A 72,089-nucleotide genomic window follows, 5' to 3' on the forward strand; every position below is an offset into this window, starting at 1 on the left:
GAACTAGTTTTGTTGGTTGAAAATCCCTTATCATATGATGTCTTGTAATCAATATCAAATGATGAATTGCCATTCTTATTTTTTCTTGATAATTCAAACATGCTTAGAGATAAAGATTCAAAAACCGTTTCTTGGAAATCATGCTTATGTGTTCTTGAATAATTTGGCCATACTTAGACATAGACATTGAGAGGCTGTATTCTTACGTATCATGTTGTGTAGTTGGTTTTCGTATGATGTCGGACATGTTTATATGATCTTGATAAATCGTCTATGAGTAGTTATTGGGTTTAAGAAAATCCCTTCTGCCTTGGTATGTGTTTAATGCTATTGCCTATGGTTTAATATTAAGTGAACGACATGTTCTAATATTTTCAAGTTGTAACATGAAATGTTCAATGTGTTGTCACATGATTATATAGTCCTTGACATTGCATGTTCATAGGGTCTGTGAAAAGAAAAGGAGTTACAACTTCATGTCACATACATTTCAGGTTGTGTCCTATTTTTCAAAGAAAAGAGTCTGTACATGTTTTATCATGACCCCAAATGCTAAGACAGGAGAATGTCTTGATGGAACTCCTTTGTCCACTTTGGAGTGCATAAATTGGAGTTGTAACCTTTGAGTCAATGAAGTACAGTTGGCAGACCTCGAATGAATCTTTTGGAATGGATGCCACATGTGTTATATGCAGTGAAGGGGAAAATGACGAAGCCGCATAGAAAGGACTATGACGTAGTTACCCCAATCAAGTGGGCTCTTAGGTGATGTGGTAACTAATAAGGTGCCCGCGATGCATATGGGAGCTGTGATGTATCCAAAAAGAGTTACAAGTTCATGTCACATGCATTTTAGGTTGTGTGCTATTTTTCAAAGAAAAGAGTTTGTACATATTTTATCATAACCCCAAATACTAGGACGGGAGAATGTCCTAGTGGAACTCCTCTGTCCATTCAAGAGTGCATAAATTAGAGTTGTAACCTCTGGGTTGACAAAGTATAGTCGGAGGATCTCGAATGGATCTTTTTGGAAATGATGCAACATGTATTATATGTGGTGAAGGCAAAAATGATGAACTGCCGCATAGAAAGAACTATGATGTAGTCACCCCAATCAAGTGGGCCTTTAGGCGATGTGGTAACTAGCGGGGAGCCCACGGTACATATGGGAGCCATGATGTATCCAAATCACATGTTACAAGAAGTGAAAATGTAAGAAGTAAAAGATGTGTAATAAACTGTTCAATGTGCAAAAGATAATGATGTTTTATTGAAAGGTTAAAGGATCTCCATCATATGTTTCTAAAAATTCAAATTGCACGAGCTAAGTTTTAAATATATGTCCATGGCTTCATTTCATGGTTTGCCTTTATATGCTTATGTGATATGTTGTATGTTTGTTGTTTACTTACTGAGATTTCTAGAAATCTCATTGTGATAATTTTCACTACATTTCTCAACTCAGAGTGGTAGAAGTTGTGACAGGTGGAAACACAAGAGAGTGGATCCCCCACCAGTCAAGAAGCCCCGAAAAGCCTTGAGCGCTCAATGGAACCATCTGCAGAAGATAGGCTCAATGCTGCCAACCAATTCATAAGTGAAGTTTTGAATTTGTTTGACAAACTGCAAAAGATTGTCCATAGAGACCAAGCCAAGTGAAAGCATGAGAGAAGTAAAGGAAAATGTGAATTGTTATAGGGATGTATGGCTATGATTTCTTTTGAAAATCCCTAATGCTTTTTGGAGACTACATAATAATGTTTCTTGTGGGATATACAATTTTTTGGTACCATGATTTAGTACTTGTTCTAAGTCTTACTTAGAATTTATGTTTTATTTCTATTGTGATTTATTGCATACCGCTAGAAATACTCTACGTGCATTGCATCTTAACTGTTATCTACGGGGGTATGAAGCCTAGAGTTACATTTCTCAATGCTTTAGAAACTCTCCAATCCCAAGCGAAGGCTAGGAGCGTCACATTGTACCTTGCCACCTCTGGCCTTTCGTTCTTGTATATAACATTCTCAAGCTGGCACCTATTCCCCCTTGATTTCGCCGACTCCTACTCTAGTGGGGAACTTCATTTTTAGATGGTATGTCGATATCACCACCCTTAGGTTATTCAAAGTGGGCTATCCTAAAATTGTGTTGTACAACGAGGGGGCTTTCACCACCAAAAAAATGGTCATGATTGCCACGGACTTAGTGGCCTTCCCAACCAATACTGGAAGGGTGATGGCTCCTAGTGGCTGGATCACGTCTCTTGTGGAGCCCTTAAGTGGCATGGGAGAGTGGTGCAGGTGATTCAGGTCAATGCCCATCTTGGAGAATGCATCCCATAATAGGATGTCGGTGGAGCTATCATTATCTATTAGGATCCTCTGTGTCATGAAGTTGGCGACTAACATGGTCACAATGAGGGTGTCATCGTTGGGGTGTAATATGCCCTTCCTGTCTGCTTTGTCGAAAGTGATGGTAGCCACGTTCGAGCATCTTTGCTGCTTATTTCGAGACTTCTCTACTGTGAATAATTCTTCAAATTGAGCTCTTTGGGCATGAACCATGCATGCTAAGGAGGTGGGGCCACCCCCAGCGTATACCCTATACTATGATCCGAATCTCTCCCAATGAGCTATCATGATGTTCTAGATACGATGACACAAACTTTGCAGGGTCCTATCCCAGGCTCGTTTCTTCTTTGAGATTTTACATCGGCGTGCTCTTGTGCGCCTATTGGCATGCTTAGCTATTTGCTGGTCCTTCATTGGATGCTGGGTGACCAGTCGCTCCAACTCTTCCATTCTTCATTTTAGAGTATAGCAATCCTCAATCTAGTATCGGTTCGATTGATGATAAGTGCAAAATGATGATCTCTTTGGTCCTTTTGATCAGTTTCATGTGATATTTTCTTGTTTTCTTCTTATATGGCCAGGTTGGTATAGGTCCGTCTCAGACCCTAAGGTTTAGCCATCTTGTTCTCACCCCACCTTGTGTCGTATTGTGCTTTTTTGGTTTATCCAGGACCTTTCCATGGGAGGACCTACTGGCTTTCTCGCTAGCCTGGTCTAAGGGTCTTTGGCTTTAATGAAACCATCTGCGTGGTCAATGAGCCGTATGGGTCTTCCTTGCTAGCTCCACCATGCATGGATTTTGGGGCCAGATTCTGCCCAAGAGGGTGGCCATGGTGATCTTTCATTTTGGTTTTCTGTGGTCATCCATTAGCTGTTGAATCGAGACAAATATGCCTTTAAGGTTTCATCCGCCTACTCCTTCATGGTCAGGAGATATGCCACTGGCCTCTTCCACTTTCTGCTTTCCATGAATTGTGTTCGGAAAATGCAAGCTAGCTCGCCAAAACTATCAATTGTCCTTGGTGATAGCATGACAAACCATCCCCTCACCACCCCTTTTTGTGTTAATGGGAATCATCGACATGCGATTTTTTCCATGGAGGGTCATGTGTGCTTTGAAGGTCTCTAGGTGTTCAAGGGGGTCCTTGGACCCATCATACATATCCATTTGAGGGACCTGGGATTTGGGTGAAAGAGGGGCCACCATGACCTCCACGCTGTACAGTAGGTTAGTATTGGTGAGTAGCTAGTCTATCGAAGAGGACACACCCATTCTTTTGGCCATCTCCTCGTATTTGTTCATAAGGTCACGCAACTTGTGGAGCATCTTATGCAGCATTTGTTCTCCTCGCACTTCGCAACTTTGCATGTTCATCTTCCCTTGGTTCAGTGTTGCCGTTGACCTCGTTGTGCCCCTTTCATAATGTCTCACTTTCTTATTTGAGCTTCTCCACTTTAGCCGTCAATCTCTTAACTACTTCTTCCATCTCGACGAGAACCTTGCTTCCATGTTTCTTGAGAATTCCCCTAGTTCACGAGTGGCTTGCGAACACATCATAGCAAGCATACAAAGAACACATTACTAAGAATTTAAGATCCTCATTACTAAGAATTTAAGATCCTAAAGACGGCACCATTGTTGATGGCATGTTTCGTATCCTAGTCGATCCACTATATCCACTTGCTAACTTGCAAGATCCACAGAAGAAAGAGCTTGGGGTGGTGAGGGACACCTTCGATGCCTAAGTTAGAACTATCTTTTTGTGTGGGCATGTAAGGAGAAAGTGTTCATAAAGAGTAGAACCTGACCCCGGGGAGGGATATATAAATCAGGCCGTGTTGGTCCCCTCGCAAGGAGGTGCTGGAAAGATTGTACGGGGCACACATCCTAACAAGGTTCAACCCACCATAATAATGCCTCGCCATTGTACTCAAGGTTGGAGGGCTCTTGTTCAAGCCCACTGTCCTTGTCGTCAAAGCGAATGGACTGTGACCACCATTCCACTTCTCTAACTTGGCGTGCTCCCTGACACTGTTGTCGTCTACAGGTGTCTCTGCACTGCCACTGTGGCACTTCCTTATCTTTGTCTGAAGCACGTGCCCAACATGTGGTGTAGGGGGCAAATGTTCGGTGCTCCTTCGCCATGTGGTTCCTGGCTCCGAGGCCCAAGCCTTCTAGTGTCTGTGCGGTTTGGGCCGAGCCCATCTCAAGGTGGCTTGGGGGGGTGGGGGTGATTGGGTGGGATCCCCTTCCACATAGAATCAGGACTATTCTAGTAATTTGACAACATTTCGGCCATCGGTTAATTATGTGAACTGAATTGGTGAGCTTCAAAAGAATTTCACAATGTTCCTTTTTCGACCCAACTTGAATTGAGTCGGGTCAGAAAAGTTGGCAAGCCCTATTAATAATATTTTTCTTCTAAATGAAAAATATAAAAAATATTATTTTTAATTTTTTCAGAAAATAGATATAATTATTATTGGAATGATAAAATGTAAAAATAAACTATCCATTTGAAATTTTAAAAAATTATAACATTTCTTCAAGTGAAAATAATATTAGTTTAAAAATAATGAACTAAAATAAAATAAAATTATTTTTAATTGTTTCAGAAAACAACATGGATATAACAATGAATATGATAAATTAAATACCAATTATAAACTGATGCATAAATTGGAACCTAAAAATAATAATTGCTTTTTGTAAAATGAAAATATTACTAGTCTGATGACTATGATTTATTTTTATGTATTACTATGAAAATTAATATGAAGATAATTGTTATTTTTTTCAAATAATATTATATACGAAAAATACTAATATTTTAAATCTAAGAAAAAATATTAAAAATCCAAAGTTTTATATTTGTTTCCCAAAAGTTCAATAAACAAAATTCTTCGATTGAGATTATTTGTAAGATATTAATATTTCATTATTATTATTATTATTATATTCTACTTAATATTAAAGTAACAAAAAATTTTATTTTATTTTTAATGATGAATTAGAGGACAAAAATGTAATTATGCAATTAAGGGTAAAAATGTAATTGTGAAAATGGGATGGTGTGAACTCAAACAAGAATAACTATTCATGAGACTATATCCTTCTTTATTGTAGAATAGAATAGGGGTAAAAAAGTAATTGTGCAAATGAGATGGTGTGAACTCAAAGACAAATCACCATTCACGAGGCTGCAGCGTTTTTTATTGTAGAACTAGGTAAGAGTTTATAAAAATGATGGAGGCAGGAGATTTGGTGCAGGTATCGCGCACGAAAAGCTAGTGGATCCATGTGGAAAATGATGCGATGTGTTTCATTAGTTTGGATGTAGTGCATTTCTTAGAGTGCGTTTCACCCACTCTTTCATTTGAGTTTTGTTATATACAAGCAAAGTCGCGTACTAATCTGCATACCAATACTGATTCATTCATACTTAAAATTTAAATTAATATTATTTCTAATAAAATCTACTTTTTTACCAATCACATCAAATTGGTGCGTAGATTAGTGCACAATTATGCTTACAATTATATTTTTCCCTTCCATTTTTGGTTTCCCTCCTCCATCATCTCTCCTATTTATTGGCTTTGCCACTCCAATTGCCACAAATGCTGATTTGCTCTTCCTCAAGTTCTTCTTCTTAGGCAAAGTCATTGTCACCAGAGAAGATGATGGGGAAGGCACGGATAACACTTCAGGGAACTTTAACTTTTCACTGTATCTTTTTGAGACTTTGACGTAAAGAGGTTTGATTAGGCTCAAGTATTTTTGTATCACCTCCTTCGACAATCGCTCTTGTTCTTGAGCCTTATGAGATTTGGTGGTCTTGTAGCTTGCTTTCCATTTTTCTCAAACTTTTTGCTCTCTTGAATGGTGAGCTGCTTGGAGTTTCATCTACCCTAAACTTCACTATGAAGAAGGTCTTGCCTGCTTGCTTTTTTTGCTTCTGGGTGTCCATGGAAAAGCTATTAGACTTTGTTTTCTCTATTTTTGATGTTGGCATTGACTTTGGCCTCTTGAACATGAGAACTTGGAATCTGGGAGAAGATTTTAACAGAGCGATTGGAGATTGAGGGGAGGTTTGGGGGTAGAGATAAGAATTTTGAATTTGAAATGAGAGTTTAAAATATTATTTTTCGTATTATTATTGTTTGAGATTTGAAAAAGTTGAATTGTTTATTACATTTTGTGTGAAGATTTAGAAAAGTTGTAACGATTAGATGAGAATTTTAAGTTTGAGATAAGAATTCTCATCTACCAAACTTGCCCTATCTTGGAGCTCGACTTAATTGGGAGGTTTTTTCTTCTAGAAATAGGATCATTAGGAGATAGAGAGAGGGATGGCTCCAAGAAGTTGAAGCCGAATATTTTGGCCGGGTTACGGTGGTGCTCTGCACACTCAAGCATGGTTTTGTTTTCTTTGTTATTGTTGGCTTTTGGGTCGGTGTCGGTTTTGTCTCTCTTGCCGTCAAAATCATAAACAATAATTTTCAAGTCAAAGAAAGAGTCTTCTTCTTTATCCTCAAGTTAATCAACTTTTTCCACAAGATGATTAGGAGATGCAATGGTGGTGAAGGGATTGGTGGTGGTGGTGGTTCTTCAGAACTTGATGAAATTTAGAGCTTCCATTTATAGGAGGGGAGAGAAAAGACTTTCTGTGTTTTCTTTTCTCTTTCATCTTCCATTTTCTTTGTTTTTTTTTTTCTTTATTTATCGTTGACATGGCAGGTGTGCGCAATACCTGCGCCAAGTCCCCTACCCATAGTAGAATTGAAAAGTTTATGTGCAACGCACGTATTCCCTATCGAAAGCGCTCTTGCATTTTTTATATTATAAATATAAATTTTAAGATGTATATAAACTAGAATAACAAGTATGATAAATGTAAAGATAATCATAAATTTATTCAACAAATTTTACAAATGATTATAATTATAATTGAAAAAAAAAATAAAGGAAACAAAAAATATAAAATTATTGAACACATAACAAATCAAATATTAAGAACCCATTATATTGAAATCATAATAGGACATGCATTGCTCCACTCGTTATGAGATCAATTAATTTATTATTATTATTATTATTGTTATTATTATTATTATTATTATTATAAGTGATAAAATAAAATAACATTATTTTTAATTGTTTCAGAGAAAACTACTGTATATAATTGTTATTAGAATGATAAAACACAAAAATAGACTATTCGTTTGAAACTGAAAAAAGTATAATGCTTTTTTTCCGAATGAAAATAATATTAGTCTAAAAAGTGTTGAATCATAAGAAATAATATGAAGACAATTGTTCTTTTTTTTGAAACGATATCCTATAATAATAAAATGTTATTCTTTAAATTTAAAGAAAATATTTTCATTTTTAAACTTAAATATAATATTTTCATTCTTTTCAAACTTGGAATTGTAATATTGATCTTAGAAATTAAAAGCATGTTCTCACCAAAATAGTTTTTTAAAGGATAAAAAGTGTTATTAATTCTTTTAATAATAATTTAAAAAATGCCTTACAAATAGATTAATATGAAATGCATTACCAGAAAAAATAAAATAGTGAATATGTTAAATTATAGACCAATTATAGACTGATGCATAAATTGGAATCTAAAAATATTAATTGCATTTTGTAAAATGAAAATATTATTAGTCCAATGACTATGATTTATTTTTATGAATTACTATGAAAAATAATATGAAGATAATTATTATTTTTAGTATATAATATTATATACTAAAAATAATATTATTTTTAAATCTAAGAAGAAATATACAAAAAAAAAAAAAATCCCGAGTTATTAATTTGTTCAATAAAAGTTCAATAAAAGTTCAATAAGCCAAGATCTTCAATTTAGATGATTTGTCAGTTCTTCTTCTTCTTCTTCTTCTTCTTCTTCTTCTTCTTCTTCTTCTTCTTCTTCTTCTTCTTCTTCTTCTTCTTCGTCGTCGTCGTCGTCGTCATCATCATCATTATTATTATTGTATTCTAATTAATATTATAGAAAATTTAATTGTTGACAAAAATGTAATTGTGCAAATGAGGACAAAAACATATTTGTGTAAATGAGGATAGTGTGAACTTAAACAAAATCCCCGGTTCATGAGGAATTAGTATTAGAAGAATAGTCCATCTATTACTCTAGTTTCTAATATTAATATGAGAATGCATCGAGCCAAAGTCAAAACAAACAAAAAGCTTATGTGTTCTTCAGTTCTAACACAAGAGAAGTAGATAAACAACAAATTCTGAGAGCTACTCAAGTACCTATCAGTACCAATTGTGAAAGATCTTAATGGTGGGCAACTCAAACTATTACTCTTTCAGATCATTTAAAGAGAGAGTTTGGACTAAGATTAGTAGTTGGAAGAACACATTTCTTTCCCAGGGAAGGAAATTATGCTAAAGGCAGTGATTCAAGCAATTTCAACATATAAAATGAGTGTGTTTATGTTGCCAAAGAACCTTCTCAAGCAAATTACTACAATGATGGCAAAATTTTGGTGGTTTCACAAGCAGAATCACAAAAACATTCAGTGGAAAAACTGGATACAAATGGGTGAATCAAAGAAGAGAGGTGGTTTAGGTTTTTGAGACCTTGATTCTTTCAATAAAGCTATGCTTGCAAAACAAATATGGAGAATGCAGAACAATCCTAATCATTACTGACAAAAATAATGAGGGAGAAATATTTCAAGATTGGTAACCTGTTGGAGGCAAAGTTGGGCTCTACTCCATCATTGATATGGAGAAGTATATGGTCATATTTGTACTTAGTCAAAGCATGAATGCTATGGAGAGTGGCAAATGGAAGAAGCATAAGGATTTGGCAAGATAGATGGATCCCTATGCCTACCTCTTTTAAAGTACAATCCCCAACACATATGTTAAATAGTAATGCAACAGTGTCAGAAATTATAGATGACAAGAAATGCTACTGGAAGGAAGACTTGATTTCTCAAATATTTAGGTCGGAAGAAGCCAAAGCTATATGTAGCATGCCTGTAAGTAGAATGCTAAAGATAGATTGATTTGGGGATACACTATAAATGAGAAATTTTCTATTAGGAGTGCATATCATCTACAATATACATTGAAAAGACACAAGTATGGGAAAACTTTTGGCTCATCAGTGAGGGATCTTGATTGGCAACACATATGGAGGCTCCAAGTACCAGCAAAGCTTAAATACTTTATATGGAAATCAGGACATGATCTCTGCCCAATTTGTGAAAGGAAAGCATAAACTATTGTACATGCTATATGGAGTTGTCCTTCTGCTAGTGATGTGTGGGTTGAACCTATAAGTCCTGTAAGGAAATGTCTAACTTAGTATTTGATTTTAAAGAACTATGGATGGGCTTAAATTCAAGGCTGAAAGCTAAAAAGACAGATCTTGCAGTCTTTATCATGAGAAGAATATGGATTATAAGAAATTATTTTGTTTTTGAAAAAAAGTTTAAATCCAAAACAGGTGGTTAAAGCTAAAAGTGCAGATATGGAAAGTTTCCTTCAAGCGCAAGTTTAAAATAGTGTTCTCATGTGATTGTAAAGTTTCCTTCGATGCATGCTAAAAGAAATACTTGGTTGATAAGTGATTTTCATCTTCAGAGAAACAAATCATGTAGCAGCTCATCTGCTTGCAAAAATGGAATTATTACAAACAGAGGAAAGGATATGGTTAGAAGGACCTATGCAAATTATGAATACTGTTGTAGTGTTATGAAGGGTAAATATTGTAATGATTGAGGTTTTGGTAATAGAATAAAACTTATTGATGGTTCTTGATTAAAAACTTAATTGTATTTTTAATGATGAATTAGAGGACAAAAAATGTAATTGTGCAATGTGAACTCAAAAGAAAATGGACAAAAATGTAATGGTTCAAATGATGGCAAAATAGTAATTGTCCAAAACTTCAATGTGAACTCAAAGATTAGAGGACAGAAAATATAATTGTGCAATGTGAACTAAAATAAAACAGGACAAAAAAGTAATTGTGCAAATGAGGGCAAAATAGTATTTGCACATAGTAAAATAAATCATAACCTTAGCAGGATGTACATATATATACGAGCAAGAACGGGTATATGCAATTAAGGCCCAATATCGAAGAAATAACCGACAACTACCAAGTCAAAGATTTGGTATATACGAAGCATGAACAGGCCTAACTATCAAATTGAATACATTTTCCATGCTTCCCTCGACTACACGCCACTCTCTGAAATATATTGGAGGAAAACTAGCTCTGTTCAAAGTATTCATTTTGACTGGAATATATATACATACATACATATGGCTTGTTCATATATATGTCATTCCCTAGCCCATCACAAGTAGACCATGCAGTTTTGAATGACTTAATTGACCTAAATTAAGTTCCTTTCAAAATGGTCAATGGAGGCATGCCAATTTTGCCACGTGTATAAAGAATGTCAACTAATTATTTCTTCGTTTAATTTTCTTGTATTACTCTTCAGATACAGGTCCAAATTAAGATATGGTAAGTTCAACATAGGTTTACAAATACGTGAAATTAATTGAAAATTACATGAAAAATATAGTTTTTCAATCTTGAGGTCACTGGCTACAACAGATTGTATTTTCTTTGACAGATGAAACCGGTTAAAAAAAAAGGAGGTCATGAAATGATTTTTGTGACGGTTAAAAACCGTCCACGTACCGATACAACAACTATGTCACAAAATATATATATATATATATTACGTCGGTTTATTCATTCTAAGAAGCGAATAATTAAGATATTGAGCATACAATCAGCAACATCATCTCACAAATAAACTAATAAATTACTCAAAAAACTTGAGGTATATAAAGTCACTAGAATACAACTTTGAATATGATCCTTAACCTCATTTACCTCATTTAGACCTTCTTAACACGATCTCACGTAAAAAGGCGCATTAGTTCTAACGTTTGCCCCCAACATAGGAGGAAATTAGCCATGTGCTTCTATCATCATCTACACCTCTATTGCAATCACTGGGGATATTGATCCTGACTTTTTTGTGCCATTTCAATTTTTTCAATCTCGGGCTACGTGCTATGCCACACCTACAATGTAAAGGAATTAGCTAATATATTTAAATATATTAAAAACATGTAATTCTCCCTAAGTAATATATAAATAATAAATTTTAGGAAACAATGTATTTATTGTTAGGATTCGACTGGTCTGCCTCGTTCCTTAGTTGACGGAGTCCTCAACTGGCTCAAGCTGATCTGGACTTGGCGGCGTAGGCAAACTTTTTCATTGCCTTTTCAATAGCATTCTTCCAATTCATTATCATTGCTAATGAATTAGCGTATAAGTAATTATGGAAAGGGTAAGAAATATATACATTCATCTACTCAAAATAAATAATTTACTACATTTATTCTCCATCATCATCAGACGTATTTTTCATGCTTGTTTCAAAATCTTCTTCAATAAAATCATTTGCAGCATCCGCCTCATCTTCAGAATCTTCATCATCATACTCTTCTTTTTCATCATCTTCTTCTTTTGAGTCATCAAGATTTTCAACCGGATATTCACTCAATACCGATGCTTCAAGATGTTCGGATGGAACATCATCTCTACATGATAACGGGACTGGTTCGTATGCACTAATGTTAACAAATAAATTAATACTTTGTCCATTGGCTTGTTAGGCTTCTATACTTAGAGTGTTATCTTCAGCTTCACTAAAATCCTCCATTACCATTCTAGCATCATAATTATTCTGAGGAACAAACTTCAGTACGACTCACCAACTTATCTCTCCATTATCTTCATTAATTAGTCTCATTCATTAGATCAACCAAGTAATACAGTTGGGTCACTTGGAAAGCTAATACAAATAGATCATCTTCATACAATTTACATGCAATGTTGATACTCGAAAAGTGGCTTTCTCTATGTATTGATACTCTACAACTGCCTAAATCCAACCAATCACATTTAAATAAATATGTCACATTTCCTTCTAGGTATTTCAATTCAATAATATCACACATGATAGCATAGTAGTCAATATCCTCTATTGCATGAGTACCCTCAACCAACTCACCATAGTTTTGAGGCTTCCAATTACACTTATGGTACATGGTATGGAACCTATAACCCCGAACCATGCAACAGTGTAAGTGCTCTATTTGAGAGACCACGTGCCAATGCATGGCAACTCAAAAAATATTAATTGTGGATCAATATCACACGGTTGCAAAATTTAACCATTCATTTCTTGTACTCTTTATTTCCTACCACAACTATTCACGTTCGAACTATTTGGTGTTAGAGTTCAAATGTAAACTGATAATTAAATATATTTTACTTTTTAAGGAGAAATGATATGTTGTCCCAAGGTGTGCAAGTATCGAACACTCTCATTGGAAAAAAGTAGAGGTGTAAACTGTCCAGTTCAATCCAATTTTGGACAAATTTTAGAACTAAAGCAGTCACTAAAACTGAAACTTTCAGTTTTTTGGTTTCGGTCCTGTTTGATTTTTTTGGTTTTCAATTAATAACTTAATATTAATGTTTATTTTTAAGATTAAAGTTTCATGTTATATTAATTTTATGTTATAAAATTAAAATTTATATGTTAAATTCAAATGTTATATTAAAAACTATAAGATTAATTTCTATTATATCATAATCAAATTTTATATTAAAATTTATAAGATTAATAAACATGGGTAATCATATTAAAATTTCATATTATATTAATTAGAAACTTAGCATATAATATAATATATTTTATATATAACATAAAAAATTTATATATATATATATATATATATCTCTACCTGTCAGGTTCAGTTCAAATCAATTTTGTGATTATCAAAATTGAAATCAAACCTGTTTATATCTGGTTTCGATTATTAGGTATTGGAACTGGACTAGACTTATTACAAACCAAACTGAACACACTAGTTTGGCTAGTTTTACTGGTAAACTAGTTTTTTAACACCCTTGGAAAAAAGTATAGTTTTAATTTTTTTAACTAATTTTTTCACGTGAGTTCCATATCTATTAAGTTTTTATATTGTAGAGTGTATGGGGGCATGCACACCCTATACTAGTGTGTGTGTGTATATGATACTATAGCATATTATCACTAATATACTAGTATCATATAGCATATAGTATAATATTACTATATGATACTATATACTAGTGATCTATAGTGATTTATATAGTGATATATATAGTGACTTATATATAGTGATTTAAAGCATATATCATATATTATATATATAGCGTATAGTACTATAGTATCTTTTAACAACACAAATCCCAAATAAAACAAAATTACTAACTTATGAGTATAATACATTTGAACGGTTAGCTCATTGTTCGAACATCTCTAAAAGAGGAAACTACACACATTTGAACATCAATTTCAGTGTTGGTGCCTTTTGACCGAATGTCAGAAGTGTTTCGTGCCAATAACTAAATAAATCTCCATACTGCCATGTATGAGTTACGTATAGAGATTAATACGAAAATCTCTAACTTATGTACTGAGATCAATGCTAGTAACTTTGAGTTACGTACAGAGATTGATATTATGTCCATGACTCAGGTAAGGTGGCAGAACCGGATCCGGATCTGGGTTTTAAAAATCAGGCCGTAATCTACCTAGATAAGCCTGAAAAAAAAATCCAAACAATAATCAGATGTAAACCCGGATATCCGGTTACAAATCGGATAAACGGGTTTATTAACTCTATTTTTGTTTTTTTTTTTAAATTTGCAAAATGTTTTCATAGTATTTTTTTTTTAAATCCGGATATCTTGTTTAATACTTATATTTTTTTTAAAAAATATTTTAAATACTAATTATTATAAGGTTTTTTTTTTTTAAAAAATAGATTTTTAACAATTCAAAAGTTTTTGTGCTTTTTAAAAGGTTGGTTGTATTTCTTGGATGAATACTAATATTAACGTACGTACACTGTACGTTAATGGTAACTAGGATATTGAAATCGGCTTCAAAATTTCTCGGGAAATAAAAAGAAAAAAACTAAATTAAGTTAACAAATTAGAAAGTGAACAATATATATATATATATATATATATATAATATGTGTGCGTGTATATATATATATATGGAAGATGGGTTGCTAAAGGCAGCTCTTACGCTAGCACAATTCTGGTTATAATGAATGCAGTATTCTCGTGGTAGCAAGAATTGAAACCAAATTGTATCCGAGAGAACAGGAAGAGATTGAAACCGCAATAAGTTGTTGAGTATTGCTCTTTGAGTCCCACATTGGTAGTGAGTGAGGAAGAGGCAAGACTCATGGGTTATAAATAAGAGGCTTAGCCTCTTAGTTTAAATGCACCAGTTGAAAGCTTATCTAGTAACTTTTGACTTTAGTTAAATTCCTCTATTAACCTTTTGTAAAAGGGGAAGAGGTGTAGAGTTAAAGATTTACTAGTAGGGTAGCTTTGTGGGTGTGGTGAGGAGAAAAATTGTGTGATTGTAACAATTTTTCACATAGTGAATTTTCTTCTCTGGGTCTGGTGGTTTTTCTCCTGTTTTGGAGTTTCCACGTAAATTTCTTGTGTTGTTATTATTTTTCTATTTTTCTTGTTACTCCTGCAAAGGGTAGATCCTAGGGGGGTGAATTTGGGAGGTCCAAATTCCCAACAATTGGTATCAGAGCCACTAGGCTCTTTTTGTGGGGTGGAGCTTTGGTGTGGTAGTGTGGATACGTACAGTCTAAGGAGGTTCTGTCTAGGAGATTGGAAATTTTAAGTGTGTCCATTGTGACCCTCCAATCTTTCCTGGGAACTGACTTAGTGAGGTACTATTCATTTCTACAGTAAATTCATCAAAGCAATGTCAGGAAGTAGGCCTTCAAATCTTGTCAAATTTGAGGTGGAGAAATTTGATGGGAGAATCAATTTTGGCTTGTGGCAAGTACAAGTCAAGGATGTCTTGATTCAATCAGGATTACACAAGGCATTGAAGGGCAGACCAGCACCTGAAGTCAGCACTGGTACTAGTGTGACTGGTGAAAGGAGCAGATCTAAAATGAGCGATGAAGATTGGGAGGATCTGGATTTGAGAACAGCAAGTGCGATACGTCTGTGCTTGGCCAAAAATGTTCTTGCAAATGTGCATGGAATATCTACGGCAAAGGAATTCTGGGAAAAACTTGAAGAGTTGTATCAGACGAAGGGCGTCTCAAATCGTGTGTACCTGAAGGAGCAGTTTCATACACTGCGGATGAGTGAAGGTACAACTATTTCAGATCATTTAAGTGTTCTCAATGGCATTGTCGCTGAGCTAGAAGCTATTGGAGTTAAAATTGATGATGAGGATCAAGCCTTGAGATTCATCTGGTCTCTTCCACCTTCCTATGAGCACATGAAACCTATTTTGATACATGGGAAGGAGAAAATAATTTTTTCAGAGGTTACCAGTAAAATCTTTTCTGAAGAGAGAAGACTAAGTAGTGGAAGTAATGTTCCACTTGAGAATTTAGTGATGGTAGCAGCTGGAAATGGGAAGATGAAGAACTCCATGAAGAAGAAAGTAGTCTGCTGGGGGTGTGGACAATCTGGGCACGTCAAGAAAAATTGTCCAAGAGCTGGAGCAGGTTCGGCAAGTGGCTCCAAGTCAGTAAATGGAGATACTGGAAATGATGCTAATATTGTGTCTCTCTCCATGGAAGATTTTGCTCTTTAAAAAGAGACATGTACATCCTCATGGCATGCCGCTAATTCCCAAAGTTGCCATGATAGAGGATGTGTTAATATTAGCGGGTCCACAAGTTTGCACACAGGCATTGGTTTGGCATTTATGCAGGGTGTGTGGTGGAAATTCATGTCGATGGCTGATGAACTTCCAGGAGAGCCAAACGTGGAAGTTACACCATAATTTTCAGTAAGGTTGTTTTCGACATGGGCCGAAATGAAATGCTTGGAATTGGTTTATTCTAAGTGGGTATGCTTTTATGGTGAAGCATGATAGCGGAAGCTATGAAGATCTTCATTGAGGTGGAGCTTGGCTGTGGGACCAGTTAAAGTCGCAAGGTGGAGATTGTTGAGTATTGCTCTTTGAGTCCCACATTGGTAGTTAGTGAGGAAGAGGCAAGACTCATGGGTTATAAATAAGAGGCTTAGCCTCTTAGTTTAAATGCACCAGTTGAAAGCTTATCTAGTAACTTTTGACTTTAGTTAAATTCCTCTATTAACCTTTTGTAAAAGGGGAAGAGGTGTAGAGTTAAAGATTTACTAGTGGGGTAGCTTTGTGGGTGTGGTGAGGAGAAAAATTGTGTGATTGTAACAATTTTTCACATAGTGAATTTTCTTCTCTGGGTCTGGTGGTTTTTCTCCTGTTTTGGAGTTTCCACGTAAATTTCTTGTGTTGTTATTATTTTTCTATTTTTCTTGTTACTCCTGCAAAGGGTAGATCCTAGGGGGGTGAATTTGGGAGGTCCAAATTCCCAACATAAGTATGAGATAAAAGTAATGCTTTCTACAATCTCAAGTATCCAAGTCCCACGCAGCAAATGATTTGTAAAAAAAACAGACACTACCAATATTTTTTTTAGTCTGCGCGAGACTTACAGATTTAAGAGTCTTAATTACATTACTTGTCAAATAAACTCCACGACCTGCTAAGATTTCAATTAATAACAACGGATATATATAGAAAAGAGCAGTCTATGTATGGAAACTTACTGTAACCCAAATGAAGAAGGCCAGCTCGAATGCATTCTAGTTTCAGATGTCCACAAAATTTAGTTAGTAGTAGTTCAATGTTGCAGCAAATCATGTTTTTCTTCTAGTCCTATTATATATATATGATCAAGGGAATTACGTACCACAAATAGAGTATAATGAATAAGAGTTAAAACGAATCCTGGGTGCCGGAACCAGAAGAGACTGTCGTTGGGTCTAACAAGAGGTGTTCCTTTAATCATACTATTCTGATCTTTGATTTGAAGAGCCATTCTCGCAACAATGACTTGGAGTTTGGCTCCTAGAACTAGAACTACCTAGTAAAGGAATATATACATAGAGGAATTAGAAATATCGAAATTTAATCTAAGAGTAATGATTATACCTACAATCCTTTTATTATTATTCTCTCATCATTCTATCATGTGATATAATTAAATGAATATTAGATATTATTTTTTATGACCAACTTGCAGTGAGTCATTCATTTGATGCCATAACACGATCGAGATGTTGAGAGGATACTAATAAAATCGATGCAAATAAATAGAATTTTTCTTAAAATAAAACATACACAAAGTAGTCAGTGCAGTACTTTAACGTGGATATATATATATATATATATATACATATATTATAAATTATATTCTTACCAAGAGAGGAATGCAGGATACCCATACATATACATGCCAACCTGTTTTAATCCAGCATATACAAAAAATCTCATCAGAAAATGACACTGTACGTTAATGGTAACTAGGATATTGAAATCGGCTTCAAAATTTCTCGGGAAATAAAAAGAAAAAAACTAAATTAAGTTAACAAATTAAGGGGAAGCATATATATATATACTTACCGTACACATCCACGAGCATGAAGATAACAACTATAAACCACATTAGAGGGCTGTCGAGACAGGAAGAACACATGATCATGATTAATTATAATGATCAGTAGGAGAAGTTGGGGTACTAATAATTAGATCATAATTCAAAACTGCATGTCAAAGGTGTAATTCTCCTTTAACATAAGCATGAAATTGAAACCTCCAGATCAATATATATATATAGAGAGAGAGAGAGAGAGAGAGAGAGAGAGAGAGAGAGAGAGAGAGAGAGAGAGAGAGAGAGAGAGAACCTGATGCCGACCACCTGCTTGAAATCTTCTTCCAAGCTTCGCTGTATATATTTTCGGAAATCGAAGTTGTTGGTGGCCGACAAGTGAGCCTGAGTACATGAGTATATTAATTATGGTCCAAAACTGTACGTTGACATATATAGCAGTAGTTTAAAATATCAGGAAGACAAAGAAATTAAGCTATATATATATATATATATATATATAATTACATACTTACCGAGATGAAACCATGTCTCAAAGTGAGATAATCAACTTTTGCTACGGAACGGAAGAACTGTCTGAAGAAACATTTCTGCAGACATGCATGGACCATTTATCCACGTACATGAATCAATATCGATCCAAACTAGTGTACGTACGTTAGACACTAATTAAGAGACGATGTTAAGTTTTTCTTTCCAAGCTAGCTAGATGCACTCAGACGTACAGAAACATAAAAGCTTATAGCTAGCTAGGTAGGTAACAACTCACAATCCAGAGCTGAAACGGTGTTCCCGTACAAGAACTCATGTGCCGCCTTCCAAATGTGGTTTGCCTTGTAAATCTGAATCGATTGGGATCTGATCAATTTATATTAATCATGTATGTATATTAGTCATGCACGAACGATCGAGTAGTACATATTTATATATTATTGTAATAGAAATTAAAGTAATTAATTAAAACTAAATATATATATGCCAAGTACGTACGTACATACGTACACAAAAATATAATTTGATAACTTTTAATACTTATTTTTTTATAGTAATTAAAACCTAAGTACGTTATCAGAAGTTGAAAAAACCGACCTAGCATTAATTAAGTAGCTGAACTTTCATATTTATATACCACAAGACTTACTAGCACGTATATATATGGAAAGAGTCATCTAAGGGTATGCTTCCATTTCTTTCTTTTTGATCCTCCTTGAACTTTGTAATTATACTTTGTAATACCCCTATATATATATAATTTGCTTGTTTAGAAAAAAAAAAAAAAAAAAAAAAAAAAAAAGCACGTATATATATATCACGTAATAATTAACTGTTCACTTTTCTTCAACGTCCTAATAAACACGTTAACGTTTAGTGTATTTATATTGAATCGGTCGCAGTCAAAGATTATCTCTAAGACACGTATATATTAATGCATGGTACAAGCTAGCGCATGCAGAAGACAATTGCTAATCTTCAAAACAATATAGAAGTAATTATGACTAATCTAAAAATAAATGTGTAAAATTGCCATTCATGAAATAATTACATGATATAAATATATATATATATATATATATGTGTGTGTGTGTGTGTGGATATATAGCTTAGCTAGCATTTGATGGGCCATTCATGCATGCATATATGCCATGGAACTAGCAGTAGCATTAAACTTCATTATCGAATGGGTCAGGAAATTGGGTGGCACTACTATTATCGCTATTCGCGATGGCTAAAGAATGTTTTGAGTTCACTACAACAAAAAACATTTTTTGGGACGAAAATTTTCGTCCCAAAATATATAGATTTCGTTCCGAAAGATTTTTTGGGACGAAAAAATTTTGTCCCAAGGTCGTCCCAACATCACTGTCCCAGAAGATATATTGGGACGAAAATCACAATTTCGTCCCAAAATATATCTTTTGGAACGATTTTGAAATTGACCGTTCGATACCGTTCGAACGATGGATGTTTTTGTCACGGTTTAAATTCGTTCCAGAATAGCGTTCGAATGCTTCTCATATAACGTTCGAACGTTAACGTCTCTTTTGAACGATTATCAAGATACGTTCAAACGCTAAGTAGAAATACGTTCGAACGTTAAATCAGACGATCGAACGGTATAAGAGTTCGAACGGTGATGATCAACGTTCGAACTATATGGTAATGTCATGCGTTTGAACGGTTTTTTGAGCATCTGGTATCGTTCGAACGGTTTGCGCATTGTGGTTTGAACGGTACATTATCGTTTGAACGGCATGCCCATTAATGTTCGAACGTGACTCGGTCGTTCGAACGGATATTATTTTTATTAAAACCAATAATTATAAAAAAACTAAATAGACATCCATATTATTTGAAAAACATAAATTAGGAACTGTTTAATTACTCACAAAAGTTTTATAATAAGTGCGAAGAAATAAATAACCATAAAACTAGCATTGTTCATACATAATTAGATAATGTCATAAGCTAGACGTAAAAAACCATCAGTTGGTTGGAGGCCTGTACTGTTGCATAAGCTGTTGCATTTGGAGTTGCATATCTCTCCTGAACTGTGCTTGTTCTTCTTCATGTTGTTTGAGGCGCATCTCCATGTCTCCTTGTCTCGCCAATTGAGCCTCTAACTCTTGTTGTTTTGCAACCAATTCTTCAATTCTACGATTCGCATTCTCTTGAGCTATAGAGGCAGACCCGGAAGAAGAGGAAGAGGGAGAAGGTTTTACACAGCGACCCAAACCCCTCAAATATCCTGAACGTTCACCCAGAACTTGTGTAAAAATCTCAACATCTGTATTTGAGGAATTTTGATCTGACACAGATTCAGCACGTAGGGCAACCATTTTATCCTACACATAAGATAAAGAGTTAATATCATCATAAATATTCAAATATATTTATTTAAAACAAATTATAATACTTACATAATTTTCACGGGCATCAGGATGACTCCACTCTCCATTACGATTAGTATGTGATGCAGCATATAATTTTGTCAGATCATAATTGGCATCTGAATCTTGCTATAATAAAGATTTGTTAAGATATAAAGTCATTATGATTGATATATTCAGTTAACTATATACAAATGAAAGAATAGCAATACCAATTTTTTAGAGAGGCAGTGGAAAGATCTTGAGCCTGCATGATGAGTAATCTTCAATTTTGATCTATTTGTTTTGTTTATAGAACTTCGCTCCTACATAAGAATTGAAAATATTAGAAAGCGAAATTAAAAATAGGACTAAAATAATTAAATTAATTATACCTTATATGATGGATCCTCAAACATGTCACAAAGTTTTTCCCAATTAGAAGGTTGCACATCTTGAAAAGGATGTTGGCGTGCTTCTTCACTATTCTCAAACTTATTATAATGCTCATGACACCTCGCCTTATACTTGCGGAATGCATTACTCATAAGCTCTTCCACAGTTTTACGCTCCTCTCTCCGACCAAAATTTAATTCGAAATCATCCTTACAGAAAAAAGTTTGGACAAAAATATTATCATTTATAATATTCTAATATTGATGAACAAGCAATATAAGATATACCAATATTTAACATGTATCAAACAAATAATTCAGCATCATAAATAATTAAGTTTTGTAACAAATCTTAGATGATTTGTAATTTAATTCATTCTCATTTGATTATTTGAATCTTTTAAGTATTTAAGTATTATTAAATGTAGATTACAATTAATTAATTTTTAATTACACTCCTGCATTTAAAATGATAATTATTTTAACACTGCCCAAGAAATCGTTCAAACGGTGCTCGTCACCGTTCAATCTAATATATTACGTTCGAACGGAAAATACCGTTCGAACCATTCGGAATACCGTTCGAACGGTATACGAATACCGTTCGAACGAATTACTTCCAGAAATCACTCATCTTCAACTTCCGAAAACCCCAAAATTTACAGTCTATATTACATCAAAAGATAGCAAACTATATGACGAACTCATGTAAGCAAACGAAAACACTTATATAAAAACTAAAATGAGGTCAAATTTAAGGAGAATACCTGATTTGGAGAGATAAAGCGGAAAATCCACCAAACGGTAAAAACTCTTCACCAAACGGTAAAAACAACCTCTTAATCCGAAAATATAAGAGATTGATAGGAGTTTGTAATATTTGAGGGCTATATTAAAGAATAATGGCGTTGGTTGGAACAAAATGAGCGTGGGAGTGATGCTCGGTCGACTGGAACGAGTGCGAGATTGTGAGGTTCTGTCGTGTAAATGTAGAACAGAAACGTTCGAACGGTGTTTAGTGAACGTTCGATCGTCAAATCGACTAGCGGGAAAAATTTTCCCCGCTAATTTAACGTTTGAACGGGAAAATTGGAGTTTGAACGTTTTTGTTAAACGTTGGAACGGTTATATTAGACCGTTCAAACGTCAAATCGATTAGCGGGAAACATTTCCCCCCCTAATTTAACGTTCGAACGTTAATATATACGTTCGAACGTATTATTAAACGTTTGAACGCCAATAGTAAACCGTTCAAACGTTTAAGTTATATTGTTGCATAAAGTATTTTTTTTGCACTATACCTTTAAATATAATAATTTCTAAATGTACTATAGTTTAGAGCCATAGTAATATAACTATATAATATATAATCAAACATATATTATATAGTTTAGTAACATATATAGTATAAAATATCATATTACATCTAATATTATAGTCAAGTACTACATATATTAACCTATTATATATAACATATATATGGTATCATAGCATAGGGTTATATGTATCACATGCATATATATATAATGTTTATTTCTATAATATTAATAGTAGATATTTAATAATAGAATATCTACTATTAATATATATAGTGTCATCTATACTAGTATATATATGTGATACTAGTTAATATCACATATAATATATATGTTATATAAATACATGAACATAGCTTCATGTATATAGTAGTCTATATTATATTAATTATACTATATAATATAACTTATACTATATACTATATAATATTCAATAGTATAATATATTTTAGTACTAAATATAATATAATATATACTATATATATAAAAAATTATATATATAATACATAGTGTTTAATAATATATAAGTGCATTAAATATATTGCATTTAATATATTTAACAATTAAAATATATTATAATTGAATTAATTATTATATTTAATATAATTAATACCGAATATTGTATTTAAATATTATTTATTATCATGAAAACCGATTAATTAGGGATGGATATTAATATTCAGTTAATGCGTTCGAACGGTATAACTTACCGTTCGAACGACACTGCATATATAAGCCCATCCCGACGTCATTTTCACGCATTTCCTCCGTTCTAAGCCTCCAAACCGTCGATCTCCGCCGTTGAACGCCGTCTTCGCCGCCGTCAACAGTGCCCACTCGAAGCCCCTACCTCTAACAACCGGTATTTTTCATTTTTAAAGCATTTTACCGTTTAGATTTAGGTTTTTGATAGATTAATTGTTTAAGTTAGGGTAAACCGATTTATACATCAAAATAATCGGTAGATTTGCATAAATCCATATTAGGAACGTTTATTTAGGTTTCTATTGCATTTATTTTGGTGTAAAATCCAGGGAATCGAAGGATTCCATGGATTTCAATGGCCGAGTCGACTCGGCCTGGAATCCCGATCGACACGAATATCGTTCGAACGTTATGCGTAGCGTTCGAACGATATAACTTAACGGTCGAACGGGTTATCTTTAATCGTTCGACCGTTACAGTAAACGTTCGAACGGTAATTAATATTATATTTATATTATTAATATTGATATTGAGAAATATATTTATTGTTGATAATATTGTTCAGAATATCAAATATTATTAAATTGCTGTTTGTTTCAAACTACTGTAAATTGTTCTTTATTGTATTTTTCTTGTTAATGTTATATATCTAGTTTGTAATTATAAATTTCAGGTTGATTATAATGTCTACTTCTAGACCGGCACGTAAGCGACGCAATCTTGGTGAGAGTAGTAGTGGTCCAGTTCGGGAGAGGACAGTTTCACTGGAGCGATCAGTGAAGATTTCTGATTTCCAGAGTCTTCTCTGGGAGGGTCATTCATTGCCCTCAATATTCAGTGATCGTGGTTGGGGACCTATCTTGGATGAACGGGAGGAAGCATGGGAGCCAGTCTCCTACATTGACATTGTTGCTGAGTTCTATAGAGAACTCGGCAGTGCCAGCGCAGATGATTCTGGGGCCTACAGTATCACTGTCCGAGGAGTACCCGTTGTATTTTCACGAGATGGACTTGCTGAGCATCTCGGTATTCCTAGGCTGCCAGATGCATATCCGAATGTGGTGCCTAGAGAGACTGATCCTTCAGTTGAGGCGGAGACAGCTGAGGAGGAGGCATCAGTTTATACTGATGAGGTCGATACCCTTGCTGATCACGAGGTGAGGGATTTGGTTGTCGGTCCAGATGCTCCACCGTATGACGGGACGAAGAGCATCAAACAGGCAGATTTATCTTCTTTCTTTAAGATATTAAATTTGATAATTGCCAATAACATTGACCCTCGACAGCACAAGACAGAAGTTGGCATTGATCAAACGAAATTTATGATACGGGTCGCTCGTGGCATTCCTATCGACTTGGTGGGGTATATATTCGATAGGATTCGATCAGAATCTCGGTACATTTCGATGGATATACTACCATTCGGAGTCTTGATCACCCGATATCTACTATGTGCTGGTGTTGTGCCAGATGTTGCTGAGCGTAAACGGGAGCCGATGGGACCGATAAACAGCACCACCCTCTCACGCAGCACGGGACACTCGAGACTGCGTTTTCGTGCACATGTTCCAGAACCAGTTGATCCTCACGGAGATGCACAGCCGGGAGATCATGGAGTCTCAGCTGCAGCTGCAGAGACATCTACACGGGCCGAGGCATCAGTCCACAGTGTTACTTGTGAGGAGATGGCTGACATAGTGCGTGCAGCGATCAGCGAGCAGACATCAGCAGTGATCGATGCAGTGCGTATGGAGATCCATTCTGCTATGTCTGAGCTTCGTACAGAGTTTGCTGCCATGTCTGCGACTCAGGTCACCATCAGTACTCGACTGACACAAATAGAGGAACGTATAGCTGCAGTCGAGGAAGTGTGTAAAGACTTGGGGTCTTAATTACTTTATGATAAATTTTATTTATTTATTTCCTGTTTTTTGTATGGACAATATTTTGTGTTTTATAAATTCAGTATTTAAGTTACATGAAATAGTATTGTTTTATATTTTCTAAACTAATTCTTAATTTAGATTATTCATATTATTTAATTAACCAATTTTTTATAATTACTAGTTAATCTAAATATAATTTGGCAAAAAACTTAAAAAATTAAAACTCTGTCACCGTTCGACCGATTAAAATAACGTTTGAACGGTGAATATGCATCATTCGAACGGTTAATATTAACCGTTCGAACGGTTTATCTATTTCCCTCCAAAATATTTTTGCCTATCGCGCCAATATTACGTTCAAACGGTAAAAATTAAACGTTCGAAGGGTTAATCATTAACGATCGAACGGTTAACTTATTTGGGACAAAAATTTTCGTCCCTAAGAATACCGTTCGAACGCGTTCGAACGGTCTGGCATAACCGTCGTCATTTTGGAACGAAATTCAAATTTCGTTCCAAAATCCCATTTTTTGGGACGATTTTCATTTCGTCCCAAAGTAATTTCGTCCCAAAAAATGTTTTTTGTTGTAGTGTCATGATCATGGTACGAGCTGTGACTGAACCATACTTCTAAAAGTTTTTTGAGACTAGTCTGGCCACGACATCCACTTTATTTTTTTATTTTTTTATTTTAAAATTAAAAATAAATATAATGGTACTTCGATCTTAAAAAAATTATTTTATAATATTTTTATCAATTTTTTATTTTATTTTGAGATTTAAAAAATAATTATTTTTTAAATTTTATTTTTTAAATAAGACCTGGTTACAGACAACCAGTTACATAACTATATTCTTAACCATAATCGGATCCAGTTTATCGTACCCGCCCAGGTTCAATCCACGCAGATAACTATCCAGATTTTTGGGTTTCAGACTAGATCAGAAAAATATCCGGCTCGGTTGCACACACCTAGAATTAGGTCACGATCAGTACTCGTTTACACCAATAGAAACACGTTTAGCTAAGTCGAGGATGCGTGCAGAGAGTTAGGATCTTAGTAGTTTCTATGTTTTTTGTACATTTTTTTTTTTTTTTGTTTTTGGTATGTACAATATAATTTGGTGTTTTGTAAATTTGATTTAATTATGAATTAAATATTTTTTGTCTTTTTCCTAAATTAATTATTGATTTATATTATTTCTATTATTTAACTGATAACTTTTATATAAATTAAATATTTATCCATATAAATAATTCTACTTATCATCCCCACATACCACACACTACACCTATTTTATTTTTTCATTTTTTTTATAACAAGTATTTGATGTATGGATGATAAGTAAAACAAATCAATTAGTTTGATAAGAATAAAATAAAATTAGAAATAAAAAAATAAAAATTAATTTTAAAATACGTAACGTAGCATTCTTCTAATCACCGTTTGTACACTCTATTTTACATTCCAACTTTGATTAACGTACTATTCAAACAATATAGTAATATGTTCGAATGGTAAATCAATGTCCCGCTAAATTTATTGACTTAACCCGCCAACTTCCTATTCTATCATATATAATATATGATATATAATATATGATAAAACAATGTTTAACCTTAATCTTCGAATGTTGTTGTATGTTGCTCAAATGGTTAGCCAAATTGTTGTTCGACCATATATAATTTCTGTTTGAATGTTTATTTTATTTAGTTCGAATGATTTTTGTGAATAAATTTAAATAGTAAATGGACAGTGATAGATGACTCCCTAAACAAATTACCAGAGGGTTAATTTGATTGGAAAATGTGCATAGAAGTTGAAATTCGAGAATACGGAATGACGTCACATCCCACAGTAGCTACATGGCCACGTCAAAATATGACCTGATGGAAATCATGAGATGCGATTATAATCGCCACATTTTAAAAAAAGGATATTAATTTCACGTTCCTAAGCACTAAATTTATATATATAAGAAATTAATTTTTAATAAATATTCATTTTTTTTTTTAAATTTGAGCCTCCAGATGATCCGACGTTTGACAGACCTTTTGGTAGACTTTTTAAAATTGATTTCCAAGTGAAATGAAGGAGCCGAGTGTGAATATAAGAAAAAACAGAAGAAATTCAAGAACAACGTTTCCTATCCGTTGTTTCTGGGATATTTGTTCCCATAAAGTCAAGAAGAAGTGCATTAATTTGTACTGTTGCCATGTTTGGACATGTATGTATATTGACTCCGTACTCAGAAAGAGAAAGATAGAGCATTCATATTTGACGTTGTATATATGGCTATAAAAATTCTCGGCTCCTCTAGAATAAATAATAATCCTAATAAGAAAATTACAGGGAGAGAAGCGATCGAGGGTTATGGCGGCCGGAGACTCGTCTGCTCGCTCTCTGGAATACACTCCCACATGGGCTGTTGCCGCAGTTTGTTTCTTCTTCATCTCCATCTCCATTATCCTCGAATTCTCCATTCATTTTCTCACCAAAGTATGTATATATATATATATGTTTATTCTTTTGGGGTGTCTTTTGCTATTTATATTGTGTACGAATTTACAAACTTGGAGTTATATAACGTGAAAAAAATGGTGTAGTGGCTGAAGAGACGTCGGAAAAATGCGCTGATCGATGCAGTGGAGAAACTTAAATCAGGTGCATGCAACATAAATATTAATCTAGTCGCGCGTAGAACTTCATGCATGCAGTGTGTTTCATATTAATTTGGAGTTATTAATGTTCTGATTCATGATCTTTTGTGTGGGAATATTAATTTGTACAGAGTTGATGCTTCTGGGGTTCCTGTCCCTCTTATTGGCAGTAACTCAGGAACGTATCTCCAAAATATGCATACCTGTGGATGCTGGGAACGTCATGCTTCCATGCCGTAAAAGGAGGGCCAATTCCGAATCTACAAAGCTACAGGAATCCGAGCACTACTTTGCAAAAGTAGTTGTGGGCAATTTGTCGCAGATGAGTATAAATCTCTTGTCACAACCGCATAGGTGGCTAGAGGATGATGATGCTGGTACTACTGAGGGTACAAATAACGCAGCTTATGTTGATTCTTGTAGCTCCAAAGTATGTTTCATAGTTTGCCTTTTTGTTTTATGCTTTTCCTTTTAAATTCATCATCTTCTCGACCAATATTACTGAAGGACGGGCATGAATCAAAAGGACGCAATGTTTCATTGCTAAGAATTAGGAAGGATTTTGCAGGGAAAGGTTGCCTTGGTGTCACAAGATGGCCTCCAGCAGCTTCACATATTCATTTTCGTGCTGGCTGTTATGCAGATCGTGTATTGTGTTCTCACTATGGCTTTGGGTAGGGCCAAGGTACGTACGTAAAACAAGGTTTACGCTTCAGATTCCCTACAGGCCACCTAATATATAATTGACATTACAATGCAAAAATTTTGGGTTATTTCTTGAGTACTCAAAATTATGGTAATTAATATAATATCTATCAACTTCTCCTATTCATGACAATAATTGACACACCACCTACCGATAGAAAAAGAAAGCAATTAAATTGATGATTGCACTTCATGTACGTACGTGTCTTAATTCCTTCTCTGATAATAGATGAGACGCTGGGAAGCTTGGGAGAAAGAAACTCAAACAACCGAGTACCAAGTCGCCAATGGTATGTGTTTAGATCATACGTACGTACGTACGTTGTCATGATTCGATATTCAGTATGCTACCATCTCATATGACTGCTTCCAATTAAGCATATATAAAGCAATCGGCCTTTGCAGCTTGTACGCTGATATATATATATATAAAATATATTAAGGCAGTTTTAATTCTTCAGAAATTCTAAATCTAAGCAACCAAATATATAGCTTGGATATATAATATTGCTGGGAAGCCAGAAATCATTATAATTTCGATCCACCTCAAAGTGAAAAATATTGTTACATACTGCTATTTGTATAAACTATGGAACATGCAAGAACTCCTTTTCTTTAATTTTCTTTCTTTTTTTTTTTCTCGTCAATATATTATTTTGTCACCATATATATATATAGGACATGATGCTAGATCAACTCCTTTTTCTTTACTCTTTTTCTAGTCAATATACACACACACACACACCTTTATATATATATATATAAAATATATATTTGTCGTGCCGGTGGGTACGTAAGGAAAGACTGATCTAGAGAATCAAAGTCTTTATATAAGCTGTATTTTCACATGTCAAATGTTCTTAAGCTCTAAGCTACACGTTTTTCTACACGTTTTTATCAGAGAAAGTACAAAACATGTAGCAATATCCCGGTCACCACACGGAATACAAGGTCACCATAAAAATCTCTAGAGGTTAATTATTTTGCAAGTTTTGACATTAGAACGTACCATATATGTCACTCGTCTAGGCTTGATCGCCATTAATTTTCGTCTCAATTGTCTTCTGCATGCGCTAGCTTGTACCATGCATTAATATATACGCGTCTTAGAGATAATCTTTGACTGCGACCGATTCAATATAAATACACTAAACGTTAACGTGTTTATTAGGACGTTGAAGAAAACTGAACAATTAATTAATACGTGATATATACGTGCTAGTCAGTCATGTGGTATACAAATATGAAAGTTCAGCTACTTAATGCTAGTTAGATTTTTTCAACTTCTCATAACGTACGTAGGTATTAATAATTACTTAAAAAAAATAGTATTAAAAGTTATCAATTATATTTTTGTGTACATACGTACGTACTTGGCATATATATATAGTTTTAATTAATTTCTTTAAGGAAAAGTCTATATGCAACCGGTGTATATCTCCGGTGCGGCCTTGGGTCCTACGTGGCGTCATAATGTAAACGATGCCATTTACATTTTGATTGAATTTTGCTCGCTGGCTTTCTCCTTCCAGACTTGTTTTACTCTCATCTCTCACTTCTCTCTCGTCCCCCCTCTCATCTCTCTCTTCCCTCTCATCTCACACGAACCCTAACCCTAACCCACAAATGCTCCCTCTCAGCTCCCTCTCATCTCTCCTTTCTCATCTCTTCTCCGAAACACTCTTCTTCTTCTTCGTTGTCTTCTTCTTCTTCTCCTCCTCCTCCATCCCTAGAAATCATCTTCACCAACATTTCTTCTTCTTCTTCTAGAAATTGTCTTCTCTATCTATCTGTCTCCATCAACCCACGAAAAGAAGCCTAACCCAGATCTGGTCTTTCTCTTCGTCTTCTCCATCGATCTGTCTCCATCAACCCATGAAACGAACCCTAACCCAGATCTGGTCTTTCTCTTCGTCTTCTCCATAGCACCATGCGAGTCTCCTTACGTCTAGATCTACAGCCACGTCACGGTAAGTTTCCTGCTAAAAACCGAGCTAAAAACCCAACTAAAAACTCAGTTACAAACCAACATACTGAACCCACAAATGAAGATGAAAGAACAACATAAAAACCCAGTTAAAAACATTTTCTTACCCACAAATGTAGATGAAGAACAAGATAAAAACTCAGTTCAAGCTGGTTGGCAAGATCGCAACTTTCAGTTTTGAGCTTCTACGTGAGTTTCCCTCCTCAGTTCTGCGCGAGTTTTGAGCTTCTGTACTGAAATCAATTTTCCCCCCTCCTGTTTACCTTTCTGCTTTACTTTCCCGTTTCTTTTCTTTTTTTTTAATAATTATTATTTTTTTATTAATAATTTAATTACCACGTCAGCCTCGAGGCCGCAGCAGGGTTATTCCCCGCGAGTACGTAGCAGAACTGTTTCTTTAATTTATTTACAATAATATATTAATAAGTACTACTGGATCGTACGTGCATGACTAATATATATGCATGATTAAAATAAATCGATCAGATCCCAATCGATTCAGATTTACAAGGCAAACCACATTTGGAAGGCGGCACATGAGTTCTTGTACGGGAACACCGTTTCAGCTCTGGACTGTGAGTTGTTACCTGCCTAGCTATAAGCTTTTATGTTTCTGTCTGAGTGCATCTAGCTAGCTTGACAAGAAGAACTTAACATCGTCTCTTAATTATTAATGTCTAACGTACGTACACTAGTTTGGATCGATATTGATTCGTGTACGTGGATAAATGGTCCATGCATGTATGCAGAAATGTTTCTTCAGACAGTTCTTCCGTTCCGTAGCAAAAGTTGATTATCTCACTTTGAGACATGGTTTCATCTCGGTAAGTACGTAATTATATATATATATAGCTTAATTTCTATGTGTTCCTGATCTTATAAACTACTGCTATATATGTAAACGTACAGTTTTGGACCATAATTAATATACTCATGTACTCAGGCTCACTTGTCGGCCACCAACAACTTCGATTTCCGAAAATATATACAGCGAAGCTTGGAAGAAGATTTCAAGCAGGTGGTCGGCATCAGGTTCTCTCTCTCTCTCTCTCTCTCTCTCTCTCTCTCTCTCTCTCTCTCTCTCTCTCTCTCTATATATATATATATATATTGATCTGGAGGTTTCAATTTCATGCTTATGTTAAAGGAGAATTACACCTTTGACATGCAGTTTTGAATTATGATCTAATTATTAGTACCCCAACTTCTCCTACTGATCATTATAATTAATCATGATCATGTGTTCTTCCTGTCTCGACAGCCCTCTAATGTGGTTTATAGTTGTTATCTTCATGCTCGTGGATGTTTACGGTAAGTATATATGCTTCCCCTTAATTTGTTAACTTAATTTAGTTTTTTTCTTTTTATTTCCCGAGAAATTTTGAAGCCGATTTCAATATATATCCTAGTTACCATTAACGTACAGTGTCATTTTCTGATGAGATTTTTTGTATATGCTGAATTAAAACAGGTTAGCATGTATTTGTATGGGTATCCTGCATTCCTCTCTTGGTTACTTAATTTAGTTTTTTTCTTTTTATTTCCCGAGAATTAAAACAGGTTGGCATGTATTTGTATGGGTATCCTGCATTCCTCTCTTGGTAAGAATATAATTTATAATACATATATATACATACATATATATATATATATCCACGTTAATGTACTGCATTGACTACTTTGTGTATGTTTTATTTTAAGAAAAATTCTATTTATTTGCATCGATTTTATTAGTATCCTCTCAACATCTCGATCATGGTATGGCATCAAATGAATGATTCACTGCAAGTTGGACATAAAAAATAATCTCTAATATTCATTTAATTATATCACATGATAGAATGATGAGAGAATGATAATAAAAGGATTCTAGGTATAATCATTACTCTTACATTAAATTTCGATATTTCTAACTCCTCTATGTATATATTCCTTTACTAGGTAGTTCTAGTTCTAGGAGCCAAACTCCAAGTCATTGTTGCGAGAATGGCTCTTCAAATCAAAGATCAGAATAGTGTGATTAAAGGAACACCTCTTGTTAGACCCAACGATAGTCTCTTCTGGTTCCGGCACCCAGGATTCGTCTTAACTCTTATTCATTATACTCTATTTGTGGTACGTAATTCCCTCGATCATATATAATAGAACTAGAAGAAAAACATGATTTGCTGCAACATTGAACTACTACTAACTAAATTTTGTGGACATCTGAAACTAGAATGCATTCGAGCTGGCCTTCTTCATTTGGGTTACAGTAAGTTTCCATACGTAGACTGCTCTTTTCTATATATATCCGTAGTTATTAATTGAAATCTTAGCAGGTCGTGGAGTTTATTTGACAAGTAATATAATTAAGAGTCTTAAATCTGTAAGTCTCGCGCAGACTTAAAAACATATTGGTAGTGTCTATTTTTTTTACAAATCATTTGCTGCGTGGGACTTGGATACTTGAGATTGTAGAAAGCATTACTTTTATCTTATACTTATTGCGGTTTCAATCTCTTCCTGTTCTCTCAGATACAATTTGGTTTCAATTCTTGCTACCACGAGAATACTGCATTCATTATAACCAGAATTGTGCTAGCGTAAGAGCTGCCTTTAGCAACCCATCTTCCATATATATATATATATATATATATACACACACGCATATACACACACACACACACATTATATATATATATATTATTCACTTTCTAATGATTATAGGATTTCAGAGAACAGGTTGTTCATGATCTGCTACAGATATTTCATCCTACAATTAATGATTCTACATCGTTGGATTTCCTCAGGGTGACAGTTCAAGTACTTTGCAGCTATATTACCCTACCTCTCTATGCACTTGTTACGCAGGTGAAGATATTGAAGATTTTGATGTTGTTCCTTTGCTGATATATGCATACATATACATGCATACATGTATACATACATATATGTGTGTGTGTGTGTGTGTGTGCGTGACAGATTTCAAAATGTATGCAATTAGCATCAATTAATGTGTGCATTGTTGTTGGTTCGGACGTCACAGATGGGGTCAAATTTCAAGAGCAAGGTACTAGAAGAGCAGATTGCTAATATCATAAGGCAATGGCACGCTGAAGTTAGGGAGAGAAGGAAGAAGCAAGAGCTATTCATGCTGTCTCCAGCTCGCATGTCTTTGTCCACGGAATGGAGCCCCAGAAGGAGTAGTCCTAGTGCGCATGGAGTTTCTTCATTCCAAAGACCCAGATATATGGGAAGCGACAGCTTTAACAAAGGGGAAATAGTGGAATTAGAAAAAAGATCAGATAAAATGGTATTACCGAAAGAAGAGGCAGCTGCTGGATCATCTAGGCGTCCATCTCGGGGTGTCGTACTAGAACTTCCGATAGTGAGAAGACAGTAGAAGATTATATTGACGAGTACTGCGCGCAAGGAAAGTACTTCAGTTTCTGTAAAATTGTAGAAAAAGATGTATAATTTGTTAGCTAGAAAACGGAGAGGCTATGGAAGAAGACGATGATCAACTCCTCTCATTACGATCGAATGAATTACAAATTTTATATAATTAGTTCATAATCAGTTCACTTATATAGATACAATGGCTATTTACAACTTGCCATCTGGACCACTAATATTCATAGTTGCATAACTAACTAAACTGCCAATTACATGAATTCAAGTCTTTTGTTTCTGTTTGGCTTCTTGAACTTTTAACTTCAGACCTTCTATATGATTTTGAAACTCCAACACTCCCCCCTCAAGATTAGAATGGATGTTAATCATTCCCATCTTACAAATAAGGTAATGAAATCTGAGTGAACCGAGGGGTTTGGTTAATATGTCAGCTAATTGATGCTTAGAATGAATGTGTATGATTTTGATGAGGCCTTCTTGTAATTTTTCCCCAACTAAGTGACAATCCAGTTGAATATGCTTAGTCCTTTCGTCATGCACAGGATTTGAAGTAATTTTAGAGGCTGGTTTGCTATCAGTCTACAATAAGGCAGCTTGAGAATGTTGAACATTTTAAATCAGCTAGTAGATATATGAGCCATTGCATTTCACATGTGGTTGATGTGAAGACCCTGTACTCAGATTCAACAGATGATCTACTAATAGTGGGTTGTTTCTTCAATTTACATGAGATAAGAGAGTCTCCTATAAACACTGTGAACCCAGTTACACTTCTTCTAGTGTCCAAGCAGCCACCTCAGTCACTATCTAAGTATGCTTGTAGATGTAGAGGCAATTTTGAAGACATGAAAAGTCCTTGTCCGTGTAGCTTTAAGTTATCGAAGTACCCTCTCAGCAGCTTGAAGATGTAATGTACTTGGATTGGCCATAAACTGACTTAGTGCTTGAACAAAGTAAGCTATGTCAGGTCGAGTTATAGTTAAATACAAAAATTGACCTACGAGCCTTCAATATGATGCAAGATCAGTGAGAGTTGGTGAAGAATCAGTTGCACTTAGTTTCAGATTGGACTCCATAGGAAAAGCTCCTAGTTTACAACTAGAGAAACCGCTATCTTGTAGAATATCCAGGTATATTTTCTTTGAGACACAATAATACCCTTAGCTGATATGGCTACTTCTAGACCCAATATATATTTAAGCTCACCAAGATCCTTGATTGTAAAGAAATCATGTAGAAATTTCTTCACCATATTAATCTGATCAATGCTATCAAATGCAAGAATTACATCATCAACATAAATAAGTAGAGCTATGAAAGCTGGAGAGGTTTGTTTGAAGAATAAAGAAGATATGATTTAGCCTGAGTGAAGCCAAGTTGCAGCAAAGAAGAAGACAATTTGGAGAACTATTATCTTGATGTCTGTTTCAGCCCATAGAGACTCTTTTTAAGCTTGCATACTTAAGGGTCATTATTTGAGGAATAGCCTGATGGTAATTGCATGTGCACTTCTTCATCAAGATCTCCATGCAAAAAGGTATTATTTACATCTGCTTTATGTAAATGTCATTGTTTTATGGCAGCAACAGCAAGCAATACTCTCATGGTTGTCATCTTAGCAATAGGAAAATAAGTGTCAAAAAAATCTAGCCCATCTTGTTAAGTGTAGGCCCTTGCTACTAGCCTTGCTTTATACCTCTAAACTGTGCCATCAACCTTAAACTTGATACGATAAACCCATTTAGAACTTATTGCATTCTTGTTTAGAGGTAAAATAAAAAGATCCCAGGTTTTGTTTAGTTCAAGAGCCTTTATTTCTTCTACCATGACAGAAGAAAGGCTCAAAGGTTTGAAGGTTTTAGGTTCAAAGGTTGAAGTAATGGCAACAACAAAAGCTTTATATATAGGGATAATTGAGAAGTAGAAATGTAAGGAAATATAGAATGAGGTTTATCTGCATTAGAGGTTGGGTTGTAGCTGGGAGATGATTAAGTAACTGAAGTTGTCTGTGCCGTACTACCACAAAAGAAATTCTGCAAGTATGTAGGAGAATTCCTTATCCTTTGAGACCTTTTAAGAGTTTCAGTTGGAGTGTTTTCAATGGGAGAATTTGATGTAGTAGGAATTGAAGTAGAATTGGGTTCTGAAGATTCAAAAAACTGAGGAAAATTAGGAAAGACAAAAGGTGTGTGGGCTGTGTTTGGTATGGAAGGGAATATGGATTCATAGAAAACCACATTTCTGAAAACAAATGTTCAGAGAGTGACAAGATCCAAAAGCTTATTCCCTTTGATATTTAGTGGGTAACCTAGAAAGAGGCACTTTGAAGCTCTTGGTTGGAATTTTCCTCTATGACCTATGAGTGTGCTAGCAAAACACAAACACCTAAAATCTTTAAGATAGTTGTAATCTGGATGTTTTTGAAATAAAAGAAAGTATGGTGTCTAATTTTTAGGATAGAAGAAGGGGTTCAATTTATAAGATGTGTGACCATTAGCACACAATCTGTCCAATAAGAAATGGGCAACTTTAATTAAAAAAGTAAAACTCTAGCAACATTAAGTAGGTGTTGATGTTTTCTTTCAACCATATCATTCTGTTTGGGTGTTTCAATACAAGACAATTGATGTATTATGCCATGGTCATTATAGAAATTGGGCATGTTAAACTCTTGACCGTTATTAGTCCTAAAAGTTTTAAAAGTTGTGTTGAACTGAGTATGAATATAAGAAACAAAATTTGTGAGAATGGTGCAAGTTTCTGTTTTAGTTTTCACGAGATAAAGCTAAATGAATCATGTATAGTCATCTAAAATTGTTAGGAAGTAATTGAAGCCAAAATATGAGGTGATTGAGAAAGGACCTCAAATGTCACAATGGACTAACTAAAATGCTTTATTTGAATAGCTATTTGATATGAGAATGGTAGCCTTTTCTGTTTGGCTGAAGGACAGACTTCACAGATATGATTTTGATTTGTTAGTATATTGGAATCCATCTTGCTAATGATTTTTAGTCTGGTAGGTGGAAGATGTCCTAATCAAAGATGTTAAATATCATCAGCATTGATGTTACAATTATTTGCTAAAGAAATAGAAGTTACACAATTCAAATCTAGTTTACTCTTTGCTTGAGCAGAAGGTTGTTGTAGATGATATAAACCAGACTTTACAGTAGCAAGCCCAATCATCTTCCAGCTGATTAAATTCTGCAAAATGCCTTTGGATTAAAAGAAAAACAAACCAATAGAATTGTCTTTAGTTAGTTTTGAAGCTAATATGAGATTAACATTGAATGAAGGAATATGAAGGGAATTATGTAAGGTTAAATCAGAAGTGAAGTTTAAATCTCCAATGAAGGCAATGGGATCAGATTGGCCATTTGGTAAATGGACCATAGATGGTTTACTGGGTAAATGAATTTCATTGAAAGGATGGGGAGAACAAATTATACGATCTATTGCTCCTGTATCAAGGATCCATGGAGAATTATTTTTAACAACAGAAACAGTGTGACATAATATAATACCTGGGGTAGAAGAGTTGGAATTAATTTGTGTATTGGATAAGCTATTTGCAAGTGACGGCAAGTTTTAAATTTACTCTTGAGAATATATTTGGGATACTTGAATTTGACTCCAAAGAAGAAACAACATTTGTAGTGAGTAATTTGGTGTTTGCATTTCCATGTTGAGCAAAAGAACTCTCTTGCCTCGTAAACCTTTCCATCCAGGTGGGTATCCAATTAATTGGAAGCATTTGCCTACAAGATATCTAGTATATCCATAATGGGAACAAGTGACATCTACTTTTGCTTTTGATTTTGTAAACAGAGTACCATTTATAGCAATTGGTTTCTATGTTTGTGTAGCAACCATTGCATGTGAGTTTATAGAAATGCCAACAGTATTAGTTAATGATCTTTGGCTTTCTTCTTGCAGTAGTAAAGAAAATACTTTGCTCATAGAAGGCAAAGGTGATTGGAGAAGTAATTGACTTCACATCATAGAGTAAGAATCATGCAAGCCAATGAGAAAATTCATCACATAATTGGATTGTTGCCTTTCTGTGAAGTTCTTTAAAATATCACGTGAACATCTGTCAAGGGTTCCACATCTACAACTTGGAATTGGCCTGTAATTGATGTATTCATCCCGGGGGCTCTTGAATTCATTAAAGTACTTCGTAACTAATTTTGATCCTTGAGAAATTGAACTGAAAGACTTTTCTAGAGTAAAGATTCTTGGACCATCACTTCAAAGATACCTTGTCTTGAGTTCTTTCCAAATGTCGTATGCACTTGTGAAGTATAGCTAACTCCCACAAATCTCTTTGGCTATAGAATTCATTAGCCAAGATAGAACAAGATTATTTACTCTCAACCAAGCAGTTCGAATCTAAGAATCACCAAAATTGGATTAAGGCAGAGTACCATCTATGAACACAATCTTGTTCTTTACTGTAAGGGCAATGGAGATAGATCTACTCCATGCAACGTAGTTTTCACCAATAAAAATCTCGGAAACTAAGAGTGCTCTAGGATTATCCAATGGATGCAATCAATAAGGACTTGAAGAATCATCTGATGGATTTCTTGAAGAATCACCAGCGTTTGCCATAGAAGTAGAGTTCGTCATAGACTTAGAATTCGCACTAGAAGCGAGAAAGAAATAGAAAGATTGAAGAAAAAGACTTAAGAGGGCAGCAAAAATCTTATACACGATGATACCATGTAAAATTGTAGAAAAAGACTTGTAATTTATAAACTGGAAAATAGAGTGGCTATGGAAGAAGAAGATGATCAATTCTTCTCATTATGATCGAATGAATTACAAATGTTATACAATCAGTCCATTATATAGATACAATGGCTATTCGCCATCTAGACCACTAATATTCATAGTTGCATAACTAACTTAACTACCAATTACATGAATTCAAGCCTTTTGTTTCTATTTGGCTTCTTGAGCTTCTAACTCCAGACCTTCTATATAATTTTGTAAACTCCAACAGTTTTTGAGAGAGAAAGAGCAAAGTGTTGCCAAATTGAAAATAGCCTAATATTAGAATTTTGAAAGATTTTTGTATAGAAATGGAGTACCACAATGTGATCTCAATCTAATGAAATATATTTTCCTGAATAACTCGAGCTAATCTCCATGGATGAAAATGGGAAATGGTAAAGATAAAATAGATAAATAGATAATCTTCCATATATAACAAGAGATATAATAAAGATAAAATCACATATTTTAAGTTTATGACTGGGTTAGCTTGTTTGTTATCCACGTGTACAAATTAGTTAGTTTGTTTAATCTCCACTAGTAAATGTATATATAATGGACACGTATTGTAATTAGTGAGCAATATAATCAATACATTAAGTTTTCTCTCTTTACATGGTATTAGAGGAATTTTGTGGAAGCTTTCTTTCTTCATTTGGTCATGCCATCTTCCACTCATCTTCATTCTACTAGGGATGATTACTCCAATCCCTTCTTCTTGCACTATGTTGATGGTGTAACATCTCAATGAAAGACCCAAATCACATGGCTTGTACTCTAAAATGACTAGTTAATCATACAATTGGAGCCATATTGGAATCTTATAAAGAGCAAAAAAATTTCTTTCTCAAGTAATATGGGATCCCATACACCACTTACCATTATCTTTATCATATGGAGTATCATAGGTCCAATCTCAATTCTTGTCACTTAGACTCTCACAAATGGTAATTATCATACATGGTCTCGTTTTATGCTGATGGCCTTATCGGCTAAGAAGAAAATAGAGTTTATCAATGGCTCGATTAAAAACTCACCTGCTATTGACCCTATGTTTAGGGCTTGGGAGAGGTGTAATAATACATTACATTCTTGGATTTTAAAATCAGTTTTAAAGGAGATTGCTAGAAGCATTATCTACACTATATCAGCTAGAGAAGGAATTTTATTCACTAATGGAAGGTTAACTTCCCGACAGTTCTTATCAGACTTGTATGAAAGGTATTGGGGATGAATTGGCGAATTTATTCGCCAATTTCACATTATTCTTATGGAGGTTTGAAAATGCTATTGGATTATTTGCAACGTCTGTATGTTCTTCATTTCCTCATGGGCCTTATTGAGAATTTTTCAATGTCTGTTGACAAATCTTGTTAATGGATCCTTTACCACCAATTAACAAGGTTTTTTCTCTTGTTTTACAAAAAGAAAAATAGCAACAATTCTCTATTTTGACTCCTACTTTTGAATCTACTACTATGTTCACTAAGGCAAATGTTTCCAAATTTGTTTATGGTAAATTTTCTACTCATAAAGATTGACCACTTTGTTCTCATTGTGGTATTGCGGGCCATACTATTGATAAGTGTTATAAATTGCACAGCTATCCTCCTGGTTTTTGCTCAAAGTTCAAGAACTCACCAATTACAAATTAGGTTGTTCAAGAGTCTCAAGAGCATGGAGCTTTCTCTTCCAAAGCAGTTATACCTTAATTGCCTATTTCTTCAAAGCAATGTCAACAGCTGTTGGTATTTCTCAATTCTAACAAATCATTGCTTAATTCTGAATCTTCTAGTCTACATGATGCTAATGTAGTATCTGACTCTACTTCCTCTCAACCTCTCTCAATTATATCTCACTTTGTCTTTTCTTAAAATCGATTTTCTAGTCACTACAATTACTTTTACAGCTCTTATTACTATTACATAGCCTTATGGTTCTACTGTAAATGTTACTCATGTTGGTACTATAAAACTCTCAGAATCTTTGATTCTTATAGATGTTTTATGTGTACCATCCTTTCAATTCAATTTACTATCTATTAGCAAACTTCTTCATTTTCTTGTTTTTTCCTTTTTCTTTCCAATTATTGTTTTCTTCGGGATCTCATCCATTGGAGGACAATTAGCTTGGGTAGAAAACGAGACAATTTCTATGTCATGCAGTAGCCTTCATTTTTTTCTTTTCTTTTTTTCTCCACCTATTGTTTATGTAGTCTCTAGTACTACCATTAATAAAAAATCTTGTTGATCTTTAGCATATTGGATTGGGTCATTGTTCTTTCACTAAGTTGGATGTTTTACATAAAATTGTTTATAACATTCCTTCATCATGTAATAAAAAAATTCATTGTCATGTATGTCCCGTTGCTAAAAACAATTATTACTTTTTCCTCATGGTGATCAGACTACTCTTTCCATTTTTGCCTTAGTCCATTGTGATATTTGGGGTTCATTCTCTACTCCTACATTTGATGGTTTTCATTATTTTTTTTCAGTCATTGATCATTATTCACAGGCTACATGGGTATATCTGATGAAAACTAAATCAGATACTAGACCTTTACTTCGGTCCTTCTTTGCCTTTGTAGAGACTTAGTTTCACACTCAAGTTCAAATCATTCGAACAGATAATGGTAAAGAATTTGACATGTCTAATTTCTTTACTTCTAAGGGTGTAATGCATCATCGTAGTTGTATTTCTACCCCTCAACAAAATTACGTGGTAGAAAGGAAGCATCAACATCTTCTCAGTGTTTCTAGATCATTGAGATTTCAAGTTAATCTACCTCTTTCTTTCTAGGGTGAGTGTGTTTTAACTACTACTCACTTAATCAATTGTCTTACAACTCTTACTTTGTCTAATAAATCTCCATATGAACTTTTATACAATAAAATTTATTCTTATTCACATCTCAAAGTGTTTGGGTGTTTGTGCTATACATCTACTCTTTCTCATCTTAGGTCTAAGTTTGATGCTCGAGCTACACCTTTTCTTTTTCTTGGATATCCTTATAGTGTCAAAGGATACAAGTTATTTGATTTGGTTCACAACCCTGTTTTCATATCTCAAGATGTCATCTTTCATGAAGACATCTTTCCTTATCGTAATTTTCACACTCATATTTTTGCTCACTCTTTTGGACATTTTGTTTAACCTCGTCAACTTAGTTCTGTTCCTATTACTTCCAATCCTATCCCTTCTTCTAGTTCTAATCTTTTCCATCTACTCTACCATCCCCACCTTGAAGATCCTCCAGATTACATCGTTCACCTGGCTATCTGCATGACTATTATTTCCATAATGTCTCTAATTCTATCCCGGGTGCTTGTGCTTATTCGCCTATAGGTTCAGGTAAACCATATCCTATCTCTCATTTTATTTCTTATTCTAAGCTTTCTCCTGCACACAAATCCTTCATTTTTACTATCTCTATTAATTCAAGTCCTACTTCCTTTACTCAAGTAATGAAATTTTCTCATTGGAGAGAGACACTGGCAGCTAAAATAGAAGCTTTAGAAGAGAATAATACTTGGTCTCTCACTTCTATTCCTATTGGTAAGCACCCTATAGACTGTAAATGAGTCTATAAAATCAAATAAAAACTAGATGGCTCTATTGAACAATATAAGGTGAGGTTGCTTGCAAAAGGTTATACACAGCATGAAGGTTTGGATTATCTTGAAACTTCCTCTCTCGTAGCCAAAAGGGTAACTGTTCGCTATTTACTTGCACTTGCTGCCACCCATGATTGATCTTTAGTCCAATTGGATGTTAACAATACCCTTTTACACAATTATTTAGATAAAGAGGTTTACATGGCTTTACCTCCCAGATTTACTTATAAGGTGAAGTCCCATATTTGTAAACTTAATAAGTCTCTTTATGGCTTCAAACAAACCTCTTGACAATGGTTTTCAAAGCTTTCTACTATCTTGATTCATCATGGTTTTTCTCAGTCTAGGAATGATTATTCCTTATTTACATGAAATCAGAGTTCTTCATTCATTGCCCTTTTAGCATACATTGATGACGTTGTTATTGCAAGAAACAATGATGTTGTTGTTTCTGCATTGAAAGTTTTTTTGCATTCCCAATTCAAGCTCAAAGACTTAGGCCCTCTCAAGTTTTTCTTAGGCCTTGACGTTGCTCATTCCACCAAGGGTATTTCTCTTTGCCAACGTAAATTTGCATTAGATATTCTCAATGATAATAGTTTTCTTGGGGATAAACCAGTCAGCTTTCCAATGGAACAAAATTTATATCTTACTAAATTAGATGGTGTACTACTTTTTTATCCTAGTGTTTATCGTCGGCTCATTGGAAGATTATTGTATTGGACTCTCACCAAACCTAATCTCACCTATTCTGTTCATGCTTTGAGCCAGTTTCTTAATCAACAATGTAATTCCCACTTATATGTAGCTCATCGCATTTTGTGGCACATTAAAGTTTCTCCAAACCAAGGCTTATTCTTTCCATCTACTTCAGCTATTCATCTTAAAGGGGCAAATTCTAATTAGGTAGCTTGTCCCAATTCTCGGCGTTCTATCACAAGATTTTATATGTTCCTTGGTGACTCAATTTTGGCCTGGATAACTAAAAAGTGGCATACAGTTTCTCGTTCTTATGCTGAGACAGAGTATGGAGCAATGGATTTGGCTTTTTTAAATTGTCTTGGCTTCAATCTCTACTACATAATTTATCAATCTCCCATCCACAGCCTACACTCATATTTTGTGACAATCAAACTACACTCCATATAGTAGCTAATCCAGTGTTCCATGAGTATACAAGACACCCTGAGATCAATTTCCATCTTGTACATGAAAATCTTCAAGATGGCCTTATATGGACATTACATGTTTCTTCTACTAATCAATAAGGAGATGTCTTGACCAATCCTGTTGGCTTTACTACATTTTCTACCTTGTTGCACAAAATGGGTCTCAGCATTTATTCCCCTTCTTGAGGGGGAGTATTAAAGATAAAAATCGCATATTTTAAGCTTATGACTAGGTTAGCTTATTTGTTATCCACGTGTACAAATTAGTTAGTTTGTTTACTCTCCAATGTATGTATATAATGGACACATATTGTAATTGGTGGACAATACAATGCATACATTAAGTTTTCTTACAAGATAAGGTTTATGAGGGAGAAAAGTTAAAAGAATAGAAAATAAAAGTTATGTCCATCTTGCCTAGTACGTCTATATTTTGAAAACTCGTTAAATTGTTTATGGCAACAGTAATTATCATGTGTGGGAAAACTCATCTCTTTTTGGTACCCTTCTCTTCTCTCTTCGCTCCCCCTTCCCTTCAAAAATTCTTTGAGTCTTTCGGTTCTAAAAGCAGAGAAAGCCAACTTGCTATAAAGAAAATTGGATGGACTTGTTGCATCGAAACTAAAGTCACCATTGCTAAGGTTCATGATAAGCTCTCCTCTTTCAAATCAACTTTTACTCCTTATGTCTATCATTGTTGGTCAGAGATAGCGTAATATACAATTAACGGTAGTCCAATGTTTATTGTAGGACGCTACATGTACTAGCAAACTTGATTTATAGCATAAGAAAGACCAAGCTGTGTCAGTAGAACATATTACAAAGCTCCAACTGTGCTACAATAGAGAGTTGAATCCAAAACTATCAAACAAAGAGAGATTCTATGTAGAGGACATGGGTGTTGCAACTAGCTTCGAGCATGATTGTTCTATGTAAAAGATCTGTAATATAGCGAGATTGAGAGAGAAAAATCGCATAAAAGCTTCAATGAGTTTCAATGCCAAGAAAGACATTTAAAGGACCCAATCCTTGATGGGAAAATCATGACACAATTGTTGAAGAAGTGTGTCAATATCCATCTATGAAAAACCAATGATGATAATGTTATCCACATAAATTAGTAGAAATAGTTGTACACTATTTTGATGATACATAAACAGTGAAAGATCAGCCTTAGAGGAATGAAAATCCAACTCAAGTAACCATTGGCTCAACCTTAAGAACCAAGCATGTGGTGCTTGGTTTAGACTATAGAAGGCACGGTTCAATTTGTAGACATGGTGGGGGTATTGGTGATGAACGAACCCTAGTGGTTGGGACATAAAGATAGTTTCCAATAGTTGTCTATGCAGGAAGACTTTTTGGACATCCGACTGATGTATTGGCCATCGATGTGAAATGGAAATGGATAGAACCAACCAAATAATTTGAGGCTTGATGACAAGACTGTAGGTCTTGGTATAGTCAAAACCAGCTTGACGACGAGACGAGCCTTGTGCCATTCAATGCTACCATCTACATGGTGCTTGAAGCAAAATACCCATTTTGAACCAACCAAATTCATGGAAGAATGAAATGGAACCAAAGACCACATGTGATTCTTCAGTAGTGCATCAAACTCAAAGTTCATTGCTTGGCACCAAGTGACATCTTTGAACGCATCAATGAAAGAAGTTGGCTTCGAAGCAGTGGAGAGGTTAGTGGTGACAACCATGGCATGGAGTGGATAAGGAACAATGCCATTGATGTGGATCTTAGGCTTGGTGATATTGTTCTATAGCCGAGTACATATAGAACGAGCAATATTTATAGTCAGCATAGGTGTAGATGCAGCTACTGGAGGTTGTAGTAGAGAATCTTTAGATGGACGCATGGCATGTTACAAAGGAGAGTGTGTGCCTATGGTGAGGAAGGAGATGATGGCACGTGATCACTATGAGGCAAAAAAAGGCATTGGGCTTATAGAGAAAATCGTGGGGCCCATTGGTTGAATGATTTGCTTCGACCTACAAAAAAGATGGAAGAATAATGGTGTGGGATGGTGGGGCACCACAGGTTAGATTCTACTGGGCTTCCTAAAAGGGAAAACATTTTGCATCTTGTAAGATGTAAATACAACCATTGGGCTGATGAAAACACTTATATCCTTTGTGAGATGGGTGAAACCTAAAAAAATGCACAATGTGGATCGATAATCCAATTTATGAGAATTATAAGGGTGCATGTTGGGTCAACATACATAGCCAAAAAATTTTAAAAATTTATAATCAGACCTAGTAAGAGACAAACAAGAAAGAGGAGACTGATTTTCAAGAAGGGGTGACGGGAGATGACTGATAAAATAACATGCTTGAAATAGGCATCAGTCCAACATTGTTGAGGAACACTTGCACAGTTTCAACAATGTGTCGATATTTGAATTCCACAGAGCCATTTTTTTCATGGGTGTGTGGACAAATAAGACGATGAATGATACCAGTAAAATGAAAATAACCATTGAGGTGACAATATTCACCTCCCCAATCAAATTTAGTCATTTTGATTTTACATTCAAACTGACATTCAATAAGTATTTAGAAATTATAAAATGTACATTCAACATAATATTTCCAAACTAAAGGATAAAATCAAGTGAATTTACTGAAATCATCGACAAATATCACATAATAGTAATACCCATCAACAGAAGCAATAGGAGAGATTCCCCAGAGATATGAAAAAACAAGAACTAAAACATTATTGGATTTTGATAGGGATAAATAAAATGGAAGTTTGTGACTTTTGGCTTGTTGGCAACAATCATAAACTGAAACATTTTGATTGGAGAGACAGGAAGTTGATTGGAAAATAAAATATGATGCGCTAAACGAAGAGATAGATGGCTAAGTCGACAATGCCAGGTATCAAGTGAAGCATGCTCGCCAATGAAAGCAGCTTTGGAAGAGATGAGGATGGTGGAGAAAGAAGGTACAGTCCATCTTAATTTGGGCTGTGGAACATAATTTTTACCGTTTTGAGATCCTTGACACAGAAAAAATGAGGGTGAAATTCAAAAAAGACATTCTTATCTTAAGTAAATTTACTAACAGATGTAAGATTTTCTTTTAATTGAAGGGACATGTAAAAGTTGACATAAGAATAAGGATTTAGAAGGAGAAGAAATACGAGAGTCGCCCATGTGATGAATGGCAAAACTTGCACCGTTGCCTACATGGATCTTATCAATACCAGTATATTCATCAGCTCTAAGATTTAAATTAGACAACTCAAAAGTGAGGTGATGAGTTGCAGTTGTGTCAGGGTACCAAGCTTAATCATTAGGTCCACTGTTGGAAGTCATAAAGGCTTGATACGGAGTTGATTGGTCCATTTGATAAGCATGATCAAAATAATGATAACACTACAATGTAGTGTGTCCGAATTGATTGCAAACTTGGCAAGTTGGGAAATTCCAACATCTATGCCCTTTTGAACTTGGATAATTTTGGTTTGAGTTCTTTGCATTGGAACCCAAAGCTTCAGATGAACGAGATAAAACACGACCACGATCGCAAGTGTTATTGTTACTGTGAGATGTCGTATTGATTGAAGCAATAGCCAAGTCAAGGGTTGTATGCTATTTCTCCAGATGAAGCTCAAAGTTGAGACGATGATCATACACCTCTTGAAGAGTCATCAGATCAAGATGAGTTGTGAGAGATGTGATCAGGGGATCATATTCAGGACCTAAACCTGCTTGAATATATCAGACAAGTTCATAGTCAGTGAGTGGCTATCCAAAGGTAGCCAAGTTATCGCCATAACTTTTCATTTTTTGAAAATAAACTGCAACCGAGAGATTACCTTTCTTCGACGAAGCAAGACTCAATCATGAGTTCATGACATTGGCTTGAGATTGAAGAGAGAAGGTTTGCTCTAAAGCAGCCCATACTTCATGTGAAATGTGTAACCCAATGACCTAAGCCAACACTTCTTTGAAAAGGGAAGAAACAATGGTAGAGAGCAAGAGTTGATCTTGCTGATACCATGCAATATATTCTAGATTGGGGTTATGCTAGGAGAAGTACCAGGCCATGTAATATATACATTAGATTTGGAATATAATCCCAAGATTTGTGGGATATGTACAACAGCAAAAAGGAAAGCACCAATTGACCAGCTTGAGCTACAGTGGCAACTTCATCTTCAAAGGTTGACTTCCTAGATAGGTATCTTTGGAGTGATTACGCCTGAAGCAGAGGGTGTGCTGACATGCTTGAAGCATAAATTTTCAACGAAGTTTTCTCTCTCGTTTCCTTAGGAATCTGAAATGGTTTTTTACAAACGTTTCCTCTTGTGGACAAATGCCATCAACAAGCTAATAACTTACTGTATAGTTCTTATCATTTATTACGTAGCTAACAGATGGAGTAAACTCTTGAGCTAGGTTAGAAAATATAATGATCCTTTTAGCATATTTATATCAACCAAGATAATCCTAAAAAAGCATCATATGAAGTCTGTACTTCTAAATTAATTGTTGATTCATATATAGGACCAAAACACATATCATGCCAAGAAGTTAGAATATAGTTTTTCATTTCTAGTGCATATAATTAGTACTCCCAAATATTTTTGGAAATCCACACTTTTCGCCAACCATAAGCAATCTAGCAATATCATCATTGTTGGATTTCCTTAACGAATCTTCATAAAAAGTTGAAATCATTGTTTTAACAAATAATTTTAGACCTTTTAATGCAATAGCTTCTCCGGTCTTCAAAGTATTCAACTATATAATAAGTTATAACACTATATGCAAGAATCTTAAGACCATCAATAATCTTTTGAATGGAGGAAAAATCAAGTTTTTGGGAACCATATTTTATTTGAACAAAATATGGCTCGTAAGCTTCTACCATAGATTTTTTTTTTTTTTTTTTTTTGGGAGGGGGAGGGGGAACAGAGAACGACTCATCAAAAAACTTTTTCAAAAATTTCAAAAATATTTGTGAGGATACAATGGTTAATCAACAAAATAGCAGCGAAAAATTATTTTGATTGGCTTCTAGCTAATAATGCCTAATGAATGTGTGCGATTGTTTAGAATAACCATGTGATGTCACTCCTTCTTTCATAACAAATTGTCTCACTATCTCCAATTTTTGGTCAAAGTCTAAATCAGAAAGTGTCGTTTGGTAAAAAAAAAAGAATGATCTATGAAGAGAAAATTAAATTTGATTTGAGAATGAGATGTATGTTGAAGTTAGTAAGATTGTTAAAATTTTTGTTTGGCTTTATGGTTAAAGTATGATGTCTTTCGGAAGAATGTGAACATTGGAAGAATATATTCATTGGACAAATATATCTATTTGAAGAATAGGACCATTAGAAGTATATATCCATTGGAAGTATATAACCGTTGAATAAGAGCGATGTTACACATACAATTTAGCTGTCAAAAAGGTTGTATGTGTATCATTTTCCGTTGAACAAATATTGCTATTAGAAGAATATGATCTTTGGTAAAACATGGGGGTTGGTTAAAATATATTGGTTTGAAATCTTCGTCTTTTTTATATGTTTTTTTTTAATATCCTGAGAATAAACCTTCCAACTACTATGAGAATGAAAAATATTAGAAAAAATAGAAATAAATATTTAAGTATAATAGAGATAGATTTAAAGAGCTTATTATATGGTAGTTTCCAAATGTGAATAATTAAATTAGAAAAAAGTGAATTCCTTAATTAAATTTGAAACAAATAATAGTTAATTCACTACTAATATTCTTAGAGCAATCTTATCCATTAAATCTAGTAATAATAATGAATAAGAGTGTACCTGCCCTATACGAGTGGGCAATCGGGCAGCCCGCCCCGCACCCAACTAAGCAAGGGTCTCTTTTTGAAAGAAAACTTTGCTTAAAAGAGATAAATTTTTGTTTTTTTTTTTTTTAGATATGACAGTTGTAAAAAGAATAATTTTGAAAAATATTAGAAAAATTTAACAATTTTGAAAAGATTATAACTGGAATGTGAAAGACATTAATTACCGCAAATATGATGGTAAGAAAAATATAAAAACCTTGAAACCTTGAAAAACAAGATATTCAGAGGGAAAAAAAAAAAAAGGAAGAACAAGAACAAGATCAAGATCAAGAAAAGAAAAAAAGAGGTTAAAAATAAACTAAATTTTAGCTAAAGTTTCGACTAGCCGGCTGTGAATGCTCTTGATGGATTTAAAATGGGGAAATAATATTTCCACCAAGAAAGGTAACCAATAAAGTCTATCGATTTTGTTTTTTATTTAATAATTAAGAAAGTATTTTTTAATGAATCTGATTTTTTTTAATTTTTTTTAATAAAAAATTATTAAATTTTTTTAATAATTAAAAAATTGTTTAAAAAAGTTTTCGGTGAGCCTAACATTTTCTTTTAAAATGTCTTTTTTCACTGTCATCTACTAATAGAATTTGAGTTCTTATATATATATATATATATATATATGTTACAACAACAATGTAGAATGGAGTGGTTGAGAACACTAATGATAGAAACTACGACACCGTCCCACTATTATCACACTTCATTATTGTATCAGCTATGACCATTTAATAACTCTTAAACAAATACTTTTTAAAAATAACAAGTTTATCACAAGCTACCATGAATGTCACTATCCCACTATGATTATGCTCTATATAGTTTGTAAGTAAGAATAACTTTATTTTAAGGTTTCTATTCCATACACCATCTACATGGTAAAATTTAATTAAAAAGATAAATTTTAATATTTAAATTGTATAAATCAAGTTATACAATGGCAGAACCAGAAATTATGTCGAGAGGGGGCAACTTTTCTATTGTATAACACATTTATGTAAAAAGTAATACTAAATTCAAGGTTTGTAAGCTATATGTGGTCCTTTTAAAAGAAAAAAAAGAGTCCACCATTAAAAAGTATTTTCTTAATATTTCTCTTAAATTTAATTTAATTTTAATTTTCAAAAAGCCACATCCTTGAAAAAAGTTTCGGGACTATAAAAAAAATTGGAGAGAGACATTTATAGGTATATTGAAATTTAAAAAAAAAAATTAGAGAGCATATGGAGATTATAATTTTTTTTTAGGAGGCCATTTTCTATATTTGTAGAATTATGCATAAAGTTTATGGGTTATCATATGATTTCAAAAAGTTTTGGTACATGTTTCCGCCACTGAAGTTATATCACGTGGATTGTAAGTGGTTTAGAGGCATTAAAATAACATTTCTAAAGTATTTGCTTGCAGGGAAATGAGAGGATTGGTTGAGGAGAAGATGTGAATGGGATCATGGCTTTGTATACCATGATGGAGGAGTACCAATCAAATATAAATAATGAGTTTATCAGTGGAATGTTGAAAGCAATGAGATTGGGAAATTTGATTCTGGGAATGAGCTAAAGGCATCTAGAAGAAGAAATGAGTGGTGATGGGCTTTTCCTAGTGGCCTTTGTTTTGGCATCAAGGGTAATGATGTGTCATGTGTCATGTGTGGGTTTGTTTTAGTACTTAGATTTTGTGGTTTACAGATTCTTAACTATGAGTTATATCTTATTTTTCTAAGCTAATCATTGCTTTTTAAACCGTGATGATTTAAATTGTGACTATGTTCATTCTTGGTCCCTAGCTTAATGTTATGATTTTTATTTATTTTTCCTTCCACTTTTGGCTTTTGGATTATGCTATTGTTGAAAAGTAGATGATGGTTTTACATAGTTTAAAAAAAAAAAAAAAGTAGTGAGACCTATTAAGAATATGACTAATTCTAGGGGTGTTGTGACCAACTACTCATTTTCCTCTCGATTAGTTACAAGTCTCGTTTTTATGTTTTAAATCTTGAATTTGTGCTTTAAATTTAATAGATGATTTTTAAATGGAGTCCAATACTTTAAAGTCTTCGAAATATTTTCATGAGTCCAAAATTATTTTAAATGAGATACTTTTAGCATTATTGAACTAAGCCTAATTTTCAAGTAAGCCTCTTTATATTTTGAAGCCTAAAAAATAATATAGTTTTAGAAGTCATTTTATTTAAAATGATTTTATTTCTTTAGGAATATTATGTAATATTCACCATTTTATTTTATATTAAAAACTCTATTTATTTAGATCGTTTTATTTCTCTTAAAAATATTTAGTAAACTTCATTATTTTATTTTATGATGAAAAATATTATTTTGAGATTAATAAAACAAAGTTGGATTTTAAATTTAGTCCCATTGCATTTCTATTGATCCATTTTTCCATTATTTAGTTAGTTTATTTCTCCATGTTAAATCTCTACCGTTGGATCTAGACTAGGAATCCATAGATATAGGGCCTAGATTAAATACCCTCAAACCCTAATCTCTCTCTCTCTCTCAACACCAATGTCGTCTCCCTCCCTCCTTAATCTCTAGCCCTCTCTCGCCTCCGTTGCAACCTAGCCATGTCACCCTCGGCCACACCCCCTTTGCGAGCACACCATCGCCGACCAACTAGCCCCCTCCTTCATAGCTTTACCACATCACGTGCTCTCTCTCTCTCTCTCTCTCTCTCTCTCTCTCTCTCTCTCTCTCTCTCTCTCTCTCTCCATACCTAGTGCCGTTGAAGTGCTCTTCCAGCACCACCATGAGCCACCGTGGGTCTCTCTCTCCCTATCTCAGCTTCTCTCTCTTAATTTCCCCCTCCAACAGCCTCCCTTCGCATCTCACTCCCTTTCTTCATCACTCTCTCTCTTAGTAAATGTTGTGTGCCACCGCAACGCCCAGCCATCGATGTCCTCTTAATCGTGCGAAAGCTCCTTCACCTTCACCCTCTCGGTTTCTCCCTCTCCCAGCTTCGACAACCCTCGGTTTTCCCCCTTGTAGAACCTCTCTCGACCTCTCCCTCCACCACATAGCCTTACCACCACCAACCACAGCAATACCACCACCAGACGCAAACCCCCATCCCTTGTGATGCCAACAACCTTAGACCACCACGAAGCCCCTCCTCTAACAACCATCGCCGTATGCTAAGCCCCTCCTGTTTTTACAGTCACGAAGGCAAAGCAAGTCTTCTTACTCAACCCAACTCCACCTCGCACGGCCGCCCACCACCAGTGAACAATTATAGGACTCCTCAACTTAGACTTGAACCAACAACAAAGCCACCATCGCTGCCCCTACATCGAAAACAAAACACCACCAACCATATGGCCATTGCATCACCCATCGACAGGAACACCCACAGCTAGTAATAGGGCTTGGGATACCTCGATAATCCAGAAAATAGCCACCCACCATATGACATCCCTTCAATGCGTGGTATAAATTCTATCTCCGTATCTTAATAAAGATAATGCTTGTGAAGTGTAATTGATGTTGTGGAATGTGTTGTGGTGCATTGTAAATTGTGAATATGTTGTGTTGTGAAATGTAGACTGGGATGGAGTAGTATTAATGTAATTGCATAGTTTGTGAAGCGGCCGAATGCGATGTGATGTAATGGCATCACTGTATAGTTTGGAAGTGGTTGTAAATTGTGTGAAGTGATTGGATGTGGTGTGGTTATGATGTGGTTGTATATCATGTGAAATGTTGGGAGGATAAGTTATGTAGTTTGGATGTGCTGTGTGCAGTGATATGTGGGTTGGGATTGTTTTGGCTGGTAGGAAGCTTGTAAAAGCAAGTGGGTGTTTGGATAGACACTATATATTGATCTTAGTGATAGAATGGTAGGATACATGTGTAAATTGGTTGGATGCATGTGCCAAATAGATTTATACCATATGTAATGGAAAGTCTGTCTTAAGTATGAGTACACGATGTTTAGGCCTCAAGGTTGGTTTAAAGTTGTGTATTATGCGTAATTTAGATTATGATGAAGTGTTGATTAGATTATGCATGAATGGAGGAAGAGATGTATATATTGACTAGGGTTGAGATGTATAACTTGGTTAGTTTAAGTTATGCATTGAAATAGGTGGTTTGATAGGAAGAGTGTAATGAAGGTGATAGTGTGTCTTAATCTTTAAAGTGAATAATGGAGTTAAAGGATAAGAACATGAAATAGAATTATATGTTTGAAATGTGACCTCGAGTGGGTCCCAAGCTATAGGTTTGAGAAATTGGAGAAAAGTGATAAAGAGTATAGAGGATGGACTTAGATTGTAGAGTACGTATAAGTGAAGGAAGTCCAAGTCAAGAATAATTTATGCATTTCTAAGTTTTAGTTGCTTATGCACTTGAGGAAATGAATGATGTAAAGTTATGTATACATGTAGGTTTCCATCTAATACGCACATGAATAGACTGTATGAAATGAATATAGCATGGAGTCCAGGTAAGTATCATGTTCATACTCTTTTAGAGTTTTCTAATGATATGAAAATGAAAAATAAATGTTTCCCTTTACATTGCTCTATGAAATGAAATGAAATGATATTTTATGAAAGCATGCTAAGTATTAACATTTAAAGGTACATGTATGTAACGGCCTTCTTTGGCAATCCCCTATTTATGCACCTAAAGTAATAGTTGTATGCATGTGAATGGATGTTTTATGTAGTAGCTATTGACTTTATTTTCCCATGAAATGAAATGTTGAGGTTTATGTTTGATGCTAAAAAATAATGTTTAAATGATGCGATGAAAGTGTATTTAAATGACGCAATGAAATGATGTTTAAATGAGGTTATCAAATGGTGTTTAATTGACGCTACAAAATGATGTTTAAATGAGGCAATGAAAGAATGTTTATGATGATATTTACACTTATACTTTAAAATGATGTTTATGACATTAAACGAACTGTTTATAAAATGGAAATGGACTAATGAATGAAATGAATAAAAAGAAAATTACTGAAAGGAATTAATGTTTTACTATATGAAAATACCTAATAGCCATGACTGAATGAATAAATGATGGTAACAATAGACTGAGCAAATTGCAATGTCGGGTAAGTAGTACTGATAGTGCACCCAATGCTGCCCCATGACTGAAAGAGATTCCTAACATATGGTCACGGGTGAAATCCGGGTCCAAAAGACCGCGCTACCAACACATAGGGCAAAACATTGTGTACCGGCTAGAAGAAAAGTGAAAAAAATAACTGAATGTATGAATGGTTTAGTTTTTTTATGAATGAATATACAATGTGTGAGAAATGTTTTATGAAAAAAGAAAACATTTTTGACGAAAAACTACACCTTGTAAGGTTTTCAAAGGAAATTAATGTTTTATGTAAAGTATATAGATGAATGTCAAATGCATGAATGAAAACCTATGTTAGTTTATATTTTACAGTATGAAGAAATGATTACTGAGTATTCGACTCATTTTATATTTATGTAAGAAGCATCAAGACAAACATGGCTCAAGGAAAGAGTGACAGAACAATCTCTTCCTCTAAACCCATTGATCAATCATATCCTCCATACTCTAATTCATCAAAAAAAAAATACAAAAAATTTCTAGAGGGGTATGGATTTTGGGATACTGATAGAGGTTAAGAATTTGGGAGAAGTGCTCGAAGACGGTGTAAGCTACGAACTTGATGGCAATGGCGTGAATGTGTGTGTGTGTGTGTGTGTGTGAGAGAGAGAGAGAGAGAGAGAGAGAGAGAGAGAGAAGGTCTTAGAGATTAGAAAAGAGAGTGAGAGAAGGTAGAGTTAGAGAATGAGTTTGAGAAGGGGGGAGAGAGTTTTGTTTTACTAAGATTATTAAAAAACATTGTTTAAATATATGCAGGTGGGACTACGCCCAACCTGCAATTGCCCTTGCTAGCTACAAAGATGTAGGCAGATACCCCGCTACCCGCATCTGACGGATGGGGCCTCGCCCCACCTAAGCAATTGCAGGGCCTCACTGCCCACCCACAAATGATTCAACAAATTATAATATTGAGATCTTAATTATATGGTTCTTCATATTTTATATGAGAAATATTATATACATTCTTAAGATTTGCAAGTTCCATACACTACTTTTGAAAAAAATAAACAAATTTGAGACCTACAAGAAAAAAATATATAATTTTTTTAATAGTAGGCTTTACATTTTTCAAAAATGGTGCATGAGACTTATACATCCTATCTAGCATTTCTCATATTATATATATATATATATATATATATATATATATGAGAATAATGAAATAAAACATTAATGACCAAAACTTAAGAGTGAGGAAAGCTTCGAATTCAATAATATACAATAAAAATATGAAATAAATTTACATCTAAAGTACTAGTTTGACGTTGCTTTTGTTTTTCAATTTTTAAAAATGGAGAACAAATCGCCTCTAAAATTAAAGTTGACCAACCAAAAACGCAAGCTAGAACATGCAGATCAATACTTCTAGACGCATTTGTTAAATTAATATTGACACTCTGTATGGCTCCACTGATCTGATCCAAAACTATAATAAAGAAAATGGCCAAAATAACTTGTGGCTGAAGATCAAGCGGCCATCACATTTTGGACTGACTAGAAATTTATTAATTTTTTTTTTTTTTTTTGAAAAAAATAGAAATAAAATTCCATTAATTCCATCTTAGACGCACTACCAAGTTACCAACCATGACTTCATGTGTATGTTATAGCTTATTATAAATATAGTGGATTACCCACTGATTTTATGCCGAAGTGCTTGATCCTATCTCGATCTCAAGTAGCTATAGCTTGAAAATGGCACTTTTGTGGTTGAACAAATTGTTCCCATTTGAGTATAATTAACTCCACTAGGGTTTGTATTATATATTGAGAATATTGTCATTAATTGCACTCCAACTTTAAAAATGTTAATATTTTCATTCCACCGAGTTCTTATAAAAACTTTCTATCCTACAAATCTAATTATGAGAAATTCATAATTTTTAAGGGTACTTTTTATTTAGAGTTTCATTATCTTCAATTGTATATTTTTAAGTAATTAATTTTATATATCGACTACATAAATAAATTATCTTTTTAAATCACGAAGAATAATATATATCTCAATTTTCAATGGCTTCATTGGAGTGAGCCTCTTTTCCTTTAAGAATCTGAATTTCTTTCTTTTTGAGAGTCCGAATTATGTATTTTTTCCGAAAAAATACCCTAATCATAAAAAAATTATACAAAAGTAATTATATAAACTGACGTAATTTAATGTAGTTCATCAGATTGTAAAATCACTTTTATTATGAAACAAATCTAATAACTTTTAATTTATTATGAAACAAATCTAATAAATCAAATAAAATCACATCAATTTATGAGATTGTTTATGTGATTTCTTTATAAATATAATAATATTCTTTTTTCTTGATTGATCTCTTTTTAACTTTATCTCTTCTTTATTATTAGCGATGAGTTTTCAAATAACTAGACGGACGTCCAAATCAATTTAGACGTCCGTAACAGCAATCATAAAAAATTACCGGTAATTCGAACTCGTAATGTCACAGGTTGGTTTCCATCCATTTAATAGTAAAGTGGGGCGGCTTTAGGTCTGCTTCGTCACATGCATTCATGCATCTTTTCGTGGAATTCTTCTAAAGGAATTAGAAGAATTATAATTTTCAGTCAACAACAGCTATCTTATTGAACGAGTTTTCCGCCCTAAGTATCAATTATTCAAACATTTTGTGACCCACGAAGCTTAATTCACGCATGTAATAATTTATACATTAATCCCGATTCTTCTTATTTTTCAATTACATACATACATGATATATATATATATATATATATATATATATATATATATATGTATATGTATAGATCTGTGAATATAAAATATAAATAATTAAATCTCTTTTCCCATAATCAATTAAGATATATAATAAAGCTTTTTCATATCTTTTTTGTAAAGAAATCAACAGTGACCGCTTGGCCTGCCTCCTAAGTTAAATGTCATTTTTTTTCTTTTTTTCTTTTCTACAATTTTTAAATATCTTGAAAGAAATGCACTTATACATTTATTCACATCCTTAACCATTAAGTAAAAAAAAATTAAATACATAAGCGATTAAAAGGAGGGGATCATGAGGCATACTATCATTTTCCATATATAAAAGTAACATTTATATGTACAATATTTATATATTATTGTTCATGTAAATTTCTCTAATAAGATTAAGTGCTCAATAATATTTTTATCTCTTTTAATTTAGAATAAGGTGTTATAAAAAAGTTAGTAATTTTGATGAAGAAATTAGAAAAGCATTTTCATAAAATTAATTGATTTTATCTTTATATAGAATGAAAAGTCACTTGGTCATAATAGTATAATCTTTTCCTCTTCTTTTAGTGAAATAAAATCCATAATTCATAAATATTAATGGTTTCTCTTTCGCTACTCTCTCTTCGATCTAATGAAGTGTGGTAATTTAACAATTCATTGATCGAGCACTAAAATGTTCTTGAATCCCCATTTAGAACTTCGATGAGTTCAGTCTAATTTTAAACTAAATCTAATATTCAAATACCTAACTCTCATATCATTAAAATCATATCAACTCAAAACCTCTTTACACCTGAAACCCACAACATTTTTCAATTCAATACATCTTTACACATGGGACCTACAACCTTTTTTAACTTTCCATAAATACATCTAAACTCATCTTAGATAACCCCACAAAACTCAATCCGCCTTCTCAACTCATTATTATTCATAAAAAAACTCAACTCATCTTAATTACTTAATCATTTATAAACCCATGCATTAGGCCACTTTTTCTTTTTCTTTTTAAATCATGAAATAATATATATATATATATATATGTGTGTGTGTGTGTGTGTGTATTAAAATAAGAGCACTTGAAGATGGATAAAACACAAAACAAGTACTTATTAATCCAATTTAATAACAAGTACTTAATGCTTGTCGGTGAAGTTTTCTTTATATATACAAAAAGTAATCGGTAAGAAATGAAAATCTCCACCACCAAGATACTAATAATATAGTGTGAGTTATTGGTCTATATATTATATTATTTGTAAAAATAAATAAATGATAAATTGAGCTCCTATTAAAATAAAAACTTCGTGTATTAATGGAGGCTTCAAGTGGGGCCACGCGCGTGTAACCCAAAGGTCAAACAAAGAGGCGTAGTGGGGAGGCCCAAAGAAGCACTTCTCCGCCGCAATATCCCTATATAAAGGCTTCGGATAATTGCTCCGAAGAGATATAACACAGCCAAGAAGTAAGTCTAAGAGCATGGCCACCACCAACCATCATTCTTGTCCCTGCTTCTTATTGCTCTTCTCACTGATACTCTTCCAGTTCCATTTGGGTAACATTCTCCCGCATTCATACTTTCTTGTTTATGTAAAATATGGTGGAGTTTGTCTAGCAAAAAGTACTAGCTAGCTAGATCGATCTATAAAAAGAAGTATCTAATCACGAACCGATCATACATGTGACTGGATTTGATATGTCAAATATACTTTATTATAGAAATGTTGTATTTTAGAAAGACACGTCAGTTTATATTAACTTTTTGTACTTATTTTTGTGGTTCTAATCAAGTATTTTCCTATATAATAACCAATATTTGTATTAGAATTGCTTTATTGTAGTACTGTGGAGCTCTTCCTTTGTTTCCTTTCTAATTTCTGTATGCTTTGGGATATTGTAACATTTTCCAAACAAACTAAAGGCATTTATGACTTGAATTTACCCCAAGTTGTCTCCTTAATTTGTCTTTGACAGGCAAATGTGATCTTCAACCGGACTATTACTCTCAAAGTTGCCCACAAGCAGAAGCGATCATCGAACGAGAGGTCACCAATCTGTACCATAAACATGGAAATACAGCTGTTTCATGGGTTAGGAATCTCTTCCATGATTGTATGGTTAAGGTATGTAAATATTGTCATTTCAAAGTAGCACGTACGTACATATGAGATGACAAAACTATGGAAGTCGTTAACAAAAGTCTTCCTGCATCTTACATATGTATAGTCATGCGATGCATCTCTCTTGTTGGAGACTGTAAATGGTATTACTTCGGAGAAAACATCTGAAAGAAGCTTTGGGATGAGAAATTTCAAGTACGTCCAAACGATCAAGGCTGCACTTGAGCTCGAATGTCCCCTGAAAGTTTCTTGTGCTGATATCGTTGCTCTTTCTGCAAGAGATGGTATGGTCATGGTATGTGCATGCGCAAACTAATCTCTCTCTCTCTCTCTCTCTCTCTCTCTCTCTCTCTCTCTCTCATTTGGTTTATGGCCATGTATATATGTAATATATGTAATAGTTGGGAGGACCACGCATTGAAATGAAAACTGGGAGGATGGACAGCAGGGAAAGCTATGCAACAGTGGTTGAAGACTCCATCCCTAATCACAATGATAGCATTTCTCTTGTGCTCTCTCGCTTTGAATCCATTGGACTCGATGTTGAGGGTGTGGTTGCCCTTTTAGGTACGGCTTCTTCTCTTTCTTGATTAGGTTACAAAGTTGCTATGGCTAGTCACTTTAGAGGCCGGCCCACACCACCTAATAACCTACCCATTTCGTTGGGTTTAAAGGGTCTCTAATATTTTGGTCCCAAAGGCCCAAAGCTCGACTCTATTCATAATTAAACTGATGGTCCACTGTCGGGTTCGGAAAATTATTAAGTATATATTGAAAGTAAGTGTAAAAATTATTAAAAAAAAAAAAAGGTCGAAATGTTAATAGCCAAAAACAGAATAATATCACACAGTACTTTAATTAATTTGAAACAATTAAATTAAAGGTCCAATTTACAGAATTTTTATGCAATATTCATCTATTGAACATGCATGTATGCATGCAGGTGCTCACTCAGTAGGTCGAGTTCATTGTGTCAATCTTGTACACAGGCTCTACCCCACGGTCGACCCAACTTTGGACCCAGACTATGCAGAATACCTAAAAGGACGATGCCCAACGCCAACTCCTGATCCAAAAGCAGTGTTTTATGCAAGAAACGACAGAGAAACCCCAATGATATTAGATAACATGTACTACAAAAACCTTTTAGGCCACAAGGGCCTCCTCATTGTGGATCAGCAGCTTGTTTCTGACCCCACAACAGCTCCTTTCGTACAGAAGTTTGCTGATGATAATGACTACTTCTTCGAACAGTTCACGAAGGCTGTGCTCTTGTTATCAGAGAACAACCCACTTACAGGAGACCAGGGAGAAATAAGAAAGGATTGCCGCTACGTGAATAGCATTTAAGAATTAATGCTATGTGAAATAAGAAGAACCAACTTATTGTACCCAAGTGTTGTGAAATATCCAGGAGTGATCCACTTTAATAAAGGGATGAATCCTAATTTATCAATATTCCTTTCTGCAAATATATATAATATGTTTATTGCTGCAATATTACAATAAAATTGTAATGTGGGCCTACGAAACCCTTGTATGAATTAATAAATTTTATTAGTTGTGGTGTCTATGGTATCTGCACCCTTTTGGTGGTGATGCCATGACAGAGGTTCAAATCCCCCGGCCGCCTCTAACCAAGTGCGGGAAAAACATAATCTTTAACTCAAAATGAACATAACCAAGATGGTATGCATTCCTTAACCCCTATGACCTTCAATCTTTTTTTTTTAGGAAGAGGGATGCTACCCCGAAATTTTATTAGAAAAAATATAGTTGTAAGCACAACTGCGCACTAATATGTACACCAATCTAATGTAATTGGTCAAAAAGTAGATTTTATTGAAAACAGTACTAATTTAAATTTTAAATATGAAGGAATTAATATTGGTATGTAGATTAGTACGCGACTTTACTTGTACATAACAAAACTCATTTTATTAATTACATTTATTTTTTATGGAATAATACTTTTTACAAAAAAAAGTTTGAGGGTCACAAAAATCCCTAAACCAAGTTGTAAGAAGAAAAGTGTAAACTAAGGCCTTGTTTGGATGTTGAATTCTTTATGAATATTAGTGAGTTAATATGGTGGAGTGAGTTTTGTGAGACTCATCTAAGATGAGTTTAGATGTGTTTGAATGTTAAGATGAGTTTAAATGTATTTATGGGAAGTTGAAAAAGGTTATGAGTCCCGCGTGTAAAGAAGTGTTGGGTTGAAAAATATTATAGATCATACGTGTAAAAAGGTTTTGAGTTAAGTGATGTTTAGTAATTCAGGAGTTAAGTATTTGGATGTTAGACTCAACTTAAAATTAAATTGAATTGAGTTGATCTCAATATCGGCCTAACTATACCTATACAACTATTCAAACTAAGACAAAAAACAAAGTTTTTCAATACACATAGAATTGAAACATATCTAAAAAAATAAATTAGCTAAATCAAAAAGATGCAAGTTAGAAATTACCATAGATTTGTTTGGAAGTTGTAGAGCTGAAGAAAAAGATGCATTATCTAGCAGCCCCTACATCCATCCACTACACCAATACTGCCCTCTCTAAAAACGTGACATATCTCAAAGGATATAAAATTATGGAAAGTAAGAAGCTCATCAAACTGCAATGTCGGCTACTTGCCTTGCTGCAACCAACTTAGAAGCAGTAAAGAATCAGTTTCAACTCTGAGGTCGACACAAATACCAAGCTGGTAACATATATAGCTATAAGAGGGGTAAAATCCTAGGGCCAGGCCCAAGCCTAGCCTACCTGGTTCAATGCTAACAGACAAGAGAGGACAAGATGTAAGAGGAGATATGGAGTGTCAGGAAGGGATGGGAAGACTGAAAGCAGGGTATGGGGGGTGTCAGGGGGGCATTTAAAAGGGAAAAGCTCTCTCTCTCGACTTCGGCTTCTCCTTCAACTCCACTTCCAAGCTCCAGACCAAAGGCTCCAACGCAAGAATTCTCCTCCAGTAAATACATATTCAGAGCCATTATTGTATAGTGAGGCATGGGAGATCATGAAAGACTGTAAACAATAACTAGAATATTATAGTAAATTTACCCTCCCTAAACCCATGGACATAGGCCTAGCGCTGAACCACGTAAATCCTTGTGTCCAATTCTCTCTATTTTCCCTGCATTTGCTTTCTATTCATCGCCATATACGCATGCATCAACGTCGTATGGCTCCGTTGGGAGGCCCAAACAACATTGATAGAAGCCGGATCGTGTCGGTGGGTGGGAATAACTCTCTCTCCCCATCCAGCCTGTTGAGCGATTTTTACGTCGTCAACAATAGCATTAAGCCATTCCGCAAAATTGAAATTTCAATACATATGTTAGTACCATGACCTTAAGAAACAAGAGAAACCATGTAAAAAACTTCCATGATGGTCTCTATAACACCATCACAACCAGCAAGTCCCGAATTAACTTTTGAGGTATCATCTATGTTTAACTTCATTTTATTAATGAACAACATCAAATGAACAACAATGGTTTCCTTACATATATTTCAACATTTGAGATGTGTAGCAATGACAAGATAGGAAGCATCTTGCTTTGTAGCGTTTTTGTAGGCTTAATGAAGAAATTAAACTCATGTAGCCATTTTGTAACTTCCAAATAATGACAGAGATCGGCTTAACAATATCATCATGCCGTGTAGAATTTCGGGCCAACCACAATTCCCAAACAAGAAAACATAAATCCATTTGTGCAAGGAAAGAGACCTGATTGCGAGTGTTAAAAAAAAAAAAACCACCCGCATGTCCTAAGTTTCTCTCTCTATCCCACAGTTACATATCTTGAAAGTCCAAAGATATGTACAAAATAAGCCCAAGCGGATGATGCAACAGATCAAGAGTAATATCCGACCCCTCAGCTATAGAACACAAATTGCATCTAGAAACTAGAGAGGTACCACAAGCTTATATTTTGTCATCAAAAGGGATAGCACCATTCTGTTTGGTGGTTTTGGATTTCTCTCAATCTCAAAAACTAGTTTAAGATAAAAGACTTTCCTTCATACTTATAAACTAACCGCCAGTCCCTTCCACAATCGATGTGGGACAATCCCAACGATCTCCCACTCACACATCGAGCCCTGGATCGAAGGCAATGACAACTCATTTCTCACGCAGACTATTAGGCCTAACTGCTGGTAAACCTGAACTATAATACCAGTGTTGGGTGGGCTTGGACCTCTCTAAATCTTAAAAGTTAGCTCAAAATGTGATATTTTCCCTCACACTTATAAACTGACACCCAGCTCATTCCACAACTAATGTTGGGCAACTCCAATACACTCCGTAACTTTAACAAAAATAAAGACATTTCAAGTGTTAAGATATGATTCCATGATAGAAGCAGCCTCAATGAGATAGTGGGGTAGCCAAATATATATATATATTTGTATTCCACGTATTAGGAGTTTAGAAAAATTTTGGTATATTTTCTGTATTGTAGAAAATCCCTATTTTGACTATGACTGAGATTTGGATGTATTGGAGCATTGACTTTTAGTGATTTTATTCTTTTAGTCTTTTTAAAATATTGATAGGTGAATTCTTTTGTGATCGGCCAGTAAATATAAGCTTTATTTAAACCAAATCACTTAAATATTAATTCTGAAAATTATTCTATATATATATATATATATATATATATATATATTTATATATATAACGTAATGTCCTTAATTTGAGAGAAAATGATAGATATATAGTTGGAAAAGAACAACCCGGGGAGCCAATCGACTCAATTTTTTTCTTCTAAACCGAATCTTCATATATGTTGTAATAATTTATTAGGACTCACTTTGGGTATACATGATATGCAATTAATAGGTAAGCTAATTCCTAATTTTAATTTGTAGGGATATTGTTACGACAGACACGAGCATTCCACATTCATTCTGATCAAGGCTGGCTTCTTTTGACATTTCCAATTTTCCTAAAAAGCAAAACGATGAAGAACCCAGGATGGATTATGATCATGAACTTTGAGGCCGGATCCCATGGCGCATGTCTAAAAATTTCTAAGGATTTGACCCAGTGATCAAGACTTCACCCTGCCTTGAGGAGATCCAGGACTATATAAATATATATAAACTATCTCTAATATCCAAGAATGGGATTTGGTTATTCAAAGTATGTATGTGCCATTCAATATTTTATCATGACGTGCGAGAGCTAGATTTGGGGTTTTCCGACTATTATTTTGGTTTGAAATTAAGATATGCTGACTTGATAGAAAAGTTGTCATTGACTGATCATCGTCCATATAATATACCATTTGGCAACCAAACAAATTAAGGATATATACATCCACACACCAGAAAATTTGAGTATTATAAGATAATTAGAGAAGGTTTTGCACGATCTCAACCTCTCTTCTACGGAGACTGATCAAGCAATTAATTCAGAAATTATATATATATATTGTAAGGGTTAAATCACCAGTTAACCTATAATTTAGCTTCAAGATAAAGTCAAAAATCAACTTAAGAGATGAGGTTAAGAAGAAATGAAGAAAGATACTCAGACTCCTAAAAGAAAATAGACTGATCAAATTTCTAAATGAAAAGGCTTCACAAGTTATGTTGAACTCAGTCACTCCAAGAAAGTAAACCTCTATATAAGGAGGAGATCTTCCACCATACATAGCGACTTCAAATTATCTTTTTTAAATTTTTTCATTGTATTGAGAAATATATGAGACCATGAGATATTGTAAAATCATTCATTATAATATATTTCACCTCCTAAACAGCTCTTGAACATGGGCATTATGCAAAATCACGTAAATAACTGTGTTTTTCCTTTTAGTTATTTTTATTCGCTTATTTATTATATGGATGAACGCAAAGAGTATCATATTGAAGCTCGAATCACCAACGTGGGCCAAGAATCAATCTTTCTTCCCTTCTTGTTTGTTGTACTAATTTAGGCATTAAAATATGAGAATAGTGATATTCTAAAACTTTTACACCATAGACTCTCATAAGATCAATTTGTTCTTGTAAGTAATATAACCAAAAGAGCGATCGTATATGCAAAGCCAAGCTAAATTTCTTAGGTAGGACAAAGTTCCATTATTCCAATCAAATGTTTTCTCCATCATGTTAACTTTGGATGCCAAGTACGTAGCCTTATCAACCAAGCTATATTTTCGTTTGAGAAAATGGAAAAGGATGATCGTGCGGGTGAGATTAGCATTGGAAGGACAATCTCTTAGTGCAATATGCTCCCAAGATTTCTATTTTTTCAAGGAAAGCACAAAGTTAATTATATATCAGGGCTACGTATAAATTATATATAATTGGTACTGCTATCAAATTATCCAAATGATAATGAAGGCTTGATTCTAAAAGCTAAAGAAATGACAGATATTCGTGGTAAAACATTACCATTCTATTTCTTAAGTAAGATGCATTTTCCTCGCAATTGTTAAGATCAGTATCCGTGAGTTAGATCATGCATGGCTCTCGAGTTTTGCTTCCAAAGCAATTGATCTTGAGATCATAATCCCTTTTGGGGAGGAAGCTTGAAGATCATGTGGTCTATACTCAACTCAATTGGTTGTTGCATGTCATGTATATGACATAAGATAGGCATTGAGTAAACTTCCTGATTAATGATTATTAGGGGATGTGACCAAAGACATCGACATTCAACCTTCTCAAACCCTTTGTGTTTTTTTTTTTAAAAAAAAAAATTCTATCTTTATAGAAAATAAGGCAAACAGATGAAAAGCCCAATATAAATTAGACTATTTTGGTACAATTAATGAAGTTTCTACCTTGTATTCATTTGATTGACTGTGACATGAACTAATTAAATACATGAAACTTTGGATGTATTGGAATTTGGATGAGCTCAGCTCATAATATTTTCTTGGTGGTCACGAAGAAAACATAAATTAGTTTTTTTTGTTTTTTTAATGATGATTTTTGTTATATACTTCCTCTTGCGGGGCAATACATCAAAACTAAAGGGTTAAATTAAAAGGAAATGCTAATCTTATTTAAGAAAAATGCCTAAAATTTAATTTTTTACGTGTTAGTTATAGATATTCTGAAATTATGAAATTTAAATTTTAAAAAAAATATTGATAAAAATAAGTCACTTATGTAAAATTATAAATAAATAAAGTATTACATTAGTATTAGTTATATCTACTTACAATTTTATGTACAACATTATACGTATTGAGTAAAAGATCTATTTTATTAATTTTTTTTATAATTTGAAGAATTTTAAAATGTTATTTATATTTATAATTTATACTTACGTAACAATGAGAGTTGATCTTTCAAATATTGATATACTAAAAATTATAAAATCTAAAATTGAAATACAAGAGAAACTGATTAAAAAATATTTTTAGAATAATGTTATATACAATCATTTTTGTATATTCTCTGCACACTCTATTTATATGATTGGTCAGATTAATTTTTTTTAATACACAACCAATCATATTATTAAAATATATAAAAAATAACTAAAAGTAAATATACATAAAATTTTTTATATTTTCCTAGTCTATACGCTGTAATGTTACGCGTAAAAAGGTGTAAGTTCATGTAATGTTATTTTTAATAAAATAATAATATTTTAAAATATTTTGTTATTGTTGCAGTGTCATATAAACGAAGGGAATTATTACGTCGAAGTGCGATATAAATCACTGGACTAAACAAATACTTGTTCAGACTTGGTCTCATCTCTCTCTCTCTCTCTCTCTCTCTCTCTCTCTCTGTTTTCTCCAAGCTTCTTCGTTCCAATTCATACGGTTAGCTCTCCCAGGAGCTCCTCTACGAGCGACTGAGTCGATCTGTTTGGGTCTGAGTCGCAGCCATGGACGAAGAGTTCGATTTCGCTGACAAGGTCCCTCCCTCCTTCGATCGCATGGTACGCTTTGACACGGAACCCGTAATTTTGAATAAGTTTTGCGAGATCTGTATTAATGCGATTAAGTTTTAAGTTTCTGATTGAAAGATCTACAGGATTCTATTTGTGGTAAATTCATATTGATTATCGAGTCCTTGTGCTTATTTACGCATAGAATATTTCCGGGAACATTCTGGGAAATCGTTATCTTGTATGGTGGTGGTTCCATTTATCACGATTGTTATTTTACCCTGAAGCTTGAGGAAATTTATGATACATGTTGAATATGGTTTAGAAAATTGTAAAGGCGGATGCTTGTTTCCTTTCCTTGGAAATCCTTTCATTTAAGTCATTGATTCATCTTGGTTTTATTATTTGTTGGAGCTTTATGAAAAATTTTCCAAAATTTCTAGTTAAGTTGCTTCTATTCCGCATGATATAGTTGTCCAAGTCAGTATTCAATTTAAGTAAGTGACTTGCATGTTGCTTATTCAGCAAAAAAAAAAAAAAAAAAAGACAATTGCACGCTGCTTACCATGGATGTCAAGTGATTAATTGTCATGGGCACATATCCTCGTCAGGATGACCGTATTTCAGGCCCGGCAAAATGTCGTCTCCTTCACTTTGCTAGTAGTCTTTGGTGGTGGGTTTTTTTTATGATTCATATGTTGCTTATTATTTTTCTTTCACATTTTAGAAAAACATATAAAAATTTATTGCACCCAGTGTGACATTAATACAATTAATAGGGAGAAGATTTTCTGATACAATGACCCGAATCTATTTAATATCATTCCATAATACCCCCAAAATTGCCAAATTCATTGAGAATTATCTGACTATTTACATATAAAATCCAAACAAGGTAATCCTTCACAAACTATGGAAAACAACCAAAAAGTCTCGATCAAAATCCAAATCATTCCATGCAGTGAAAATTCCAATCCACTCACCAAACTTCAAACTACAAACTCTTTCAATTTGAAGTGCAGAAATTCATTAACTCTGCATACCCACAGCACGCACCCAATTGAGCAACTAATCAATGAGAACATTGCTCTCAGCTCAAAAAGACAATCAATGAATTTGTTGGATGGCTAATTAGTTTATGTGACAGTAATCACAGATTTCTGTTTTTAATTACCAAGCTGCTATCTTGAGCTCTCAATCTTCTTGATAAGAGAGTAAGAAATGCACCTTTCCATTTGAAGAACAATCTTGAATCTCTGGCTTCATCTTCACCACCGTGTTTTGTCTCTATAGGCATTGATATATGTTATTTCTTATCCCCATATTTTGTTCACTCAAGATTTGCTGCAGTCCAAAACCCTTTTTCTTTCTGGATAAGTAAGCCAAAAAAGCAATTACCTATTTGATCTGAACGTTAAAAAAATTAAATAATACTTATGTTTACCTTTCTCTGTATTGTTTGCCTTCTACCATCAATCTTCCAGGATGGTGAATTCTCAGATGTATATTAAACCCGTTTGCTCATCATCAATGTCTGTCTACCATTTGAAGCTATTGCAAGTTTGAATAGACCTATCATTCTAATTCTCAATCATAAAAAATTGTAGAAAATCTTACATAGAGATCATTTGGATAAATAGCATTCATTGCTTCCTTCTTATTATCAATTATGCGGAATTTTTGGAGAGTGGGTCTATTTGATTGAAGTTCATTATCATCAGAAATTAGTTATTTCTTAAACAGAAGCAGTGAGCCTGCAGGAAAATCAGAGCCAAATTCCAAATTTAAAAAGTTATTTATTTCCCAAAAACAAACTCGAGTTGATTCAGGTGATCGTATAAAAATTTTAAGATTTATCAGTTGTGTATAGCTGATGCCAAGGACAATGCTATGTGGATCTTTTTGATATCTGTCAATTGCTTCATATAGCCCCAAACCCACTCAGGGGTAGTTTCTGCCCTAGAATTGCTTATTAAAAGTAGCAATACAGGTTTTTTATAGTGGAACCAATCTCAAGTCTGGCCATTTGTTAATGCATTACATTTGTTTGAATTAGTGAAATATTTGAACATTATTTCAAAGCAGAATAAGGTGGAAATGTTAATGTTTTTTGGCCCAAACCTGGATTGCTTGCATAAATGTTGTGTTGTGGGCTATCTCAGTTTTTAATTTGTCTTTTTCTGTGTGATGTGCCCTCACAAGAATATGATCTGCTGTTGCAATGTCTAGGGAAATGTGATCAAGGATGCCGAAGCCAAAGGGTTCAACCCAGGACTGATAGTGCTGCTGGTTGTTGTTGGGCTGTTGTTGATATTCCTTGTTGGAAACTATGTACTTTACATCTATGCACAAAAAACCCTTCCTCCAAGGAAAAAGAAGCCGATCTCCAAGAAGAAGATGAGGAAGGAGAGACTGAAGCAAGGTGTTTCTGCACCTGGAGAGTAGAATATCAAGATGTTCTCTTTCTTTTTCATCTCAATGTTGAACTATTGTGGTCGGAAATTGTCCTTCCTCTGTTTTTGAGAGAGTGTGCTAGATGCTTTCCTTCATCTCCCTGGTACTGATTGGAGATTCAACTTAATCATTAGAAGTAGTTAACTTTATGTTCGGGTAGGCCAAGAAGTAAGAATGCTTGTTTTCCAGACAGGGTGTGCCTATTTGTTCATATGCCTAATCTTTAGCTGTCTTTTTAGTATAACTAGTCCTTGATCCGTAGAACAATTAAGAGGTGAGAAAGCCAAATGGAAAATAATAAATTGATATAAGAGTTTATCGTAGGAACCTTAAACAAGTGATAAGAATTTTTTTTTTTTTTTTTAATACAAGGGCGGAGGTTTTTTAACCCAAATTTTTTATTTAGAGAATTTGGTCATATACTATCAGCCGTGATAAGAAATTGGTAACCACTACAAGATGAAAAATCTTTTTTTTTTTTCTCCATTGAATTAATAATATATTTCTTAAAAATCTATCTTTAAGAAATCTTCCTTCTTCAAACGTTTTTTTTAAATTTAATGTTAAAAAACCGAGTGGGATTATGATGATGATAAAGATAATATAATAAAATGTATAATAAAGAAAAGAAACAGCACAGAATGTAATAGTTATTTTCGCCAACTGTAATGTCTATTTATAACAAAGTAAGTTTTTTTTTCTTAAGAAAAGTGGTAGGCGGGGCGATCAGCATGGCAACCGTCCCTGTGGTGTGATTATAGGAGTCCTTTCCTGTTACAGAATGTCTGGTTTGAGCCATAGCTACTACTCTAATGGTGAGTCTGTCACCACAGCACCTTCAAAATATCCAACTGGTCTAAATCACATCTCATGGCATAAATATTAGGCTTTACTACTATAGGTAATTTTAACTTATGTCAACGACTAGAATAGCAACATTCTCTAAGCGGGACCATAAGAGCTCATTCCTGCTACGAATTTCCAGTTTGAGTCATAGCAGCTACTTCAATGACGAGCTCGTCACCGCAACACCCTCAAAATTTCCAGTTAGTCAAAAGCTCATCCCATGGCTAAAAGGTTATGGCTTTATTATCACAAGTAATTTCAACTTATGTCTTAACTCAAATTTCTGATCTCAAAACCATAAAATACCAATTACTACAAACTTAATAGTATAACAAAGCAAGTTATATATTAACTTGACAAGTCTTAACTTAATAATTAAAAATTTTAACTAAAGAAAAAAACTAATACACCAATGTGTAAAATTATTTTTGTACGACTCACAGAATAATTCTCTAAAATAAAAATTCTTTTAGATCTGTACGATTATATATCTTTTGGTTTTTCAATATCTCAAATTTATTATTTCTTCTTTTGGGTTTATAATTATCTTTAATAAGAACGATAAAACGTCACACGTCACGTGGCTAAACAAATTATTAAAAATATAAAAATAATTTAAAATTTCTATAATCATATAATATATACGAAATCATCGAGAATGAGATCTCTCTATTTTTTATAAAGTGTCGAATAAGTCAAGACGCATCAAACCATTAAAAAACAAAACGAAATTTGTGACGCCCCCAAATCTCCATGCACGGACACGGAAAAATCGAGACATCTGGATGATGACATCACGGGTCATCACTTTATCGACGTGTGCCAAGTGTGTGTATAAGCGACGAATGTGCACGAGAAATACGTAGCGAAAAGTAAGTCAATAACTAAGTACCAGAATTTTTCTTATTTAATACAAAGCTATTCAAAACATACATAAATAAATATTACAAGACACGAATATAATTTAATATCAAATACAAAACATAACATCAGCATCCCGGCGGAGCCACATCCTCGGGCTCAGCCTCCTCCTCCTCATCCTCGATCTCTGCACCAAAATCTACGGTACCAAAAATAGTGCCGCAGGTAAGTAAACTCCAAACACCACTAGATAAAAACATATAAAACTCAAACAACATGGATGCAAGAAAAGCCAATGCACATGTCCCGCAAAACCACATTTTTACCACGCAAGCCAAAAAAACTCATTTGACCCATAAAAACATATCCTTAAAACCAAGCCTCGCCATTATCCCAGATAATGGTCCAAACCACCATTTTCCCAGAAAATGGATCAAAGCCTCGAAAACCAACATCGCCATTTTCCCAGAAAATGGCCCACATCCGAAAACCATAAAAACAATCCGGTTATGCATGCACCATGATCTCCCCTAGGGATCACCCGCACACTCTGGCTCTGTGCCACACCGTAGGTAACGACTACGCATGTGACACCTAAACGAGCGATGCCCAAACTCGCTCCCCGCGCGTACCTGGCCAGGCCATCCTCTAGTCCCCGCCACTCTAAGGACCACGGAGTCGACACGACAGCGTTACCGTATCGTGCGATCCGGTCATCGCCCTGCGACAACCCAGGGCATGTCACTCAGTTTTATCCACTCCCGAGTGACCAGAGGAGCTCCACCGAAATAATAACTCATCCCGGCTTGGGC

The 72,089-nt window shown here is 34.3% G+C and overlaps 4 protein-coding genes and 1 non-coding gene across 9 annotated transcripts; 3 read left to right on the top strand and 2 right to left on the bottom strand.

Moving 5' to 3' along the window:
- Positions 1-11,774: 11,774 nt before the first annotated feature.
- Positions 11,775-18,865, bottom strand: LOC122277036 (MLO-like protein 3). The gene is made up of 8 exons (XM_043086919.1): positions 18,695-18,865; positions 18,441-18,515; positions 18,221-18,309; positions 17,940-17,989; positions 17,737-17,777; positions 17,227-17,400; positions 12,260-12,323; positions 11,775-11,995 (listed from the first exon to the last, which is right to left on the bottom strand). Exons 1-8 carry the CDS (start codon positions 18,731-18,733, stop codon positions 11,775-11,777), a joined length of 753 nt encoding a protein of 250 aa, XP_042942853.1. The 5' UTR covers positions 18,734-18,865.
- Positions 18,866-27,381: 8,516 nt separating this feature from the next.
- Positions 27,382-34,042, top strand: LOC122275329 (MLO-like protein 3). 5 transcript variants are annotated; one of them, XM_043084341.1, is made up of 15 exons: positions 27,383-27,595; positions 27,703-27,760; positions 27,888-28,186; positions 28,325-28,441; positions 28,691-28,751; positions 30,935-31,023; positions 31,198-31,272; positions 31,392-31,480; positions 31,710-31,759; positions 32,009-32,049; positions 32,390-32,563; positions 32,667-32,702; positions 32,966-33,033; positions 33,166-33,301; positions 33,477-34,042. In XM_043084341.1, exons 1-15 carry the CDS (start codon positions 27,470-27,472, stop codon positions 33,831-33,833), a joined length of 1,776 nt encoding a protein of 591 aa, XP_042940275.1. In that variant the 5' UTR covers positions 27,383-27,469; the 3' UTR covers positions 33,834-34,042. The 5 variants fall into 5 exon arrangements, with proteins under 5 accessions (XP_042940278.1, XP_042940275.1, XP_042940277.1 ...); XM_043084343.1 differs by having other exon boundaries at positions 27,386-27,595; positions 33,241-33,301; XM_043084344.1 differs by lacking the exons at positions 33,166-33,301; positions 33,477-34,042 and having other exon boundaries at positions 27,382-27,595; positions 32,966-33,037.
- A 13,003-nt stretch (positions 34,043-47,045) lies between these two features.
- Positions 47,046-47,184, bottom strand: LOC122277911. The gene has a single exon (XR_006229217.1). It is a non-coding gene; the product is annotated as a small nucleolar RNA Z247 (small nucleolar RNA).
- Positions 47,185-58,548: 11,364 nt separating this feature from the next.
- On the top strand, positions 58,549-60,774 carry LOC122276667 (peroxidase 21). The gene is made up of 5 exons (XM_043086547.1): positions 58,549-58,682; positions 59,102-59,250; positions 59,354-59,542; positions 59,649-59,814; positions 60,191-60,774. The coding sequence occupies exons 1-5, from the start codon at positions 58,607-58,609 to the stop codon at positions 60,595-60,597; spliced, it is 987 nt and encodes a 328-aa protein (XP_042942481.1). The 5' UTR covers positions 58,549-58,606; the 3' UTR covers positions 60,598-60,774.
- A 6,174-nt stretch (positions 60,775-66,948) lies between these two features.
- On the top strand, positions 66,949-69,762 carry LOC122277696 (DNA-binding protein S1FA-like). The gene is made up of 2 exons (XM_043087788.1): positions 66,949-67,167; positions 69,346-69,762. The coding sequence occupies exons 1-2, from the start codon at positions 67,114-67,116 to the stop codon at positions 69,559-69,561; spliced, it is 270 nt and encodes an 89-aa protein (XP_042943722.1). The 5' UTR covers positions 66,949-67,113; the 3' UTR covers positions 69,562-69,762.
- Positions 69,763-72,089: the final 2,327 nt, after the last annotated feature.

This window comes from Carya illinoinensis, chromosome 9, assembly GCF_018687715.1.
Source record: "Carya illinoinensis cultivar Pawnee chromosome 9, C.illinoinensisPawnee_v1, whole genome shotgun sequence".
In the NCBI taxonomy this organism is placed as follows: Eukaryota; Viridiplantae; Streptophyta; class Magnoliopsida; order Fagales; family Juglandaceae; genus Carya; species Carya illinoinensis.

Bases quoted from the DNA above. Each gene is read 5' to 3' on its own strand.
- LOC122277036 (XM_043086919.1), bottom strand. From the start codon at position 18,733: ATGAGTTCTTGTACGGGAACACCGTTTCAGCTCTGGATT. The intron at 17,990-18,220 runs GTTCTCTCTCTC...CTGTCTCGACAG, and splicing joins AAGCAGGTGGTCGGCATCAG to CCCTCTAATGTGGTTTATAG. The intron at 11,996-12,259 runs GTATGAAGATGA...CATACGAACCAG, and splicing joins ATCAACATTGCATGTAAATT to TCCCGTTATCATGTAGAGAT.
- LOC122275329 (XM_043084341.1), top strand. From the start codon at position 27,470: ATGGCGGCCGGAGACTCGTCTGCTCGCTCTCTGGAATACACTCCCACA. The intron at 27,761-27,887 runs GTGCATGCAACA...TAATTTGTACAG, and splicing joins AGTGGAGAAACTTAAATCAG to AGTTGATGCTTCTGGGGTTC. The intron at 32,564-32,666 runs GTACGTAATTCC...ATCTGAAACTAG, and splicing joins TTCATTATACTCTATTTGTG to AATGCATTCGAGCTGGCCTT.
- LOC122276667 (XM_043086547.1), top strand. From the start codon at position 58,607: ATGGCCACCACCAACCATCATTCTTGTCCCTGCTTCTTATTGCTCTTC. The intron at 59,543-59,648 runs GTATGTGCATGC...TATATGTAATAG, and splicing joins CAAGAGATGGTATGGTCATG to TTGGGAGGACCACGCATTGA. The intron at 59,815-60,190 runs GTACGGCTTCTT...GTATGCATGCAG, and splicing joins GGGTGTGGTTGCCCTTTTAG to GTGCTCACTCAGTAGGTCGA.
- LOC122277696 (XM_043087788.1), top strand. From the start codon at position 67,114: ATGGACGAAGAGTTCGATTTCGCTGACAAGGTCCCTCCCTCCTTCGAT. The intron at 67,168-69,345 runs GTACGCTTTGAC...TGCAATGTCTAG, and splicing joins CTCCCTCCTTCGATCGCATG to GGAAATGTGATCAAGGATGC.